The sequence below is a fragment of the Ovis canadensis genome, chromosome 3 (assembly GCF_042477335.2).
Source record: "Ovis canadensis isolate MfBH-ARS-UI-01 breed Bighorn chromosome 3, ARS-UI_OviCan_v2, whole genome shotgun sequence".
NCBI lineage: Eukaryota > Metazoa > Chordata > Mammalia > Artiodactyla > Bovidae > Ovis > Ovis canadensis.
This window is the reverse complement of record NC_091247.1, coordinates 212,083,796-212,155,884: the sequence shown is the minus strand read 5'-3', so window position 1 is coordinate 212,155,884 and position 72,089 is coordinate 212,083,796. Positions and strand designations below refer to the sequence as shown.

Below are 72,089 nucleotides of genomic sequence, written 5' to 3'. Positions count from 1 at the left end.
CCAATTTAATTCTCAGGGTTTCCTGTTCTAAGATCTTACTGAAGCAATAATTAAAACAAACAAACAAAAAACCCTCCCATTTACAGCAGTATAAGGGAAAGAGAGGCTTGGGACAATTACGAGCAGCCAAGAACCTCAGAGCCTAAATGCAATCAAACCTAACCATGGGTCTATATACTTGAGGATAAACAAAAAAGTAAACACATAATCTCCCAAAGAAAAAAGGCAAATGCATGGGTGAGAAGTGCGGACACTGTAGGGGCTGAGCAAACTGGAAATACCTGGAAAAGTCAAGCACAGACCTTAACTCTCTTCCATATCCTCAGGAATGTCTTTCTCCTTATTTGCTCACATTCTAATCTGCCTTTAAGATACTTATTATCCCTTCTCAAAGTGTTGATAAAACTTACTTTGTTGTTGTTATTTAGTCACTCAGTCTTGTCCAACTATTTGCCACCTCATAGACTGTAGTCCGCCAGGCTTCTGTGTCCATGGGACTTCCCAAGGCAAGAATACCAGAGTGGGTTTCTGTTTCCTTCTCCAGGGGCTATTCTCCACCTAGGGGTCAAACTCGTGTCTCCTGCATTGGCAGGCAGATTCTTTACCACTGACTCACCAGGTAAGCCCTAAAACTTATTTGGAACTTTTCATGTATACATTTTATGGGCTTTGTTTTTATGTGTATTCCTTCTTTCTTTTAATAAATATTGTTAGAAAGAATCAATGTATAAAATCCTCCAGGATAAAGAATTTTGTTACATGCCAAAAGAAAGGAAAGACCAGTGCTTCTCAAGTTCTTCATTGCCACCCACCTTCCTCTTAATGTTAAATGAAGTGTACTTGCTACTGCAGATGAGATGTATATTATAAAATGATAGAGGGGGTAGTTTTGCCACTTAAATTACATCACTTTTCATATTTTTAAAATAAATAATGTGAAAACTCACCATGACCAGTCAATGTTATGTGAGATATCTTTTTTCTCATGGAGAAAAAGTATTATTTATTTTAATACTTCTTATTTATTGAATTAATTATTTCATTTGTGCTTTTCTTTACTTCTTCTTTCCCAAAAGGGAAAGTGAAGCGTGAGGTTAAAAGTGTGGTATATAACCCATGGCCTAAAATAATTTGTCCAAGTTTTGGAAAAAATAAATCTAGCTTGTTTTTCTCTTTTTAGAAATTATTCTCTGGGGACTTCCCTAGTGGTCCAGGGGTTAAGACTTCGTCTTCCAATGCAGGAGGTGTGGGTTTGATCCTAGTCAGGGGCCTAAAATCTCATATGCCTCTCGAAGATCTCACATTCCTCTCACCAAAGAAACAAATATAAAACAGAAGCAAAGTTGTAACAGATTCAATAAAGGCTTTAAAAATGGTCCACATCAAAGTAGAAAGAAAGAAAGAGAACCACAACAAAAGAACAAAAGAAAAAGAAAAAAATATTCTCCAAGTCTCATATCATGGGCTTTCAGCTACTTTTCTTCTTTGTGGGCATAGAAAGACTAACTGTTACTCTTTGCTACATAGTAATTTTTCGTGCACAATCTTTGAAGCCACTTCTTTAATTTCTCTCTGCCCTATCTACTTAATTTTCTTTTTTTTTTCACAAGCATGTTTTGTCTGGAAATAGCTTCCAGCATTTTAATTTTCCTTTGAAGCAAATTCTCTCCAAGATCTAATCTGCACCCATTGGAATTGCCACATTTGGGGCTCCCCTACCTGCCAAGGGTTATGCACATAAACTAGACTGATCTGTTAGAGTTTTTCATCTCTCCTAAACAGAAACTATTTCAGAAATAGATATTGTCCTAAACTAAGTCTTTCTTAATTAACTTTTGTGTGTGTGCTTAGTTACTCAGTCATGTCCAGCTCTCTGGGACCCCACAGACTGTAGCCCTCCAGGCTCTTGTGTCAATGGAATTCTCCAGACAGGAATACTGGAGTGGGTTGCCACTTCCTCCTCCAGGGGATCTTTCAGACCCAGGAATCAAACTTCTGTCTCCTGAATTGCAGGCAGATTCTTCACTAGCCCTCTTAATTAACTTACCTGATATTTAACATATGAACTCTGGGAGAGGAAAGGCATCTCTCTTCCTCTAGGATTAGGAAGCATAAAGAGTTAAAATGCAGAAGTTATTTTCCAGTTTCATGGAGAAAGCAATGTACAAATGAAGTCCAGATACATGGGATAAAAAACAAAAATATAGTGGTAAGTGCAGATCCCTGGAAAACCAGTTGAGTTCCCACATCCAGCCAGAAGACAGAGTGGTGAAACAATATGCTTTCTTAGGTATGGCAGAGTTGATGTAACTCCTATGTTTTATAGGTAGGCCATATTTTAGTATATGCATTTTACAGGTCAGAAATCAAAAGACTGAATACGTTAGTTTCATACAGCTAAAAATAGGATATCTGTACCCATCTTATGTGTAACGAAGTGAAGCCTCTTTTTCCAAATTAAAAAAAAAAAATTGCACTTATATGTTTATTATAGTAAGTGTGTACTGGATAGATATCTAGTTCCTGTTTTACTTAAGAAAGAAAATAATGTCTTTGTAGATTGATCTAACCATCCAACCCTAGAGCAGTAGAATATAGTAGCGGAAATTAGAGATTTTTGAAGGAAGTGACTTTATTTCCACCAAACCAGAAAGCTGATTCATAATGAAAACAAATAGTGAGAAGAGATGGAATGTTTTGGAAATAGATTTCTAACCTCAATTCTCAATATTGAAAGACAAACTTCTGGTTTCACTTCTTCCATGGAAATGTGTGAAACTGCAATTTTCTTTCTGGGAAGTCCCTGTTCTACTGCCAGAAAGGAGTTGGAGGTTTGACTGGTTTCTGAGCACCTTTAGATTGAGGATATTCACTTTATTCATTGACTTATTAATTCATTTATTTGAATGCCTCCTCTGTTCATAGCTTTGTGCTTAGTGCTATAGGAGATGCAAAATATACAGTTCCTCAGGGGAGAGTAATAAATCAGGCTCCTTGTATTCAGTAATCTACTGTCAAAACATTCTGGAAGTACTCAGGTATAAATCCCAATCCAGATATCTGCTAATAGGAGAAATATCCTGGAGCTGACTTAAAAAAAGAAATAAAACAAATCGATCCCCACATTTATATCCACAAAATTTTATTTTAAAAGTTTTTGAGTTGATTTGAAAAAACATATACACTTAGAGAAATAGTTATTAATTATCAGGACCAAAGAATGCAGTTTGGTATACTGCCATTTAAAAAGCTAAGCAAACTTGTGATTAGTAAGTAAGGATTAAGTTTCAAGCTTTCAGGTAGTCAGATCTGAGAGGAAAACATGATTGTTTCTATAGCTCTCATTGAAAACATTGAATATGTCAATTCCTTAGGGTTGAGAAATTTATTTTTCTAATATCTGAAAGTATATTTCCTACATGGAATTTTCTGTATTGAGATATAATAACATTAGACCACAAACTTTTATTTTGTTGTCATTCTGTCACCAAAATGCAACTGGTTCCTCTAGGACTAAAATAATTGTTAATAATTGATGCTGTTAAGATTTGTGGATTAAGATGTATATATGATACATGTGATGAATTTGTGCAATGCTGGTCCAAGGCAGACTGCATACCAAGAATGGCCAGGATGTTTGATTTACAGGAACAGGGGTTTTGTCCTACAGGGGTTCAAGTAGAAAACAGCAATATTGATTTTGAATATCCTGCACAAGTTCACCACTGTTCCCCAAACTCTCATCTTCTCTCAACTAAATTTGCCGTCTGGCCATTAAGCACGATATAATCAAATAGCTAAGGATAGACTCTGAAACCAGGCAATCTGAGTTTAAATTTCAGGTCTGGCACTTTCTAGATGTGAGACCTTGTAAAGTTTACTCCAATTCTCCAGAATGTTTCCTTATCTTTAAAATGAAAATAATAGGAACTTTGCTGGTGGTCCAGTGATTAAGACCCTCCACTTTCACTGCAGGGGGAGTGGGTTCAATCCCTGGTTGGGAAACTGAGATCCCATAAGCCCGGTAGCCAAAAAATTGAAAAAATAATTGAAAATGAGAATAATAACAATGTCCCCTTAGTAGTCCCCCCCCCCCCCCCCCGCCCATGAGGTTCAAATATATTTAAGATTTTTAAAGCTCTTAGAACTATGCTAAACAAATACTAAGTGCTATTGTAAGTGGTGATTTTTCAGTATTTGAGCTTGGGACCCCAGAGAGTGAGTTGTTTACAGCAAATATGGGATTATTTGAGTATTAATCTTCTATTTGTTCAGTTAACATCTGAATTACTGTTTATTTCAACTCTTCCAAGTATTCTGTAAAAATGAATTTCTACTTCATATTTCTGTGGTCGATTCTTTTTCCAAAAAGCATCAGTTTCTAGTAGCCATGTTGATTTTGTAATATCCTGGTCTTTCTGTCCTTTAGTTGGCATAGCTCTGACTCTCAATCCTCTTTCTGCTGCCACGATTCTTATTATAACAACCTAATTCTCACCTTCTGTGTGTCAGTTTTATAGTCCATGTCTGTATTTAGAGTCAGGTAATATAATTAATTTCTGGTTAATGATAACTGCAGAACTGTGATGAAAGACTAGCTTACTTACATGTTTTCACCGCTTTTTTTTTTTTCCTTCAAAATTTAAGACTAATTCAACTGTTTGATTGGCCTGTACAAGGAGTTAGGATATTGGGTAGATGGACAAATGGTAATCTAACTAGTGGCGAATGAGCTCTATGTTCTCAACACTTCTACTATTTGGGAACTCAGGATTACCTCCCTCTGTAAATCCTTGACTTGAATTTTAAAACTTGTAAATTGGCCTCAAATTTACTGAGGGATTGATGTGTATGGACATCCATAGTGATGTACGTTGATGTATATGGATTACATATAAATGATAATGACACAAATGGTGACATTTGTACCAAATTTGAGAAAAAGATTCTAATCTAATTGAATGAAAATTCCTTCAGAACCTCAAATTTTGTTGCTTTTGATTTATTCCACTAGATATTTGATGAATGTTCAGTTGATAGTTTCCTAACATAAAAATCACATTGCCACTGGGAGATTATAATTTATAAGCTTCTATAAATGCTTGACTCCTTCCATACATTTATTTATTTTTCTACTCATTCTGCCAAGCATATTCAGTGTATACAGTACTTGAGATGAAATTCATAATATTTGATTAAGCAGATCCTATTCTAAAGCTAATCTTTAGTTCAGTCAGTTCAGTCACTCAGTCATGTCTGACTCTTTGTGACTCCATGGACTGTAGCACCTACATGGACTGTCAGGCTTCCCTGTCCAGAACCAAATCCCGAAACTTACTAAAACTCATGTCTTTTGAGTTGGTGATGCCATCCAACTATCTCATCCTCTGTCATCCACTTCTCTTCCCGCCTTCAATCTTTCCCAGCATCAGGGTCTTTTCCAATGCGCCAGGTCTTCACATCAGGTGGCCAAAGTAATGGAGTTTCAGCTTCAGCATCAGTCCTTCCTATTAATATTTAGGACTTATTTCCTTTCGGATGGACTGGTTGGATCTCCTTGCAGTCCAAGGAACTCTCAAGGTTCTTCTCCAACACTACAGTTCAAAAGTATCAATTCTTCAGAGCTTAGCTTTCTTTACAGTCCAAATGTTACATCCATACATGACTACTGGAAAAACTATAGCTTTGACAAGATGGACCTTTGTTGCCAAAGTAATGTCTCTGCTTTTTAATATGCTGTCTAGGTTGGTCATGATTTTCATTCAAGGAGCAAGTGTCTTTTAATTTCATGGCTGCAATTACCATCTGCAGTGATTTTGGAGCCCAGGAAAATAAAATCTGTCAGTTTCCAGTGTTTCCCCATCTATTTGCCATGAAAGTGATGGGACCAGATGCCATGGTCTTAGTTTTCTGAATGTTGAGTTTTAAGTCAACTTTTTCACTCTCCTCTTTCACTTTCATCAAGAGGTTCTTTAATTCTTCTTCACTTTCTGCCATAAGGGTGGTGTCATCTGCATATCTGAGGTGATTGATATTTCTCCTGGCAATCTTGATTCCAGCTTGTGCTTCATCCAGTCTGGCATTTCTCATGATATATTCTGCATATAAGTTAAATAAGCAGAGTGACAATATACAGCCTTGACGTACTCCTTTTCCTATTTGGAACCAGTCTGTTGTTCCATGTCCAGTTCTAACCTTTGCTTCCTAACCTGCATTCAGATTTCTTAAGAGGCAGGTCAGGTGATCTAGTGCTGCCATCAATTGTAGGATTTTCCAGCTTGTTGTGATCCACATATTCAAAGGCTTTAGCATAGTCAATACAGCAAAAGTAGATGTTTTTCAGGAACTCTCTTGCTTTTTCGATGATCCAATGGATGTTGGCAATTTGATCTCAGGTTCCTCTGCCATTTGTAAATCAAGGTTGACCATCCAGAATTTCATGGTTAATGTAATGTTGAAGCCTGGCTTGGAGAATTTTGAGCATTACTTTGCTAGTGTGTGAGATGAGTGCAACTGTGTGGTAGTTGGAACATTCTTTTGCATTGACTTCCTTTGGGATTAGAATGAAAACTGACCTTTTCCAGTCCTGTGGCCACTGTTCAGTTCAGTTCAGTTCAGTTCAGTCGCTCCATCATGTCCGACTCTGCGAACCCATGAATCGCAGCACGCCAGGCCTCCCTGTTCATCACCAACTCCTGGAGTTCACCCAGACTCACGTCCATCTAGTCCGTGATGCCATCCAGCCATCTCATCCTCGGTCGTCCCCTTCTCGTCCTGCCCCCAATCCCTCCCAGCATCAGTCTTTTCCAATGAGTCAACTCCTCGCATGAGGTGGCCAAAGTACTGGCGTTAGTTTTCCAAATTTGCTGGCATATTGAGTGAAGCACTTTCACAGCATCATCTTTCAGGATTTGAAATAGCTCAGCTGGAATTCCATCATCTCCATTAGCTCTGTTCATAGTGATTCCTCCTAAGACACATTTGACTTCACATTCCAAAATGTCTGGCTCTAGGTGAGTGATTATACCATCGTGGTTATCTGGGTCATGAAGATCTTTTTGTATAGTCCTTCTGTGTATTCTTGCCGCCTCTTAATATCTTCTGCTTCTGTTAGGTCCATACAATTTATGTCCTTTATCAAGCCCATCTTTGCATGAAATGTTCCATTAGTATCTCTAATTTTCTTAAAGAGATCTCTAATCCTTCACATTCTATTGTTTTCTTATATTTCTTTGCACTGATCACCAAGGAAGGCTTTCTTATCTCTCCTTGCTATTCTTTGGAACTCTGCATTCAGATGGGTATATCTTTCCTTTTCTCCTTTGCCTTTTGCTTCCCTTATTTTCACAGCTATCCATAAGGCCTCCTCAGGCAAGCATTTTGCCTTTTTGCATTTCTTTTTCTTGGGGATGGTCTTGATCACTGCCTCCTGTACAATGTCACAAACCTCCATCCATAGTTCATCAGGGACTCTGTCTATCAGATCTGATCCCTTGAATCTATTTGTCACTTCCACTGTATAGTGGAGTGGATAAGGAGTTCCTGATCTGTGCCACAGCCAGCTCCTTGTCTTGTTTTTCCTGACTGTGTAGATCCTCTCCATCTTTGGCTGCAAAAATATAATCACTCTGATTTCGATATTGATCATCTGGTGATTTCCATGTGTAGAGTCTTCTCTTGTGTTGTTGGAAGAGGGTGTTTGCTATGACCAGTGTGTTCTCCTGGCAAAACTCTATTAGTCTTTGCCTTGCTTCATTCTGTACTCCAAGCCCAAATTTGCCTGTCACTCCAGGTATCTCTTGACTAATCTTACAATCTCTTTTTATCTCACAGACTCACGTGTCTGTTTAGGCCATAAAATCAAGTCAGTTTTCTTCTTGGAGGTATTGGATAGAAATCATTCATGTTAGAAAACATGAAATTGAGAGATTAATAAACTCATTGTTGTTAATAATGGAGGGACATGTATTTCGTTTTAGTTTCAATTCTCTTTGTGGTACAAAAAATTAGTATCAAACAATGTATCCAAAATAAATACAGGGTAATATAAAGTTTGATCATTGTTCAGATAAGTATCTGATCTGATCAATATTCACTAAATCATGTTTGATTCTTTTGTGACCTCATGGACTGTAGCCCATCAGGTCCTCTGTCCATGGGCTTTCCCAATCAAAAATACAATGCTGCTTTCAATTTTTCACCATTGAGGATAATGTTTGCTATGGGTTTGTCATATATAGCTTTTATTATGTTGAGGTATGTTCCTTCTATTCCTGCTTTCTGGAGAGTTTTTATCATAAATGGATGTTGAATTTTGTCAAAGGCCTTCTCTGCATCTATTGAGATAATCATATGGTTTTTATTTTTCAATTTGTTAATATGGTGAATTACATTGATTGATTTGCGGATATTGAAGAATCCTTGCATCCCTGGGATAAAGCCCACTTGGTCATGGTGTATGATCTTTTTAATGTGTTGTTGGATTCTGATTGCTAGAATTTTGTTGAGGATTTTTGCATCTATGTTCATCAGTGATATTGGCCTGTAGTTTTCTTTTTTTGTGACATCTTTGTCAGGTTTTGGTATTAGGGTGATGGTGGCCTCATAGAATGAGTTTGGAAGTTTACCTTCCTCTGCAATTTTCTGGAAGAGTTTGAGGAGGATAGGTGTTAGCTCTTCTCGAAATTTTTGGTAGAATTCAGCTGTGAAGCCGTCTGGACCTGGGCTTTTGTTTGCTGGAAGATTTCCGATTACAGTTTCAATTTCCGTGCTTGTGATGGGTCTGTTAAGATTTTCTATTTCTTCCTGGTTCAGTTTTGGAAAATTGTAGTTTTCTAAGAATTTGTCCATTTCTTCCACGTTGTCCATTTTATTGGCATACAACTGCTGATAGTAGTCTCTTATGATCCTTTGTATTTCTGTGTTGTCTGTTGTGATCTCTCCATTTTCATTTCTAATTTTATTGATTTGATTTTTGTCTCTTTGCTTCTTGATGAGTCTGGCTAATGGTTTGTCAATTTTATTTATCCTTTCAAAGAACCAGCTTTTGGCTTTGTTGATTTTTGCTATGGTCTCTTTTGTTTCTTTTGCATTTATTTCTGCCCTAATTTTTAAGATTTCTTTCCTTCTACTAACTCTGGGATTCTCCAACTCTTCCTTTTCTAGTTGCTTTAGTTGTAGAGTTAGGTTGTTTATTTGACTTTTTTCTTGTTTCTTGAGGTATGCCTGTATTGCTATGAACTTTCCTCTTAGCACTGCTTTTATAGTATCCCACAGGTTTTGGGTTGTTGTGTTTTCATTTTCATTAGTTTCTATGCATATTTTGATTTCTTCTGTGATTTGTTGGTTATTCAGAAGTGTGTAGAACTACCTTATGACCCAGCAATCCCCCTGCTGGGCATACACACCGAGGAAACCAGAATTGAAAGAGACACATGTACCCCAATGTTCATCGCAGCACTGTTTATAATAGCCAGGACATGGAAACAACCTAGATGTCCATCAGCAGATGAATGGATAAGAAAGCTGTGGTACATATACACAATGGAGTATTACTCAGCCGTTAAAAAGAATTCATTTGAATCGGTTCTGATGAGATGGATGAAACTGGAGCCAATTATACAGAGTGAAGTAAGCCAGAAAGAAAAACACCAATACAGTATACTAACACATATATATGGAATTTAGGAAGATGGCAATGACGACCCTGTATGCAAGACAGGAAAAAAGACACAGATGTGTATAACGGACTTTTGGACTCAGAGGGAGAGGGAGAGGGTGGGATGATTTGGGAGAATGGGAATTCTAACATGTATACTATCATGTAAGAATTGAATCGCCAGTCCATGTCTGACGTAGGGTGCAGCATGCTTGGGGCTGGTGCATGGGGATGACCCAGAGAGATGTTGTGGGGAGGGAGGTGGGAGGGGGGTTCATGTTTGGGAACGCATGTAAGAATTAAAGATTTTAAAATTAAGAAAAAAAAAGAATAAAATTGTTAAACTGCTAAAAAAATAAAATTAAAAAAAAATAAAGATTAAAAAAAAAATACAATGCTGGGTAGCTATTTCCTTCTCCACAGAATCTTCTCCCAGAGATCGAACCCAGGTCTCCTGCATTGGCAGGCAGATTCTTTACTACTGAGCCACCAATGAAGCTCCCAGAGAATATAATATAGCTCTAAGATTGCAAATACTGACACTGTATTTTATAGCATGTATAGCAACATAGAATAGGTCTATGAAAAGTTGGGAAGTAAAGCACAGAACACAGAATTGTGTAGAAACACTGTTATTCTTCCACTGCATTGTCTGGGTATCATGGTGAATCCTCATATTTCCCAGCTTTTACAGTTTCTGGATTTAGGTATTGTTTCAGCAATGCCAACAGTTTGCCTGACTGCCCGGGCCTTAATATCCCCTCTGTCCCTCTCCCTTCCCCAGTCTCTGGAAGATCCAGATATACTTTCTTTATTTCTGGAAATCACCAGAGATGTTTTCCAGTGTGTGGAATCACACAGTGTATGGCCAAGCTCTGAAGACAGATTAGGGCACACTCTTATGCTCTTGTCTCTGTATCCATGTGCCTCTCTTGAGGTGAGAGTTTTTTAAAGTTTTTTTTTTTTTCTCTTATTTCTTAACCTTCTTATAGGGTATCAACTCATTGCCTTTCCCCTCTTTTCCTTTCTTATTACTCAGCTCTAGTAAGGAAGTCAGTTACCGATTGTTTTTAAATTTTCTGTTTTTAAAATCGAGGTATTCTTGATGTACAACAGGATATTAGTTTCAAGTATATAGCATAGTGATTTGTTATTCATACTGAGAGAGTCATTTTCTAGGCAGGTTGATAAGAAGTCTAAGGGTCCCCAAGGAGAGAGGGGTCTGGACTTCTGAAGGAGGAAGAAAGGACAAACGTTTTCTCCTCTACATTCCTTAGGATTATATAACAATAATGTATCCTGCCTGAGGACAGTCTCTGGATTAAACCTTCTGGCTAATCCTGTTATCTTAAAATGTAAATTATGGGAGTAGGTCTGGTCTTTAAAGTGAAGTCACTCAGTTGTGTCCGACTCTTTGCTACCCCATGGACTGTAACCCACCAGGCTCCTCTGTCCATGGGATTTTCCAGGCAAGAATATGGGTGGGGTTGCCATTCCTTCTCCAGGGCATCTTCTCAACCCAGGGATCGAACCCAGGTCTCCTGCATTGCAGGCAGATGCTTTAACCTCTGCACCACCAGGGTCTTTATAAGGATTATATAATAATAATGTATCCTGTATGAGGACAGTCTCTGGATGAAACCTTCTGGCTAATTATGTTATCTTAAAGTGTAAATTATGGAAGCAGGTCTGGTGAGGTCTTTACAACCTCCAGACATTCTTTGGATTCATTGGAGAGTATATGACTCCATTGCAACACTAGCAAGGGGGTACTCTTTCTACCCCTTTCTGATGACTATGTCAGAAGCTTTCTCTATCTCCTTTATACTTTAATAAAAGTTTATTACACAAAAGCTCTGAGCAATCAAGCCTCATCTCTGGCCCTGGATTGAATTCTTCTCCAGAGGCCAAGAATCTCAGCGTTTTTGCGTGGTTCAGCAACAACCTTTCAATATGCACCATGAAACAATCACAAGTCTAGCTCACATTTGTCAGCACACAGAGTACTTTCTCTTGTGATGAGAAATTTTAAGATCCACTCTCTCAGCAACTTTCAAATATGCAACACAGTGTTATTAACTAGAGTTCCTATGCTTTATATGACAGCTATGGGATTTACAGAATGTATTTGCTTTATAACTGGAAGTTTGTATCCTTGACTTCTTTTATCCTTCAACTTCTTTTGCCCACCTTCCACCCTCTGCCCATGGTAGCCACCAATGTGATTTCTGTATCCATATCCAGGAAATTTTGTTTTTTAGATTTTACATATGAGTGAGATCATATGGTATTTGTCTTTCTCTGCTCTGTCTGATCCATTTCACTTAGCACGATACTCTCAAGGTCCACCCAGTTTGTCACAAATGGTAGTTTCATCCCCTTTTATGGCTGAATTATATTCTATTGTGTATATGCTGCATTTTCTTTGTCCATTCAGACATCAGTGGACACTTAGGTCATTTCCATATCTTGCCTGTTGCAAATAATTCAGCAGTGAGTATGAAGGTGCATATATCTTTTCAAGTTTCTATTTTCTTTTCTTTCTTTTTTTTTTTTTTTTCAGTTGCACTGCAAGGCTTGTGGGATCTTAGTTCCCTGATCAAACATGGGCCTGTGGCAGTGAACATGCAGAGTCCTAACTACTGGACCACCAGGGAGTTCCCTCAAATCAGTGTTTTCATTTTCTTTGAAGTGGGGTTGCAGGATGGCATGGCAGTTCTATTTTTAACTTTTTTTAAAAAGCTTTCTCTTGACTCTTTGATTTTATTTTTAATTTTTTATCTCAGTGTTCTAAGCCTTAGGAAACTAATTTCTGATATTAAAGTTCTAGGAGGTTCCCCCCCCCCCCCCCGAAGGATAGTTGCTTTACAGAATTTTGTTGCTTTCCGTCAAATCTCAGCATGAATCAGCCATAGGTTATATATATCCCCTCCCTTTTGAACCTCCCTCCCATCTCCCTCCCCATCCCATTCCTCTAGGTTGATACAGATCCCCTGTTTGAGTTTCCTGAGCCATATAGCAAATTCCCATTGCTGATCTGTTATACACATGGTAATGTAAGTTTCCATGTTACTCTTTCCATACATCCCACTCTCTTCTCCCCTCCCCATATCCATAAGTCAATTCTCTATGTCTGTTTCTCCATTGCTGTAAATAAATTCTACAGTACCATTTTTGTAGATTCCATATATGTGTGTTAGAATACGATGTTTATCTTTCTCTTTCTGACTCACTTCACGCTGTATAATAGGTTCTAGGTTCATCTACCTCATCAAAACTGACTCAGTTGTGTTCCTTTTTATGGCTGAGTTAATATTCTATTTTGTATATGTACCATAACTTCTTTATCCACTCATCTGTCGATGGACATCTAGATTGCTTCCATGTTCTAGCTATTATAAATAGTGCTGCAATGAACAGTGGGTACGTGTATCTGTTTCAGCCCTAGTTTCCTCAGGGAATATGCCTAGGAGTGAGATTGCTGGGTCATATGGTGCTTTTATTCCTAGTTTTTTAAGGAATCTCCATTCTGTCTTCCATAGTGGTTGTATCAATTTACATTTCCACCAACAGTGCAAGAGCATTTCCTTTTCTCCACACCATCTCCAGCATTTATTGTTTGTAGATTTTTTGATGATGGCCATTCTGACTGGTATGAGATGATATCGCATTGTGGTTTTGATTTGCATTTGTCTAACAATGAGCAATGTTGGGCATCTTTTCATGTGTTTGTTAGCCATCTGTATGTTTTCTTTGGAGAAACGTCTGTTTAGGTCTTTTCCCCACTTTTTGATTGGGTTGTTTGTTTTTCTGACATTGAGTTGTATGAGCTGCTTGTATATTTTGGAAATTTATCCTTTGTCAGTTGTTTTATTAGCTATTATTTTCTCCCATTCAGTGGGTTGTCTTTTCACTTTGCTTATAGTTTCCTTTGCTGTGCAAAAGCTTTTAAGTTTAATCAGGTCCCACTTGTTTACTTTTGTTTTTATTTCTGTTACTCTAGGAAGTGGGTCATAGAGGATCTTGCTTTGATTTATATAATTGAGTGTTCTGCCTATGTTTTTCTCTAAGAGTTTCATAGTTTCTGGTCTTACATTTAGGTCTTTAATCCATTTTGAGTTTATCCTTGTGTGTGGTGTTAGGAAGTGTTCTAGTTTCATTCTTTTATGTATAGCTGTCCAGTTTTTCCAGCACCATTTATTGAAGAGGCTGTCTTTCCCTGGTGGCTCAGACAGTAAAGCGTCTGTCTACAGTGCGGGAGACCGAGGTTCAATCCCTTGGTTGGGAAGATCCCCTGGAGAAGGAAATGGCAATCCATTCCAGGACTATTGCCTGGAAAATCCCATGGACAGAGGAGTCTGGTAGGCTACAGTCCATGAGGTTGCAAAGAGTCAGACACGACGGAGTGACTTCACTTTGTCTTTGCCCCATTGTATATTCTTGTCTTCTTTGTCAAAAACAGGCTACCCATAGGTGCATGGATTTATTTCTGGGCTTTCTATCTTGTTCCATTGTTCTATATTTCTGTTTTTATGCCAGTACCATACTGTCTTGATGACTATAGCTTTGTAGTATAATCTGAAGTCAGGAAGGTTGAGTCCTCCAGCTCCATTCTACTTTCTCAAGACTGCTTTGGCTATTCAGGGTCTTTTCTGTTTCCATATGAATTGTGAAACTTTTTGTTCTAGTTCTGTGAAAAAATGCCATTGGTAATTTGATAGGGACCACATTGAATCTGTGGATTGCATTTGATAGTATAGTCATTTTCACAATGTTGATTCTTCCTACCCAGGAACATGGAATATCTCTCCATCTGTTTATATTGTCTATGATTTCTTTCCTGAGTGTCTTATAATTTTCTCTGTCCAGTTCTCTTGTCTCCTTAGGTAAGTTTATTCCTAGATATTTAATTCTTTTTGTTGCAATGGTGAATGGGATTGATTCTTTAATTTTTCTTTCTGATTTTCCGTTGTTAGTATATAGAAATGCAAGTGATTTCTATGTATTGATTTTGCGTCCTGCATATTTGCTAAATTCACTGTTTGGCTTTAGTAATTTTCTGATAATATCTTTAGGATATTCTATGTACAGTATCATGTCATGTGCAAACAGTGAGAGCTTTACTTCTTCTTTTTCTATCTGGATTCCTTTTATTTCTTTTTCTTTTCTCATTGCTATAGCTAGGACTTCTAGGACTATGTTGAATAATAATGATGACAGTGGGCACCCATGTCTTGTTCCTGATCTTAGGTGGAATGGTTTCAGTTTTTCACCATTGAGAATAATGTTTGCTAGAGGCTTATCAAATACGGCCTTTACAATGTTGAGGTAGGTTCCTTCTTTTTTTTTTTTTTTTCAAATTTTATTTTTTTACTTTATGATACTGTATTGGTTTTGCCATACATTGACATGAATCCACCACAGGTGTACATGAGTTCCCAACCCTGAACCCCCCTCCCACCACCCTCCCCATATCATCTCTCTGGGTCAGCTCAGTGCACCAGCCCCAAGCATCCTGTATCCTGTATCGAACCTAGACTAGTGATTCGTTTCTTACGTGATAGTATAAATGTTTCAATGCCATTCTCCCGAATCATCCCACCCTCTCCCTCTCCCACAGAGTCCAACAGTCTATTCTATAGATCTGTGTCTCTTTTGCTGTCTTGCATATAGGGTTATTATTACCATCTTTCTAAATTCCATATATATGTGTTAGTATACTGTATTGGTGTTTTTCTTTCTGGCTTACTTCACTCTGTATAATCAGCTCCAGTTTCATCCACCTCATTAGAACTGATTCAAATGTATTCTTTTTAATGGCTGAGTAATATTCCATTACTCAGTGTATATGTACCACAGCTTTCTTATCCATTCATCTGTTGATGGACATCTAGGTTGCTTCCATGTCCTGGCTATTGTAAACAGTGCTGCAATGAACATTGGGGTACACGTGTCTGGTACCCCAGTTCTAGTTTCCTTGGTGTGTATGCCCAGCAGTGGGATTGCTGGGTCATAAGGCAGTTCTATTTGCAATTTTTTTAAGGAATCTCCACACTGTTCTCCATAGTGGCTGTACTGGTTTGCATTCCCACCAACAGTGTAAGAAGGTTCCCTTTTCTCCACACCCTCTCCAGCATTTATTGCTTGTGGACTTTTGGATCATAGCCATTCTGACTGGTGTGAAATAGTACCTCATTGTGGTCTTGATTTGCATTTCTCTGATTATGAGTGATGTTGAGCATCTTTTCATGTGTTTGTTAGCCATCCATATGTCTTCTTTGGAGAAATGTCTATTTAGTTTTTTGGCCCATTTTTTGATTGGGTGGTTTATTTTTCTGGAATTGAGTTGCATGAGTTGCTTGTGTATTTTTGAGATTAGTTGTTTGTCAGTTGCTTCACTTGCTATTATTTTCTCCCGTTCCAAAGGCTGTCTTTTCACCGTGCTTATAGTTTCCTTTGTTGTGCAGGAGCTTTTAATTTTAATTAGATCCCATTTGTTTATTTTTGCTTTTATTTCCAGTATTCTGGGAGGTTTATCATAGAGGATCCTGCTGTGATTTATGTCGGAGAGTGTTTTACCTATATTCTCCTATAGGAGTTTTATAGTTTCTGGTCTTACATCTAGATCTTTAATCCATTTTGAGTTTATTTTTGTGACTCCACCAGAAAATTACTAGGACTAATCAATGAGTATAGTAAAGTTGCGGGATACAAAATCAACACACAGAAATCCCTTGCATTCCTATACACTAATAATGAGAAAGCAGAAAAAGAAATTAAGGAAACAATTCCATTCACCATTGCAAAGAAAAGAATAAAATACTTTGGAACTTATCTACCTAAAGAAACTAAAGACCTATATAGAGAAAACTATAAAACACTGATGAAAGAAATCAAAGAGGAGACTAATAGATAGAGAACTATACCATGTTCATGGATCAGAAGAACCAATATAGTGAAAATGAGTATACTACCCAAAGCAATCTACAGATTCAATGCAATCCCTATCAATCTACCAGCAGTATTTTTCACAGAGCTAGAACAAATAATTTCACAATATGTATGGAAATACAAAAAAAACCTTGAATAGCCAAAGCAGTCTTGAGAAAGAAGAATGGAACTGGAGGAATCAACTTGCCTGACTTCAGGCTCTACTATAAAGCCACAATCATCAAGACAGTATGGTACTGGCACAAAGACAGAAATATAGATCAATGGAACATAATAGAAAGCCCAGAGATAAATCCACACACCTATGGACACCTTATCTTTGACAAAGGAGGCAAGAATATACAATGGATTAAAGACAATCTCTTTAACAAGTGGTGCTGGGAAAACTGGTCAACCACTTGTAAAAGAATGAAACTGAGGTAGGTTCCTTCTATGCTCGTTTTTTGAAGAGTTTTAATCATAAATGGGTGTTAGCTTTGTCAAGGGTTTTTTCTGCATCTATTGAGATTATCATATGGTTTTTAATCTTTCAATTTGTTAATGTGGTATATCACATTGATTGATTTGCATATATTGAAGAATCCTTGCATTCCTGGAATAAACCCAACTTGATCATGGTGTATGAGATTTTGATGTGTTACTGAATTCTGTTTGCTAAAATTTATTGAGGATTTTTGCATCTATGTTCATCAGTGATATTGGCCTATAGTTTCCTTCTTTTGTGTTGTCTTTGTCTGATCTTGGTATCAGGGTGATGGTGGCCTCGTGGAAGGAGTTTGGAAGTGTTCCTTCCTCTGCAATTTTTTGAAATACTTTTAGAAAGATAGGCCTTAAATCTTTTGATAGAATTCTGCTGTGAACCCATCTGTTCTTGGGTTTTTGTTTTTGGGGAGATTCTTGATCACAGCTTCAATTTCAGTGCTTATAGTTGGGTTGTTCATAATTTCTATTTCTTACTGGTTCAGTCCTGGAAGATTGAACTTTTCTAAGAATCTGTCCATTACTTCTAGGTTATCTATTTTATTGCCATATAGTTGTTCATAATAGTCTCATAATCCTTTGTATTTCTGCATTGTCTGATGTAACCTCTCCTTTTTCATTTCTTATTTTGTTGATTTGATTCTTCTCTCTTTTTTCCTCAATGAGTCTGGCTAAAAGTTTGTCAGTTTTATCTTCTCAAAGAACCAGCTTTTAATTTTATTAATCTTTACTATTGTTTCTGTCATTTCTTTTCCATTTATATCTGCTCAGAGCTTTATGATTTCTTTCCTTCTACTATTTTTTTGTTGTTGTTATTGTTCTTTTTCCAGTTGTTTTAGGTGTAAAGTTAGGTTGTCTAGTCAATGTTTTTCTTATTTCTTGAGGTAAGATTGTGTGGTTATAAACTTCCCTCTTTGGACTGCTTTTGCTGCATCCCATAGGTTTTGAGTTGTCATGGTTTCATTGTCATCTGTTTCTAGAAAGTTTTTTAAATTTCCCTTTTGATTTCATCAGTAACCTGTTGGTTATTTAGAAACGTGTTGTTTAATCTCCATGTGTTTGTGTTTCTTACAGTGTTTTTCTTGTTATTGATATCTAGTCTCATAGGGTTGTGGCTGAAGAAAATGCTTGATATGATTTCAATTTTCTTAAATTTACTGAGGTTTGATTTGTGACCCAATGTGGTCTATCCTAGAGAATGTTCCATGTGCATTTGAGAAGAAGGTGTATTCTTCTGCATTTGGATGGAATGTCCTGAAGATATCAATGAAATCCATCTCATCTACTGTATCATTTAAGACTTGCATTTCCTTATTAATTTTATGTTTTTATGATCTGTCTATTGGTGTGAGTAGGGTGTTAAAGCCTCCTACTATTATTGTGTTACTGTCAATTTCTCCTTTTATGTCTGTTATTGTTTGTCTTATGTATTGAGGTGCTCCTATGTTGGGTGCATAGATATTTACAATTGTTATATCCTCCTCTTGGATTGATCCCTTGATCACTATGTATTGTCCTTTCTTATCTCTTAGAATCTTCTTTATTTTAAGGTCTATTTTGTCTGATATGAGGATTCCTACTCCAGCTTTTTTTTGCTTCCCACTTGCATGGAATATATTTTTCCATCTATATGTGTCTTTAGGTCTGAGGTGAGTTTCTTGTAGACAGCATATATAGGGTTCTTGTTTTTGCATCCATTCAGCTAGTCTGTGTCTTTTGGTTGGAATATTTAATCAATTTACATTTAAAGTAATTATTGATATATATGTTCCTATTGCCATTTTCTTAATTGTTTGGGGTCAATTTTGTAGATCTTTTTTCTTCTCTTGTATTTCTTGACTATATAAGTTCATTTAACATTTGTTGTAAAGCTGGTTTGGTGGTACTGAATTCTCTTAACTTTTGCTTGTCTGAAAAGCTTTTTATTTTTCCATCAATTTTGAAGGAGATCCTTGCCAGGTACAGTAAGTAATCTTGGTTGTAGATTTCTCCCTTTCAGTACTTTAAATATATCCTGCCATTCCCTTCTGGCCTGCAGAGTTTCTGGTGAAAGATCAGCTGTTAAGTGTATGGGGTCTCCCTTGTATGTTACTTGTTCCTTCTCCCTTGCTGCTTCTTATATTCTTTCATTGTGTTTAGTCTTTGTTAGTTTGATTATTATGCGTCTTGGTGTGTTTCTCCTTGGGTTTTACCTGTACAGGACTCTTTGTGCCTCTTGAACTTGATTGACTATTTCCTTTTCCATGTTGGGGAAATTTTCAACTATAACCTTTTCAAAAATTTTCTCATACCTTTTCTTTTTCTCTTCTTCTTCTGGGAACCCTATTATTCAAATGTTGGTGCATTTGATATTGTCCCAGAGGTCTCTGAGACTATCCTTGTGGAGGAGCTGGAAGGCTTTGAGCAAATACTGAAAATGTATTTGCTCCACTCATGACGAAGGTTGGAAGCTGGAACAAGCATAACAAAGGGTTATGAGCATTCACCGAGTGCCTGAGGCTGGGAATGGATAACGAAGGGTTATACGCATGGCCGTGAAACGTTCGAAGGCTTCCTTCTGACCACCTGTTTCTGAGAGCAAGGACTGCTCTTTCATGATAAGACTCCCTTCAGAGTTTCGCCAAAGCTATGTTATGTCTTGGGCGATGGGAACTGTATTTTATGCTTGAATACTTTAATGTTTATCTGGAATGGCTACGTGCAAGTCTGCCTGATGCTCTATTCCCTGAGAATTATAAAACTGTGCAGTTAGATAATCAACTTTGTCAGTCCACTAGAGGCTGTCCCTGAGTGTCCTTTTCAGAGTGTGGTTCTCTGAGCCTTACATATCCTCAGTTCTTTTCACTCTTTTCACTTTATTCTGCTCCTCAGAAGTTATTTCCACCATTTTTTCTTTCATCTCACTGATTCGTTCTTCTGCTTCAGATATTTTGCTTTTGATTCGTTCTAGAGTATTTTTAATTTCAGCAATTGTGTTGTTTGTCTCTGCATGTGTATTCTTTAATTCTTCTAGGTTTTGTTAATTGATTCTTGCATTTTCTCCATTTTGCTTTCAAGTTTTTGATCATCTTTACTATCATTATTCTGAATTCTTTTTCAGGTAGTTTGGCTATTTCCTTTTCATTTATTTGGATTTCTGTGTTTCTAGTTTGTTCCTTCCTTTTTGTAGTATTTCTCTGCCTTTTCATTATTTTTTTAAACTTACTGTGCTTGAGATATCTTTCTCCCAGGCTTCAAGGTTGAATTCTTTCTTCTTTTGGTTTCTGCCCTCTAAGGTTGGTCCAGTGCTTTGTGTAAGCTTCTGTTAGGGTGAGATTTTGCTGAATTTTGTTTGTTTGTTTGTTTGTTTGTTTGTTTTTCCTCTGATAAGCAAGGCTGAGTGAGGTGGTGATCCTGTCTGCTGATGATTGAGTTTGTATTTTTGTTTTACTTGTTTAGATGAGGTGTCCTGCACCAGGACGGTATTGGTGGTTGGGTGATGCTGGGTCTTGCATTCTAGTGATTTCCTTTGTATGAGTTCTTACTATTTGATACCCCCAAGGGTTAGTCCTTTGGAGTCAGTGCTCCCACTCCAAAGGCTCAGGGGTTGATCGCTGGTAAGGAACGAAGATTTCACAACTGGCTTGTTATGATATTAAGTGAGATTAAAACAAATATCCAAAAGTGAGAAACCAAATATGAACCCCAGAAAAATGGCAGTTACAAAATGCAAATAATAATTAAATTAATGGAATATACACATATACATAAACACCAATAAGCAAAGTCAAAACAGTTCAACAAAAATAAAGTGCAATAGATTGACCCAGTGAACAAAGGAAAGCAAAAATTATATTTTCTAGTTAAGAACAAAACTAACTAAAGCACAAACTGGAAAACAATACTAAAGCAAGGTGCCAAATGGGGAATAAAGCAATGAAAACAAAACTAACAAATATGTTGAGAGGAAAGGAAAGAAAGAAAAGAAAGAATGGATATACAAAGCTAATAGAGGTAGATGAAGAAGATTTACATACATTGAAGATGAACTGCAAAGGGGAAAGAATATTAGGAAAGGCAAACAAAGGAATAAATGTAGAAAAAATATAATAGGTTAAAAAAACCTAGAACCTAAAATTATGAAAAAGATAAAAGAAAAGAAAAATAAACAGAAGAAGATAGAAGAAAGGAAAAAAGGGAAACTCAACAGAACTGCAAAAGTCCAACATAGAGGCAGAGATTTATAACAATAAAAAATGTGACTGAATAAACACATATATACCCATAAGCAAAATCAAAACAGTCCAACAACAAAAAAAAGTACAGTGGAATGACCTGGCGAACAAGGGGGACCTAAAATTATGTTTACCAGAACAAAAATAGCTAAAGTACAAACTGGAAAACAAAACTAAAGCAAGGTGCCAATAGTGGAATAAAACAATGAAAATAAAACTAACAAATATGTTGAGAGGAAAGGAAAGAAAGAAAAGAAATAAAAAAGATATGCAAAGTTAAATAGAAGTAGATAAAGAAGATTTATATACATTAATGATTAACTGCAAGGGGAACAAAATTGTAGGAAAAGCAAACAAAGGAATAAATGTAGAAAAAATAATAATAGGTTAAAAAACTTATAATTAAAAAAAGAGAGGCAAAAAAAAAAAAAAAAAAGGCGGGGGGGGGGGGGTGGGGCGGGAAACTCCCCAGAGCTGCAAAAGCCCAATGTAGAGGCAGAGGTTTATAACAGAAATAAACATGTGATTGAGAAAAAAAGAAAAAGAAAAAAATCTCAAAAGCTTAATTAGATTTCATAGTGCCAATAAAATCAATAACTATAATGGGGGGGAGTGTGGGAGAGGGAAAAAAAAAAAAGAAAAAAGATCCAAAAGAATCTACAGAACAAGTCAAAACGTAAGAATAATGAATGTTTTTCTTGAGTCAAGCTGTCAGAGTCCTTTCCCTCACTGGGAATCACAGTCCACCTCACCTCCCTAGGATGCCCTCCAACACTGTCCTTGATCTCTGAACCTGCTGTAGCGGCAGCTCAGATTCTAATCTGGTCCAACTCCTGTGTGTTCTTGCCTCCAATGTCCACAGCTATCAGAACTAGTGCATTTTCTTTTGTGGAAATTCTCAATGACCTTTTATATATTCCATAGACACAGGGTCTGCTTAGTTGATCATGTGGATTTAAGCTGCAACTTGTACGGCTGGTGGGAAGGTTTTTGGGTCTTCTTCCTTAGCCGCACTGCCCCTGGGTTTCAACTGTGGCTTTATTTCCACCTCTGCATGTGGGTCATCCACTGGGATTTGCTCCTGAGGCTGCCCTGGAGGACTCGGGCTTGCCTCTGTGAGGGCCAGGTGTAGAGGTGGTGCAGCTGCTTGGGTCACAGGGGTTCTGGCAGCGCCAGGTACTCAGGGAAGTCGGCAGCTAAGGCAGCAGGAAACAGTGCTTTAGAAGGGTATGGCAACCAGTATTGGCGAATGCACTCCAGTATTTTTGCCTGGAGAATCCCCCTCCCTGACAGAGAAGCCTAGCAGGCGACAGTCTACAGGGTCACAAAGGATTGGACACAACCGAAGTGACCCTGCGCGAATAGGCACAATACTTTTTTGCCTGTGGCAGCTCTGCCCCAGTGAGAGTTGAGCCTGAAGGTGGCACAGTTGCTTAGCTTGCAGGGGTTCTGGCAACGACAAGTGGACAGGGACACGGGCTGCCTCCACCACAGGAGTTATGGCCCTATCAGTGTCTTTTATCTGAGCCTCTTGTGGCTGGCTATCAGAAGGCTTCTTTGGCTAGCCTTTCTCTGTAGCTCAACCCATTTAGGCACCTAGAAGTTTTCCTTGCCTGGGGTCCTTTTTTGTTGTTTGGCGAGTCAGGCATATAGAGGGTCCCCCCCTGGCTGGGGTCCTACTCTGCAGACTGGCAAGTCAGGCACTTAAGGGGCACCCAGGGTGGGGTCCTACTCTGTAGTACAGTTTATCACTGTACTACACTGCCTCTCTATTGCTCAGCTGCTGATGCTGGTGTGTGGGGGAAGAGAGGCTATGGTGATGGCTCCACCCCCTATGATTGACTCAGTGGTATTGCCTTGCTTCCATGGCTGCTGGCTTTCCTCCACAGGCATTTCCCACACATTTCCCACCACAACCTCCTCCCTCACATCGCCTCCATCCATTTCTCCGCTGCTACGGCAGTCCTCACCCTGGGATTGCTCCACGATCCCTAAACTCCAGCTCCCAGCCACCGCACCTCCCAGGGGATCTGCGGCCCTGTCTGCAGCAAGGACTGTCTGATTCTCATTCTATTTAGGCTGCCACAGATCAGTTGTTTCACTCTCGGCCTTAAATGTTTTTCCTCTGACTCAGGCAATTGCCCCAGTGTAGAGATTGGACCCCCTGCTTCAGTTCCCCCACCTGCTGAGGGCAGGTCCAGTCCTACTAACACTCCTGTCACCCCCCCCCCCCACCACTTCCTTAGTCCTACTGAGTTTTGTGTGGTTCTATATATTCTTTTCCCCTGGTCAGGTACTCCTGTCCACTTTCAGCTGGTGTTCTGCATACACGTCCATGTCTGAAGGTGTATTCCTAATGTATCCGTAGAGAGAGATGTACTCCATGTCTACCTTCTCCTCTGCCATCTTGCTCTCTCCTATTTTTAATTTTTTGGGGAACTTCTGTAGTGTTTTCCACAGTGACTGCAATCATGTGCATTCCCACCAATAGTGCACAAGGATTTTCTTTTCTCTACAGCCTTTCCTGCACTTGTCAGTTCTTGTCTTTTTGATAATAGTCAGTCTAACATGTGTAAATGATATTTCCTCATGGTATTGATTTGCCTTTTCCCTGATGATAAGTGATGTTGAACATCTTCTATTGTACCCATTGACTATCTATCTGTATATCTTTCTTGAAAGATGTCTATGTAGATTCTCTGCCCATTTTGAAATCAGATTTGAATTTTTATTTTATTTTGTTGCTATTCAGTTGTATGTATTCTTTATATATTTTAGATATTAACCTCATATAAGACACAAAATTTGAAAATATTTTCTCCCATTCAGTAGGTTGCCTTTTAGTTTTGTTGATGGTTTTCTTTGCTGTTCAGAGGCTTTTTAGTTTGATGTAGTCTTACTTGTTTATTGTTCACTTTTACCTTCTTTGCTTTGGGTGTCAAATCCAAGAAATCATCACCAAGACTGATGCTAAGGAAATTATTACTTATTTTTTCTTTTAAGAGATTTTTGGTTTCAGGTCTTACACTCACATCTTTAATTCACTTTGCACTAACTTTGTTTATGAAGTAAGGCAGTAGTTCAGCTTCACTACCTTTCATGTGGCTGTCCACTTATCCCCACACCATTTACTGAAGAGATTGTCCCTTCCTTTTGGTTATTCCTCATTCCTCTGTCATGAATTAATTGACCATATACATGTGGCTTTATTTCTGAGATCTCTATTGTGTTCCATTGATCTATATGTCTGTTTTTATGCCAGTATGATACTATTTTGATTACTATAACTTTGTAATGCATTTTGAAATCAGAGAGCATCGTGCCTTCAGTTCTGTTCTTTCTCAGTTTCTTTGGCTAAACTACGTCTTCTGTGTTTCCATACCAATTTTAGGAGTTTTTGGTTCTATTTCTGAAAAATACCATTGCAATTTTAACAGAAGTTACATTGAATCTCCAGATGGCTTTGAGTAGGAGGGACATTTTAACAATATTTATTCTTTCAATGTATAAGCATGGAATGTCTTTCCTTTCATTTGTGTTATTTTATTTCTTTCATCAATGTCTTATAGTTTTCAGTGTATAGGTCTTTCAGCTCCTTGGTTAAATTTATTCCTAGGTATTTTATTCTTTATGATACAATTATAAATGTGATTGTTTTCTTAATTTCTCTTCCTGATTGTTATTAGCATATAGAAATGCAATATATTTCTGTATATTGATTTTATGTCCTGCAACTGTACTGAATTCATTTAATAGTCCTACAGCTTTTTTGGTGGAATCTTTAGGGTTTTCTGTATATAATATCATGTCATCTGCAATAGTGTAAGTTTTACTTCTTCCTTTCCAATATTAAAACATTTTCTTTCTTATCAGTTGGGCTTTCCAGATGGCTCAGTGGTAAAGAGTCTGCCCACCAAAGCAGGAAGCGTTGGTTTGATCCCTGGTGGGGAAGATCCCCTAAAGAAGGAAATAGTAACCTACTCCAGTATTCTTGCCTAGGAAATCCCATGGACAGAGGAGCCTGGTGGGCGACAGTACATGGGGTTGCAAAAAGAGTTGGACACGACTTAGCAACTAAACAAAAACAACACATTTATTAATTATTAATGTTGAGATGCTCTCCATATCCTGAAAACGATAAACAGGAAACCTTTCTTAATAACACCCAAGAATACCTTTGTTGAATGGCTCCCTCTGCTGGCCAGAGTCTGCACTGCTTATTGTTGTCAGACAATGCTGGGACAATCTAGGCACAGCACAAGCAAGTTCCTAAAAATATCTGGAATTTTCTGGGAAATAAGATTTCCTGAAACCACTGTTAGCTGCGTTGTGAGGGGGAGTGGAGAGAGGGTTGTTCTGTGTTCCCAACACTGCAGACCTCTTCTGTTAACATTTCAACAGTAATTAGAAAGGAATGAGGTCTTGAAAACTAGAATGGGGACATATGGGAAGATTCCAAACAAACTAGGGATATGGAACTCTAACTCCTATCGAGCTCTTTTACCATTAGAAGTATCCCTGTGACCCGTGTGTCAGAAGGTTAACCTTATTTTGCCTGAAGAGACTGTAAATGGCCTCCCTTAAGTGAAAGAGTCCTGGGTGAGTGAACAGAATGATAACTTGAATCAACAAAACATTGTCCCCTCAGTCAACTCCTAGACATGAACCGGTTTATAGAGCCAGAACCTCCTTAATTAAGAGTGAGGGGCACGTCCCTTGAGGAAGTGCCCTGCTAAACTGACCGACTTCTTATAGTTAATCTTTTCCCCATGTTTCCCCAAAGAGATCTGTGACCATTTACCTACGTGACTATGATTTGAAGAATCAGACTTTGGGAGAGTTATGGAAACACCAACTCTGACTGACGTTAATTTCAGGAGACCCAAGACATCACTAGCCAGAGTAAGTCAGTAGGTCAGTATAAGAAGTGAGTTCTGTGACCGACTAGACAGTGAGTCCAACGGGTTGTAGAATCAATCATGTGGTTTTTCTCCTGGTTCTCAGTAGGGACCTGAGAGAGAGGGACCAGAAAAGTGTGGGATCCAGCATGGATGCAGAGGGGAGACTTGAGACCATCAAAGGCATTGTCCAAAAGAGCCTTGGGCAAGAGAAAAATCACACCTGGAGTGTGATGCACATTTATTTCTTTAGATGTTACCATTCCAGTATCAGTTTTTGCTAATATTCACGAAAGACATCAATTAGATAAGGGAAATCTAGGCTCAGCCTCTAGCAGATTCTATATTGGTCCTGCAGTCTTCACACTTTTCTACCTCTATTATGTAAACTCAGAAAGACAACGAAGATCGGAACTCTTAGAAAATAGTAGGATATCATTCTTCTCAGAGGACAGATTGCACAAAAAAGGAGCAGTATGGATAGAAGCTCTCAGACCTTCAAGCTAGGTATGGTTTTGGGCTCCAGAATAAAATCCTAAACACAGTGATTCAATGGCTATTATTTATTATAAGAATTCAGAATACTTGAAGAATGAGAGGACTTTATCAATGTTAATCAGTCACTCACCCATATAAAGTATAATCAAAGGTAAAAGTTGACTTGGAATATTGGCACAAGTGGTTTAATTTTATTATATTTTTGATTCCTAATTGAGAAAAAACAAAAACTGGACTCCATACAGAATTATTGTGAGTTTCACATAGGATACTAGATATGTGTATGATTTCTTTGTGTTGTATTAAGCAACTCATACACACATTGTATACACATCTTACTATTTTGATGTTGATCATTTGACCTTGTATACTAAATACTGGAGATACTAAAGTCTAATCTCTCAAGGGTTTTCCCCTAGGACTATGTTCTACTCAGCCTCACATAAGACAGTCTTGAACACTTATAATAGATTCTCTTCATTTCCAGTCTTTGAGAGCTTGACCCAAGATTGGCTTTCTTTTCTGAAAAGCTAATGAACTGACTTTCATTCTTTCCTGTATCCTTCTTCAACACACAAGGTATGAAGTTCCAGAGGCTCAGCACAGTTTGCATTGACACTGAGTAGGGGAAACCACAGGCAAGGCCATATGAAGAAAGTCCTCAGTTGAGAGTAAAAGGGATGAGGGAAGTCGGGGATATGGGGCAAATGACCAGATCCTCCTGTTCCTGTTATGCTTCTGACTGGAGTCTGTTTCTTCTGTTTCTTGCAGCCACCAGAACAAACTCTATCTTAAGGGACACTGTCAGCAACTCTGCTGTAGCAATGGTGGTAGCTGGCTGCTGTGTGAGGAACTTGTGGGGAATGTGTCTTCCTCTTTGTCCTCTTCAGTTTCCTTAGCTCCATGGTTTTAGCCTTCTGTAGCTCTGGTGTCCCCTTTTTTCAGGCAAACACCCCATAGTCACCTTTCCAATCACTAACCACAAGTCCACTAACTCCAGTCACTAACCGTGCCCTGCTGAGCACTGTCTAGTTCTAGTCTTTTTGTCCCCTCTTTCCCTGAGAGCTCTAAAAAAGCTCTTCTTATTGGTTCTAATCTATTCTCCCTCACATCTCCCATCTTCTTATTTTTGTCACAACTTCACACTGGGTTCCAATGATGTGAGTAAAAGGACCCATAGTCCCTTCTTTCCCTGAGACCTCTATACAGGCTCTTCTCATTGGTTCCTATCTCAGTTCTGATCTATTCTTAATCACATCTCCCATCTCCTTATTTTGTCATAGCTTCACACTGGATCCTTTTACTCACATCATTGAGTGTCTCCCTGCTACCAGACACCATTCTGACATTGGTCAACACGTATTAACACATCAATTTCCTCATGTCCAATCAATGGTCTTGCATCCTGTCTCGAGTCTTCGTGGCCACTGGGTTCTGCTAATCTTTCAAGTGCTCTTTGTTGACTTTTATCCTTGTCTTATGAACACTATTGTGTCCCTAAAATGAAACAAATTTTTTTTGTTCGGATGTAGTGCCAACATGTTATTGCTAAGTCATGACTGACCCTTTGTGACCTCATAAACTGCAGCACACAAGGCTTCTCTTCCTTTACTATCTCCCTTAGTTTGCTCAAACTCATGTCCATTGAGTCAGTGATGCCATCCAACCATCTCATCCTCTGTTGCCCCCTTTTCCTCTTGCCTCAGTTTTTCCCGGCATCAGTGCCAACATGCCACAGTTTAAATGCTTTGTTCACCAGTTTATGCACAATGTTCAACTCAGCACATACAAGGTGGTTTGTGTTACACATGATATGCAAGAAAACTTGTACAGATATCATCACCTGTGAGCATAAACTTCACAAGAATGTTTGTCTCTGAAGCACTTAAAGTCCTTTGGTATTTATAAGATTCTCTTTCCATAGATCTTCGTTTTCTGAATGTTGAGCTTTAAGCCAGCTTTTTCGCTCTCCTCTTTCACTTTCATCAAGAGGCTTTTTAGCTTCTCTTCACTTTCTGCCATAAGTGTGGTGTCATCTGCATATCTGAGGTTATTGATATTTCTCCCGGCAATCTTGATTCCAGCTTGTGTTTCTTCCAGTCCAGCCTTTCTCATGATGTACTTTGCATAGAAGTTAAATAAGCAGGGTGACAATATATAGCCTTGATGTACTCCTTTTCCTATTTGGAACCAGTCTGTTGTTCCATGGCCAGTTCTAACTGTTGCTTCCTGACCTGCATACAGATTCAAGAGGCAGGTTAGGTGGTCTGGTATTCCCATCTCTTGAAGAATTTTCCACAGTTTATTGTGATCCACACAGTCAAAGGCTTTGGCATAGTCAATAAAGCAGAGATCGATGTTTTTCTGGAACTCTCTTGCTTTTTCCATGATCCAGCAGATGTTGGCAATTTGATCTCTGGTTCCTCTGCCTTTTCTAAAACCCGCTTGAACATCAGGGTGTTCACGGTTTACGTATTGCTGAAGCCTGGCTTGGAGAATTTTGAGCATTACTTTACTAGCATGTGAGATGAGTGCAATTGTGCGGTAGTTTGAGCGTTCTTTGGCATTGTCTTTCTTTGGGATTGGAATGAAAACTGACCTTTTCCAGTCCTGTGGCCACTGCTGAGTTTTCCAAATTTGCTGGCATATTGAGTGCAGCACTTTCACAGCATCATCTATCAGGATTTGAAAGAGGTGAACTGGAATTCCATCACCTCCACTAGCTTTGTTCATAGTGATGCTTTCTAAGGCCCACTTGACTTCACATTCCAAGATGTCTGGCTCTAAATGAGTGATCACATTGTCATGCTTATCTGGGTCGTGAAGATCTTTTTTGTATAGTTCTTCTGTGTATTCTTGCCACCTCTTCTTAACATCTTCTGTTTCTGTTAGGTCCGTACCATTCTTGTCCTTTATCGAGCCCATCTTTGCATGAAACATTCCCTTGGTATCTCTAATTTTCTTGAAGAGATCTCTAGTCTTTCCCATTCTGTTGTTTTCCTCTATTTCTTTGCATTGATCGCTGAAGAAGGCTTTCTTATCTCTTTTTGCTATTCTTTGGAACTCTGCATTCAGATGCTTATATCTTTCTTTTTCTCCTTTGCTTTTTGCCTCTCTCCTTTTCACAGCTATTTGTAAGGCCTCCCCAGACAGCCATTTTGCTTTTTTTACATTTCTTTTCCATGGGGATGATCTTGATCCCTGTCTCCTGTACAATGTCACGAACCTCATTCCATAGTTCATGAGGCACTCTATCTATCAGATCTAAGCCCTTAAATCTATTTCTCACTTCCACTGTATAATCATAAGGGATTTGATTTAGGTCATACCTGAATGGTCTAGTGGTTTTCCCTACTTTTTTCAATTTGAGTCTGGTCACTTTTCATCAGTCATATAAGCAGACAAATACTTGGATTTTCAGTTGGCTTTTGATGATGTATCAATTAACCTTCTGTTATCTCAGTCTGCTTCTTTTTCACCCCTTCCCCTCAACCACCTATCAGCATTTTTACTTCTGTGGTCTCTTAGGGAAAACTCAATACAATTTTTTTTTGGTAGTTATTATGTAGTAGGTAATTTAAGAGGCAGTAGAAATATAAAAACAGCGATTGGACCCTCATGTTATTTACAGTCAAGTGAGGGCAGAGGATAGTAACCAAATATTCACTCAAAAAATTGGTATAATTAAGAGAAAAAATGTAATAGGTACTGGGGGAGGGGAAAGTAATGTCAGGATATTCAACCTTGTCCTGGAGCTGAAGGGAAAACTCTTAAAAACTGAGCAGAGATGCCGAGAATGTTTGGGAGGTAACTTGATGGAGAAGAGAGGAAAGACTTCCAGGTTGAGAGAGCCACTTCTGTTAAGGCAAAGTGGTGAAATGTATTATGAGTTCCAAACGCTAGTGAGATGAAGTTGTGGTCCTGAGAGTTTGGGTAAGTTTGGTGTGCATGCTCAGTCATGTCTAAATGTTTGAGACCCCATGGACCGTAGCCCACCAGGCTCCTCTGTCCATGGAATTTTCCAGGCAAGAATACTGGGGTGGGCTGCCATTTCCTACTCCAAGGAATCTTCCTGACCCAAGAATCAAACCCGTGTCTTTTGCATCTCCTCTATTGTGAGGCAGATTCTTTACCACTGGGCTACCTGGGAAGCCCAAGTGGAGGAAGAGACAATAAATAAGATTAGACCTGATAGGGATTGCTAGGCTTTGTTACGAAATTTGGTATTATTATAAGGAAGATAGAGGTGTTTTTTAAAGGGAAAAATTGCATTGTCAGTATTTATTTTTTAAATGTTACAGAATTCATGGCAGAGAATGATTGAAATGGAGTGGAGATGTTGTTATTACAGCTATTTAATATTTTAGTGTCTTTGTGTTAAGATCATGAAAGTGGTGATAAAGAGAGGAGGACATGTTTGAGAGATATTTCTGCTGTTTTTCAGTGGCTCAGTAGTGTCCCACTCTGTGACCCCATTGACTGCAGCATGACAGGCATTCCTGTACTTCACCAGAGATATTTAGTTAAAAATAAATAAAACCTGGAATTTTCCCTGGTGGCTTAGAGGGTAAAGAGTCTGTCTGCAATGCGGGACACCTGGGTTCAATCCCTGGGTTGGGGAGAGCCTCTGGAGAAGGAAATGGCAACCCACTCCAATATTCTTGCCTGGAAAATCCCATGGACAGAGGAGCCTCATGGGCTATGATCCATGGGGTCACAAAGAGTCAGACATGACTGAGCGACTAACACACACACAAATAAAACTTGGTGATATGAGGTGAAGGTGGAGAGCAGCCTAGAGGTATGCATGTGAGAGAGTAATATCAAGATGAGATGGTTGGATAGCATCACTAATTCAAGAGACATGATTTTGAACAAACTCCAGGAGATAGTGAAGGGCAGGAATATCTGGTATGCTACAGTTCATGGGGTTGCAGATTCGGACATGATTTAGTAACTGAACAATAACAACAACTGGTTTATAGATGGCATAATTGTCTTGTATGGCATATCGTTTACTGAGATATGGAGTGCTGGAAGATGGTTCCTTTTATGATGAATTTAGTAGACTATTTTTGTAAGTTGGGTTGGAAGTACCTTTGAGGTTTTAGACCTGCTGTGTTAAATGGCCAGTAGGGTATATAGGTCTGGTGATCAGAGAATGATCTGAATGGCAGATATGACTTTGTTATGCATTGCTTTGTATGTGGTAGTTGAAACTGTGAGAATGTAAGAAATTAACTAAGGATATCAAGTTAAGCTAAGTGAAAGTGTGAATCACTCAGTCTGAAGATACAGAAAAGATAAAAGCTAAAGTTCAAAAAGTAGTGGCAAGATGAGATGGATGATTGAATCACCACATCATTCAGAAGTAAAAAATATATTCACCATATACACTCATTTTCTAAAACATTTTATTTTGTGTATCTCCCTTTCTACACTTCTGAGAATAGTACTACAAAAAACACACACACAGCCCTCTGAGCTTTCTTATGATCTGAGCTCAAACTTCATGTGGTGTCTCTTAGTCAGACAAATAGAGACTTATTTTCTGCCAAGTGGATTATAGTTGACAAATCCATGGATAATTTTTCTGACAACTCTCTTTGGTTATCTTGGTAGAAGACACCCAGGCACATTTCATACTCCGGGTCTCTCGTTCATTTGAAAACCTACAGAAAGAAAGCAGATTGTTTTCTTTACATCAGCCATGAGTATATGCATATGGCCAGAGGCTTACAAGGACTTCAGAAAATGTTTTCTATTTTTTTTAATAAAGGATAAATTCATTAAAACTATTTAAATACACAACAATATGACAGGCAAGGCAATTCTTCTCACTTTATGTTTTATTTCTCAAACGTCTCTCCAGAGAAGCTAATAGTTCATTTTTGTTGTTTAGTCTCTTAGTTGTGTCTGACTCTTTGTGACCATATAGACCATAACCTGCCAGACTCCTCTGTCCATGGATTCTTCAGGCAAGAATGCTGAAGTAGGTTGCCATTTCATTCTCCAGGGGATCTTCCTAACCCATGGATTGAACCTGCATCTCTTGCATTGGCAGGCAGATTCTTTACCACTGAGCCACCAGGGAAGCCCTAATAGTTCACTAAAGAGAGCTAAAATATCACCTCTGACTGTTTTTCAGTCCACTCTGAGCAGTGTATGGGATCCTAGTTCTCTGTGATAGGAGATGGGTTTGAATCCATGTCCCCCAAATTGGGAATGGGGAGTCTTAACCACTGGAACGTCAGGGAAGTCCCTCAGCTCTGATATTTTTATTGCTTAAAAATTGATCACTGTAAGAAGTGAGCAGAAAGTTATGCTCTGTAAAACAAACATGTGCACTCATAAAAGAATTTACACTTGCTAATTTACCTTTTATATAAAAAGGTAAAATCAGGCAACAGGGCAATCTTGTTTCATACATAAGTTTTCTGAGTGGATGGAGGGAGATTTCTTTCTCAACTTTCTGTGTGAATCATTTTATAGAAATACTTATCAAACTGTAGCACTCAGGAAATTAATACCCATTAGATCACTTCAAAGCCAATGATGTCATACGTCTCTTTCTTGTCACATACAACATGGGATTAAAAACCACAAAAAGAAAAAATGCAAAAGACTTATAGCTGAGTGTCAAAAGTGCTGTTGTCCAACCAGGTCCATAATTTCCCTCCAGGAGGAATCCTCAAACCAGCCCAAAATGAATCATGTATATTTTGCCATATGAAAGTCTAAAAAGAATAGGAAATGTTGTATGAAATCAAGTGATTCTTACAGATGCAAGATAAAATATGACAGGGGCACCTTCTATGTGGCTGGCACTGCACTAGAAGCTAGGAATAAACAGGTAAGACATGCTTCATGTTTGCAAATAGATCACAGTGGAGGGGGAATCCACAGTAATGCAATGGGATAAGAGCTAAAGAAAAATGATTAAATGTCTATCAAGAAATGAATGGATAAAGATGTGCTGCATATGTACAATGGAATATTACTCAGCCATAAAAAGCATGAAATTTTATCATTTGTCATACAGAGTGAAGTAAGGCAGAAAGAGAAAAACAAATATCATATGTTAACACACACATATATATATAAGGGATCTAAACATAAATTAAAAAAAAAATCTAGATGTACCTATTTGCAAGGCAGGAATACAGACATAGAGAAAGAACGTGTGGACACAAGAAGACAGGGAGAGTGGGAAAAATTGGGAGATTGGGATATCTATCTATCTATCTATCTATCTATCTATCTATCTATCTATCTATCACCATGTGCAAAATAGATAGCTAATGGGAAGCTGTTGTATAGCACAGGGAGCTCAGCTCAGTGCTCTGTGATGACCTAAAGGGGTATTATGGCAGAATGGGAGGGAGGTTCAAGAGGGAGGGAATATACGTATACCAATTATACTCCAATATGAAAACATAAACTGAGACTGTGAAGAAAAAAAAGAAACTATTATGGACAGTGTTAGTAGACACCAAGGCTGTGGAATCAGGCTGCAGCTACTATTACTACTACACATCTTTGCACAGTTATTCATTCTCTTTATTCCTCTATTTTTCCAGTCACTAAAACTCTGACTGTGATAATAGTCATACCTGTCTCAAAGAACTGTTATTGTTTTGTTAATAAGTAATATTAAACACTGTTTAGCACATAATGAATGCTTTTTGCCTAAATAATAGTGATTACTACTAAATACAAGTATTAAATAATAATATAGAAGCAAGAAAACGCACAGGAAGAGTTACAGAAAGAAAACAATCTCTGAGGTGATGGAGCACACATTGTTCAAATGTTATTTTTTTTTTTTAAATTGGAGGACAATTGCTTTACAATATTGTGTTGGTTTCTGCTATACATCAGCATGAATCACTCATAGGTATACATGTGTCCCCTCCCTCTTTAATCTCCCTCCCACCTCCTATCTTATCCCACCTCTCTAGGTTGTCAAAGAACACCTGATTTGAGCTCCTTGCATCATATATAGCAAATTTCCACTGGATATGATAGTCTATGTGTTTGCATGCTACTCTCTCAATTCGTCCCACCTTCTTCTTTCCCGACTATATCCACCAGTCTGTTCTGTATGCCTGCATCTCCATTGCTGAAAATAGGATCATCAGTACCATCTTTCTAGATTCCATATATATGTATTAATATATGATATTTATTTTTCTCTTTCTGACTTTACTTTACTTTGTATAACAGGCTCTAGGTTCATCCACCTTATTAGAACCGACTCAAATGTGTTCTATTTATGGCTAAGTAATATTCCATTGTATATATGTACCATTACTTCTTTATCCATTCATCTATTGATGGACATCTAGGTTGCTTCCTTATCTTAGCTATTGTAAATAATGCTGCAACAAACATTGAGGTTCATGTGTCTCTTTCAATTATGGTTTGCTCAGCGTATATGCCCAGTAGTGGGATTGTTGGGTTATATGGTAGTTTTATTCCTAGTTTTTTTAAGGAATCTTCATACTGTTCTCCACAGTGGCTGTATTAATTAACATTTCCACCAACAGTGAAAGAGCATTCCCTTTTCTCCACACCCTCTCCAGCATTTATTGTTTATAGAGATTTTGATGATGGCCATTCTGACCCTTGTGAGTTGATACCTTATTGTAGTTTTAATTTGCATTTTTCTAATGATGAGCGATGCTGAGCACCTTTTTGTGTGTTTATTAGCCATCTGTATGTCTTTGGAGAAATGTCTGATTAGGTCCTCTGCCCATTTTCTTCTTTGGGCTGTTTGTTTTCCTGATATTGATCTGCTTATATATCCTGGAGATTAATCCTTTGTCAGTTTTTTCCTTTGCAATTATTTTCTCCTATTCTGAGGGTTGTCTTTTAATCTTGTTTCTTTTGCTGTGCAAAAGCTTTTAACTTTAATTTAGTCACATTTGTTTATTTTTGTTTTTATGTCCATTACTCTAGGAGGTGGGTAATATCTCCTTTTTGTACAATACCATAACCCTGAGACAAAGTATATGGCTGGCCATAATGTGCTAAGTTGCTGAAGTTTTGTCCAACTCTCTGTGACTGTAGCCTGCAAGACTCCTCTGTCCATGGGATTTCCAAGGCAAGAATACTGGAGTGAGTTGCCATCTCCTCCTCCAGGAGGTCTTCCCAGTCCAGGGATTGACCTGGTGTCTCTTGTATCTCCTGCATTGGTAGGTAGATTCTTTACCACTGCCCAGTTCACATGTATGCCATGCTGTGCTCAGTTGCTTCACATGTACATTTGACCCCTATGACAGGCTTCAGGGGTCAGAGAATAGAATATTATGGGCTCAACTCTGTCTCTTCAAAATGTGTGCATTTGAAGCTCTAACCCCTAGTGCTTCAAAATGTGACTGCCTTTGGAGACACAGCTTTTAGAGAGGTGACTAAGCAGAAATGAGGCTGTTAGGGTAGATCTTAATCCACTCTGATTATTGTCCTTATAAGGAGCAGAAATTTGGATATACAGAGAGACACAGATGCATGCATACAGAGGAAAGACCATGTGAGGACAGAGCAAGCAGGTGGCCATCTAGAAACTAAGGAGCGAGGCCTTGGAAGAAACCACATCTGCCAACACCTCGATCTTGAACTTCTAGCCTTCAGAGCGGTGAGTAAGAAATTTCTGATGCTTAAGCCGCCGAGTCTGTGGTACTTTGTTATGTTAGCACTGACAAACTCATACAACCCCTTTGAGTGCTTGCATGCTAAGTCACTTCAGTTGTGTCTGACTCTTTGTGACCTCATGGACTGTAGCCACCCAGCTCCTCTATCCATAGGATTCTCCAGGCCAGAATTCTGGAGGGGCTGCCATGCCCTCCTTCAGGAGATCTTCCTGACCCAAGGATCAAACTTGCATGTTCTGCATCGGCAGGCAGGTTCTTTACCACTAGCACCACCTGGAAAGCCTTACAGCCCCTTTATTATTCTGTTGGTGGCTCAGATGGTAAAGAAACTGCTTGCAATGTGAGAGATCTGGGTTCAGTTCCTGGGGAGAAACAGACAATAAATCACTGCATGGAGAAACAGTGCAATGCAGTCTTCCCTAAAAACCTTATCTTTTTCCTGCTCATCATCAAATGGAAAAATGCTGAAATGCAGAAAAGACATGTTTTCTACGCAACAAGAAACCTAACCCATCACTTAAAAATGAGCTGAAACTCCACATTAAAGACCTAGGAGGAACTGTGTGTTCATTTCCAGGCACAAAGCTATGTAACTCAGTCTCTTCTTATTAGATGCTTTCTAATTAGGTCCTTTCAAGTTGATACCTTCTTCCCCTTTTTTGTCTTAAGCTGACTTCTAAGAGAAGAAACAAGTCTCTTTTTAGTTCTTCACCCATTCTGGATTTGGTTCATATTCAAACCAATTTGGACTGGATCTGAAGAAGAGTTTTACAGTTTAATATTTGGGGTTACATTGGTTACACTGAAGATAACTTACTTTCCATTTTGATTTTCTTGTTGTTGTGGATTTCTATGAAACTCAGAGGAATTTTTTCTTCCCCTTACAAAAGTTTCAACAGCTGCCCTGATATAAAATCTCCAGACTTAACCAGGCTTGTAAAGCACTGTTTGTCATTGAGTTTTCTAAAACTGAGCCTTTGACATCGCTTGTAATTTCAACATACTAATTCTTATGCTGAGAATCCTTATTTGATGTTTGCCAACTAATATCTATACTGGCCTTATTTAGGTTTAGTGTCCAACCTTCGTGTAAGAAAATTTCAATTTAAATTAAGCCAGAGTTAGAAAAATATTGGTTTTCTTCAACAAAAAACAAAGTTTAATGAGAAGGGCTATACTGTATTTCCTTTCTCTGAACATGATTTTTAATTTCAGCTGCCATGCTGTCTGACTGAAAACTTTCTGAGCAATGACGGATTAAATATGGGAGATGAGACTGATGTCCTACATTTAAAATGCAATTTGGGAAACGGATCCCTTATAGAGAAGAACTTAGGTATATATTACTAAAAGGATTTCTCCTATCTCTAGCTAAGTGAATGTGAAAGTAAAAGTTGCTCAGTCGTGTTTGACTCTTTGCGACCCCATGGGCTATACAGTTCATGGAATTCTCCAGGCCAGAATACTGGAGTGAGTAGCCTTTCCCTTTTCCAGGGGATCTTCCCAACCCAGGGATTGAACCCAGGTCTCCCGCATTGCAGGCAGATTCTTTACCAGCTGACCCTCAAAGGAAGCAAAAGAAGCTTAAAATAATAATATAGTTTCAAGGATTCATTCAACCAATAATTGTGCAGTTAATATCAATGAGGTTTAAATTTTTTTCACCGAAATTTTCAAATTTGTAGCACAAAGAAGTACTGCAGTTGTGAAGGATGCTATAATCTTAAAATTGTATACCTCACCATATCACTGAAGTCTCGGACCACCAAGAGATGTGATTTTTTTCATGACACGGTCATTTTTACTTTCATTCCAAGATTTCTTATTTTCATGTCCAGCAACCCAGGAGCATTTTCCCCCATGTAGCTTCCAATCTTTGGTGGGGCATGATGTGTAAACAGTGGAAGAATTAAAAGGAACTGGAAGGAAAAAGGATAAGTAATTAAAAGAAACATGAGACTGCATCCCTAATATTGTATAATAATTAAAGCCTCTCAAAATTTGTTAAATTAGGGCCTAAGCTTTCTTTGACAAAAGTATGGGCTCTTCTCAGGATGGATTTTGAAAAAAATAAAACCTAACAGAATTTCAATTGTGTATTTTTTCTTTCTCTCTTTTCTTCTATCTCCCATTTAATTTATTCTCTTTAAAATATGTTATGTTTTCCATAAACTAGGCAATGCATGGACACTAGGATAAAGTGATCAACATCCAAACTTCAGGAAGATAAAAATTTTAGAGGAAAACTAGAAATTAGAGATTTCAACTAGTGATCCACCAATAAATCAAACATTTTGAGAATTATATATCACTATAATTTTGAGAATTATAAAATCATGAGAAGAATTTTTACTGGGCAAAATTTGTATGATAGGTGGTCTATAAAACTCAGGTAGATTGATCTTCTTATGTATAAAAGGGTCTGGACAGCATTTAAAGCAATTTTATTCAATATCATGTTATCACCTCTATCAAAGGTAGGAGGATTATTATGTCCTTTTGTATTGGGAATAATGTCCCAGAAAATTTGCTATCATAGTCTCACTAGTTTAAAAAATTAAAGTTTTTGGAACGAGGTTGAGGAGACTTGGAAAATTTAAAATCCATTTTAAAGTTTTAATGAGTTCCCAGAAGTCGAAATCACTCTATAACCTGGACTGGTAAGTCTTTATAATAACATCATATTATAACATCATATGCAGGTTCAAAAAAAAGAAAGGAATATAGTTTTTCAATATAGAATAGGAACTTAAAACAACAGATTTAGTTCAGTTCAGCTCAGTTCAGTTCAGTCACTCAGTCGTGTCCAACTCTTTGCGACCCCAAAATTGCAGCACGCCAGGCCTCCCTGTCCATCACCAACTCCCAGATTTCACTCAGACTCACGTCCATCGAGTCCGAGATGCCATCCAGGCATCTCATTCTCCATTGTCCCCGTCTCCTCCTGCCCCCAATTCCTCCCAGCATCAGAGTCTTTTCCAGTGAGTCAACTCATTGGCATGAGGTGGCCAAAGTACTGGAATTTCAACTTCAGCATCATTCCTTCCAAGGAAATCCCAGGGCTAATCTCCTTCAGAATGGACTGGTTAGATCTCCTTGCAGTCCAAGGGACTCTCAAAAGTCTTCTCCAACACCACAGTTCAAAAGCATCAATTCTTCAGTGCTCAGCCTTCTTCATGGTCCAACTCTATCATCCATACATGACCACTGGAAAAAACCATAGCCTTGACTAGATGGACCTTTGTTGGCAAAGTAATGTCTCTGCTTTTCAATATGCAATCTAGGTTGGTCATAACTTTTCTTCCAAGGAGTAAGTGTCTTTTAATTTCATGACTGCAATCACCATCTTCAGTGATTTTGGAGCCCCCCAAAATAAAGTCTGACAGTTTTCACTGTTTCCCCATCTATTTCTTATGAAGTGATGGGACCAGATGCCATGATCTTAGTTTTCTGAATGTTGAGCTTTAAGCCAACTTTTTCACTTTCCACTTGAAAATAATAAAGGAAACGGAAAGAAAAATAAAACAGAAAATCTAAATAATTGAGTTTTTTCTTGACTTTTAAAAGTATATAAATACATTCGTATGTGAATGATAAAAACTTTCAAAAAGTGATCATTTATAATATCTATAATATTTATAATATTTAGTACCATTAAAAATTCACCCATTCCAGTCCCTTTTAGTTTGCTGATTTCTAGAATGTTGACGTTCACTCTTGCCATCTCTTGTTTGACCACTTCCAATTTGCCTTGATTCATGGACCTGACATTCCAGGTTCTGATGCAATATTGCTCTTTACAGCATCAGATCTTGCTTCTATCACCAGTCACATCAACAGCTGGGTATTGTTTTTGCTTTGGCTCCATCCCTTCATTCTTTCTAGAGTTATTTGTCCACTGATCTCCAGTAGCATATTGGGCACCTACTGACCTGGGGAGTTCCTCTTTCAGTATCCTATCATTTTGCCTTTTCATACTGTTCATGGGGTTCTCAAGGCAAGAATACTGAAGTGGCTTGCCATTCCCTTCTCCAGTGGACCACATTCTGTCAAACCTCTCCACCATGACCTGCCCATCTTGGGTTGCCCCGCAGGCATGGCTTGGTTTCATTGAGTTAGACAAGGATGTGGCCCTAGTATGATTAGATAGACCAGTTTTCTGTGAGTATGGTCTCACTGTGTCTGCCCTCTGATGCCCTCTTGCAACACCTACCGTGTTACTTGGGTTTCTCTTACCTTGGGCCTGTGGTATCATTTCACGGCTGGCCCAGCAAAGTGCAGCTGCTGCTCCTTACCTTGGATGAGGGGTATCTCCTCACCGTGGCCAGATGACCATTATATCTACTACTGTGGGCAGGAATCCCTCAGAAGAAATGGAGTAGTCATCATGGTCACAAAAGAGTCCAAAATGCAGTACTTGGATGCAATCTCAAAAATGACAGAATGATCTCTGTTCGTCTCCAAGGCAAACTATTCAATATCATGGTAATCCAAGTCTATGCCCCAAACAGTAACACTGAAGAAGCTGAAGTTGAATGGTTCTATGAGGACCTACAAGACCTTTTAGAACTAACACCCAAAAAAGGTGTCCTTTTCATTATAGGGGACTGGATTGCAAAAGTAGGAAGTCAAGAAACACCTGGAGTAACAGACAAATTTGGCCTTGGAATGTGGACTGAAGCAGGGCAAAGACTAATAGAGTTTTGCCAAGAAAATGCACTGGTCATAGCAAACACCCTCTTCCAACAACTCAAGAGAAGACTCTACACATGGACACCATGAGATGGTCAACACCGAAATCAGATTGATTTTATTCTTTGCACCCAAAGATGGAGAAGCACTATACAGTCAACAAAAACAAGACCAGGAACTGACTGTGGCTCAGATCATGAACTCCTTATTACCAAATTCAGACTCAAAATGAAGAAAGTAGGGAAAACCGCTAGACTATTCAGGTATGACCTAAATCAAATCCCTTATGATTATACAGTGGAAGTGAGAAATAGATTTACGGGCCTAGATCTGATAGACAGAATGTCTGATGAACTATGGAATGAGGTTGGTGACATTGTACAGGAGACAGGGATCAAGATCATCCCCATGGAAAACAAATGCAAAAAAGGAAAATGGCTGTCTGGGGAGGCCTTACAAATAGCTGTGAAAAGAAGAGAAGTGAAAAGCAAAGGAGAAAAGGAAAGTGTAAGCATCTGAATGCAGAGTTCCAAAGAATAGCAAGAAGAGATAAGAAAGCCTTCTTCAGCGATCAATGCAAAAAATAGAGGAAAACAACAGAATGTGAAAGACTAGAGATCTCTTCAACAAAATTAGAGATACCAAGGGAACATTTCATGCAAAGATGGGCTGATAAGGGACAGATATGGTATGGACCTAACAGAAGCAGAAGATATTAAGAAGAGGTGGCAAGAGTGCACAGAAGAACTGTAAAAAAAAGATCTTCACAACCTGGATAATCACGATGGTGTGATCACTCACCTAGAACCAGACATCGTGGAATGTGAAGTCAAGTGAGCCTTAGAAAGCATCACTACAAACAAAGCTAGTGGAGGTGATGGAATTCCAGTTCACCTCTTTCAAATCCTGAAAGATGATGCTGTGAAAGTGCTGCAGTCAATATGCCAGCAAATTTGGAAAACTTAGCAGTGGCCACAGGACTGGAAAAGGTCAGTTTCCATTCCATTCCAAAGAAAGACAATGCCAAAGAATGCTCAAAGTACCACACAATCGCATTCATCTCACTTACTAGTAATGCAATGCTCAAAATACTCCAAGCCAGACTTCAGCAATACATGAACCGTGAACTTCCTGATGTTCAAACTGGTTTAAGAAAAGGCAGAGGAACCAAAGATCAAATTGCCAACATCCGCTGGATCATCAAGAAAGCAAGAGAGTTCCAGAAAATCATCTGCTTTATTGACTATGCCAAAGCCTTTGACTGTGTGGATCACAATAAACTGTGGAAAATTCTGAAAGAGATGGGAATACCAGACCACCTGACCTGCCTCTTGAGAAATCTGTATGCAGGTCAGGAAGCAACAGTTAGAACTGGACATGGAACAACAGACTGGTTCCAAATAGGAAAAGGAGTATGTCAAGGCTATATATTGTCACCCTACTTATTTAACTTCTATGCAGAGTACATCATGAGAAACGCTCGACTGGAAGAAACACAAGCTAGAATCAAGATTGCTGGGAGAAGTATCAATAACCTCAGATATGCAGATGACACCACCCATATGGCAGAATGAAGAGGGACTAAAAAGTCTCTTGATGAACATGAAAGAGAAGAGTGAAAAAGTTGACTTAAAGCTCAGCATTCAGAAAATGAAGATCATGGCATTCGGTCCCATCCCTTCATGGGAAATAGATGGGGAAACAGTGGAAACAGTGTCAGACTTTATTTTGGGGGACTCCGAAATCACTGTAGATGGTGACTGCAGCCATGAAATTAAAAGACGCTTACTGCTTGGAAGAAAAGTTATGACCAATCTTGATAGCATATTCAAAAGCAGAGACATTATTTTGCTGACTAAGGTCCATCTAGTCAAGGCTATGGTTTTTCCTGTGGTCATGTATGGATGTGAGAGTTGGATTGTGAAGAAGGCTGAGTGCCGAAGAATTAATGCTTTTGAACTGTGGTGTTGGAGAAGACTCTTAAGAGTCTCTTGGACTGCAAGGAGATGCAACCAGTCCATTCTGAAGGAGATCAGCCCTGGAATTTCTTTGCAAGGAATGGTGCTAAAGCTGAAACTCCAGGTCTTTGGCCACCTCATGAGAAGAGTTGACTCATTGGAAAAGTCTCTGATGCTGAGAGGGTTTGGGGACAGGAGGAGAAGGGGACGACAGAGGATGAGATGGCTGGATGGCATCACGGACTCAATGGACATGAGTCTGAGTGAACTCTGGGAGTTGGTGATGGACAGGGAAGCCTGGCGTGCTGTGATTCATGGGGTCGCAAAGAGTCGGACACGACTGAGTGACTGAACTCAACTGAACTGAACCATTAACAAACTGACAAAAAGCTATGTGGTGCTGATCATGAATTTTAGGAATGAAAATATTTTGACCATATTCTACACCTGCACATGTCCCAGTAGAAATAAAAATACTAATAAAATGCAATGATTTCAACATAGTACCTTTAAATTCATTTAAAACACAGACACGGTTATTTTTCTCATTTGTGTTCAATCTTTAAATAGTTTTGTCAAGGACTGTAATAGGTCCCTGAAAAACAATGGTCTAAACCATCCCTCTATACAGGTAGAGGAATTTCCCCTTTATTCGGATATACCAAAGTAAAATACATGCTACTGCCCTCACTTGCTTATTCAGGAATTCAGTTCAGTGTAGTTCAGTCATTAAGTCATGTCTGACTTCTCAATCCCATGGACTGCAACACGCCAGGCTTCCCTGTCCATTACCAACATCCGGAGTTTACTTAAACTCATGTCCATTGAATTGGTGATGTCATCCAACCATCTTATCCTCTGTTGTCCCCTTCTTCTCCAGCCTTCAATCTTTCACAGCATCAGAGTTTTTCCCAGTGAGCCAGTTCTTCACATCAGGTGGCCAAAATATTGGAGTTTCAGCTTCAGCATCAGTCCTTTCAATGAATATTCAAGACTGATTTCCTTTAGGATAGACTCGTTGAATCTTGCAGTCCAAGGGACTCTCAAGAGTCTTCTCCAACACCACAGTTCAAAAGCATCAATTCTTTGGCACTTAGCTTTCTTTATGGTCCAATTCTCACATCCATACATGACTACTGGAAAAACAATAGCTTTGACTAGATGGATCTTTGATGGCAAAGTAATGTCTCTGCTTTTTAATACGCTCTGTAGATTGGCCATAACTTTTCTTCCAAGGAGCAAGTGTCTGTTAATCTCAGGGCTGCAGTCATCCTCTGCAGTGATTTTGGAGACCAAAATAATAAAGTCTGTCACTGTTTCCATTGTTTTCCCATCTATTTGCCATGAAGTGATGGGACGGGATGCCATGATCTTAGTTTTCTGAACGTTGAGCTTTAAGCCAACTTTTTCACTCTCCTCTTTCACTTTTATCAAGAGGTTCTTTAGTTCTTCTTCACTTTCTGCCATAAGGGTGGTGTCATTTGCATATATGAGGCTATTGATATTTCTCCTGGCAATCTTAATTCCAGCTTGTGCTTCATCCAGCCTGGCATTTCTCATAATGCACTCTGCATATAAGTTAAATAAGCAAGGTGACAATATACAGCCTTGACGTACTTCTTTCCCAATTTGGAACCAGTTTGTTGTTTCAACATAAATTGTATTAAAGATTTACTGTGCATGGCCCCGCCCATCAGAACAAGACCCAGTTTCCCCCTCAGTCAGTCTCTCCCATCAGGAAGCTTCCATAAGCCTCTTATCCTTTTCCATTAGAGGGCAGACAGAATGAAAACCACAATCACAGAAAACTAACCCATCTGATCATATGGACCACAGCCTTGTCTGACTCAGTGAAACCATGAGCCATGCTGTGTAGGGCCACCCAGCACGGATGGGTGATAGTGGAGAGTCCTGAGAAAATGTGGTCCACTGGAGAAAGGAATGGCAGACCACTTCAGTATTCTTGCCTTGAGAGTCCCATGAACAGTATGAAAAGGCAAAAAGATAGGACACTGAAAGATGAACTCCCCTGTTCGGTAGGTGCCCAATATGCTACTGGAGATCAGCGGACAAATAACTCCAGACAGTATGAAGAGACAGAGCCAAAGCAAAAACAACACCCAGTTGTAGATGTGACTGGTAATAGAAGCAAGGTCCGATGCTGTAAAGAGCAATATTGCATAGGATCCTGGAATGTCAGGCCCATGAATCAAGGCAAATTGGAAGGGATCAAACAGGAGATGGCAAGAGTGAACATCGACATTTTAGGAATCAGCAAACTAAAATGGACTGGAATGGGTGACTTTAACTCAGATGACCATTATGTCTACTACTGTGGGCAAGAATCCCTTATAAGAAATGGAGTGGCCATCATAGTCAGGAATTAGGCAATATAAAATAACATACTTATTGAGCTGTTTGCTTCAGATTTACTTTGCTCAGTACAATATTTCTTCTTTGATTCATTATCCACTTCAGTTTGTCTTGCAGATTTGAACTGAATAACTAGTGAAAGAAGACACATCTTTTCTTAATTAAATATAAAACAGAAAACGGTCAGGTTGTAGTGACTCAGTGAAGTTGATTAATTTGGAAACTGCAGGGTAATTAAAGTAATTAAAATTTATGGGGAAAAATCCTTTTTCCAAGATTAGACCTTCTTTTGCACATAGTCCTGTTAATTTTATTAATATCAAATTTAGGGGAATTGGTAAAATATAATCTGGGACCAGAAGGAAACTCACTTGATTTTTTTCTGGAGTTTTCATATTTATTTAATAAACACAAAATAACCAGCTTTGAATGTAGGCTTCATTTGGAGAGTTTGTGTTTGGTAAGTTCCTATTAACTGTACCAGGTGTCACCTGATTCATGGAAAGAGCTTTATGTGTTTTGATTTCAGTTCATAATTCTGTTCCTTTTGAGGTTGTCCATTTAAAGTCTACATATGGAAGGACAGGGTGAGCCCAGAGTATTTTTCTACCATGAGGAAGACATTTGTATTTCTGATGGCCATTTCACTGAAATTACTTTGGGTTATTTATAATCTCACAATAGTGTGTTTCAATCAGTTAAATCTTTAAAATCTATTGTAGTAACAAATCTGTTACTAACAAACTACTGTTTTGATAACAAGCAAATTGATTAGCCTATACCAAAAAGAAACATAGCAGAGAGGGTACTTTTTTTTTTTTTAATGGTCATGACCCATGGCATGTGGGATCATAGTTCCCTGACCAGGGATCAAACCTGCACCCTCTGCAGTGGAAATGCAGAGTCGTTTTAACCATTGGACTGCCAGGGAAGTCCCAGCAGAGGTGTTGAATGTTAAGTATTTTTTGCTTCATCCCCTCAATGTTAAAGTCCCAATTTGGCCACTGCCTAGTTATATTAAACTAGTCAAACCACTTATCACTCTGGGCTGTAGACTGTTCACCTCAACTGGAGGCTTGACTTTGTTGATTTCTAGGGCCCCATCCAGTTCTAGAATTCTGATTCTGCCCATTGACCTCTAGTAACTAGTGACATACATAATTACTAATATCCTTCACAAGGACAATACAGGCAGATACTGTCTTGATCTGTTCTAGGGTTTGGTTCAATCTGGAAACCTGAATTCCTTAGAGTATACATCATCTGGAAGTTTTTCTCCAAGCATTTGCTTAATAAACTATAAAAATAATTGCCATTAAAGTTAGACTATATTTCACTACATCCATGGCATATGAGTATAATTTTAAAGTGCCTGAGTGAATTGATTGGTTTTAGACAAAATTTTCACCCATGGATGCAAGATTGAAGATGCCCCTGAGTAGTTAATGGGGCTTCCTTTGTGGCTCAGCTGGTAAAGAATCCACCTGCAATGCAGGAGGCCCGGTTCAATTCCTGGGTTGGGAAGATCCCTTGGAGAAGGGAAAGGCTACCCACTCCTGTATTCTGGCCCGGAGAATTCCGCAGACTGTATAGTCTATAGGGTAACAAAGAGCTAGACACGACTGAGTGACTTTCAAATCACTTTCAGGATGCCGTGATTTTAGTAAGCTTGAATAAGATCTTGAATAAACTTAAACAGGAATATGCTTCATAGTTTAATTTGCTTTCCCGAACATGGTTCAGAAAAGCTGATTTTGATAATAAAATATAAATCTAGCATCCTTCATATATCAATGAAATGAATCCATAATATATGTAATATCACATGATGAAGTTCTACAGAAAATCTCTAATTTTATTTGTGTATCAAATTTCCTTCTTTTTGTGAAATTGTACTGAATTGTGTAGAAACCACTTTAACAGCAAACACAATTACAACAGATCATGATAAAATAATACTTTGGGGTAAATAAAGGTTATTGGTAATTGCTTACCAAGCATACTCAGCACAATTACTATTACAAGAAGAATGATAATCATTGCACATCCAACTTTCAGGAAAATTTCTTGTTGGTGAGAATCTATAACATTGGATAAATTTCACTAGTAAGCCCAGTAAGTACTTCCTTAGGTGGTAAGAAAGGGCAGAATAAACTTTGCCAGTTATGCTCTTGAGGTACTTTCCTTTGAAATATGCAGACCTAATTTCCTCTTACATACAAATTTGGTCCCCTGATTTGTGAAGAAGAGGGAATTTATAACACTGAATGAATATATTTTTTCCTTTTGATTCACAATTCATAATATTAACTTATGATCTACTCTCTGCATCCCTAAGTTTTATATAAGACTGAAATTCTCAAGATTCTCTAATAAACCTCCTGACAGCCTTCACTTATTTGGGTTGATCCATTCTTTTATGAGAAAGGCAGAGGAACCAGAGATCAAATTGCCAACATCCATTGGATCATGAAAAAAGCAAGAGAGTTCCAGGAAAACATCGATTTCTGCTTTATTGACGATGCCAAAGCCTTTGACTGTGTGGATCACAATCAACTGGAAAATTCTGAAAGAGATGGGAATACCAGACCACCTGACCTGCCTCTTGAGAAACTTATATGCAGGTCAGGAAGCAACAGTTTGAACTAGACATGGAACAACAGACTGGAAAATAGGAAAAGGAGTACATCAAGGCTGTATATTGTATATTGTCACCCTGCTTATTTAACTTCTATGCAGAGTACATCATGAGAAACACTGGACTGGAAGAAACACAAGCTGGAATCAAGATTGCTGGGAGAAATATCAATAACCTCAGATATGCAGATGATGCCACCCTTATGGCAGAAAGTGAAGAGGAACTAAAAAGCCTCTTGATGAAAGTGAAAGAGGAGAGTGAAAAAGTTGGCTTACAGCTCAGCATTCAGAAAACGAAGATCATGGCATCCGGTCCCATCACTTCATGGTAAATAGATGGGGAAACAGTGCAAACAGTGGCAGACTTTATTTTGGGGGGCTCCAGAATCACTGTAGATGGTGTCTGCAGCCATGAAATTAAAAGATGCTTACTGCGTGGAAGAAAAGTTATGACCAACCTAGATAGCATATTCAAAAGCAGAGGCATTACTTTACCAACAAAGGTCTATCTTGTCAAGGCTATGGTTTTTCCTGTGGTCATGTATGGATGTGAGAGTTGGACTGTGAAGAAAGCTGAGCACCGAAGAATTGATGCTTTTGAACTGTGGTGTTGGAGAAGACTCTTGAGAGTCCCTTGGACTGCAAGGAGATCCAACCAGTCCATTCTGAAGATCAGCCCTGGGATTTCTTTGGAAGGAATAATGCTAAAGCTGAAACTCCAGTACTTTGGCCACCTCATGTGAAGAGTTGACTCATTGGAAAAGACTCTGATGCTGGCAGGGATTGGAGGCAGGAGGAGAAGGGGACGACAGAGGATGAGATGGCTGGATGGCGTCACTGACTCGATGGACGTGAGTCTGAGTGAACTCTGGGAGTTGGTGATGGATAGGGAGTCCTGGCATGCCGCCCTGTCCATGGGATCTCAAAGAGTCAGACACGACTGAGCAACTGAACTTACTGATTCTTTTATGTATTCCTATACAATAAACCTATTTCCTGTTATATGTAATTGCAATTTCATAAAATTATACGTTTTAAAATAAAAGTAAGTTTAGGGATAATCTTGTGCAACATTTGAATGTTAAAATGGGGATTTTAAGTCCACAAAACACAGTTACTTGATAGTAGAGTTGAGATCATACCTCAGGTTTCTTGACTACCAAATTAGACCTTTTTTCACTATCCATTCTATCACTTGTAATCAGATAAATAAGTCATAAAAAGAAAGTGACATTTTTAGCTCTGGGCTGATTGATGACTGAAACCAAGAGGCTCTTATCCAAAATCAGTTCGGTTCAGTCCAGTTCGGTCGCTCAGGCGTGCCTGACTCTTTGCAACCCAAGGAATCGCAGCACGCCAGGCCTCCCTGTCCATCACCAACACCCGGAGTTCACCCAGACTCACGTCCATCGAGTCAGTGATGCCATCCAGCCATCTCATCCTCTGTCGTCCCCTTCTCCTCCTGTCCCCAATCCCTCCCAGCATCAGAGTCTTTTCCAATGAGTCAACTCTTCACATGAGGTGGCCAAAGTACTGGAGTTTCAGCTTTAGCATCATTTCTTCCAAAGAAATCCCAGGGCTGATCTCCTTCAGAATGGACTGGTTGCATCTCCTTGCAGTCCAAGGGACTCTCAAGAGTCTTCTCCAACAGCACAGTTCAAAAGCATTAATTCTTCAGCACTCAGCCTTCTTCACAATCCAACTCTCACATCCATACATGACCACAGGAAAAACCATAGCCTTGACTAGCCGGACCGTAGTCGGCAAAGTAATGCCTCTGCTTTTGAATATACTATCTAGGTTGGTCATAACTTTTCTTCCAAGGAGTAAACGTCTTTTAATTTCATGGCTGCAGTCACCATCTACAGTGATTTTGGAGTCCCCCAAAATAAAGTCTGACACTGTTTCCACTGTTTCCCCATCTATTTGCCATGAAGTGATGGGACCAGATGCCATGATCTTTGTTTTCTGAATGTTGAGATTTAAGGCAACTTTTTCACTCTCCTCTTTTACTTTCATCAAGGGGCTTTTTAGTTCCTCTTCACTTTCTGCCATAAGGGTGGTGTCGTCTGCATATCTGAGGTTATTGATATTTCTCCCAGCAATCTTGATTCCAGCTTGTGTTTCTTCCAGTCCAGCATTTCTCATGACGTACTCTTAATATAAGTTAAATAAGCAGGGTGACAATATACAGCCTTGACATACTCCTTTTCCTATTTGGAACCAGTCTGTTGTTCCATGTCTAGTTCAAACTGTTGCCTCCTGACCTGCGTACAGATTTCTCAAGAGGCAGGTCAGGTGGTCTGGTATTCCCATCTCTTGAAGAATTTTCCACAGTTTATTGTTATCCAAACAGTCAAAGGCTTTAGCATAGTCAATAAAGCAGAAATAGATGTTTTTCTGGAACTCTCTTGCTTTTTCCATGATCCAGCAGATGTTGGTATAGTACCGGGAGTATATTCAATATTTTATAATACCCTACATGGCATATAATCTATGAAAATGTCATACTAGGTTGAAGATAATATAATATTGTAAGTCAACTATACAGCAATAAAAAAGATGCTAATATGTTTCAAGGCATGATAGAAGATGGGAAACTATGGTTTATCAATGTAAAGCAAGCATGGAGATGGACTTCCACCTCCTGTGGGTGAATCCAACTCCCAGATCCATGGAGTTGCAGGATTTTTGACAAAGCACCAAAGCCCTGTGTCTGGCCTAGTCTGTAGCATCACATGTTTCTCTGTTCCTGAGTCTTCTGTTTGCTTATTCACCCTTCCTTCCCTATTTCTTCAGTGTACAAAAGTCTGCTTATTCCCTGCACTGCCAACTTGGAAAGTTGTTATATCGTCGCAAAGCAGCATCTGAATCAGAAAGAACAGACATTGTGCTAAGACCACTCCTAAAATCCCCTCAGATCCCTGGAGTGCTTTAATAAGTCTAGTTTGAACAAACTTCAAAGCTACAGTGACTATTTGCTGCTGCTGCTGCTAAGTCGCTTCAGTCATGTCCGACTCTGTGCAACCCCATAGACTGCAGCCCACCAGGCTCCTCTGTCTCTGGGATTCTCCAGGCAAGAATACTGGAGAGGGTTGCCATTTCCTTCTCCAATGCATGAAAATGAAAAGTGAAGGTGAACTCGCTGAGTGGTGCCCGACTCTTAGCGACCCCATGGACTGCAGCCTACCAGGCTCCTCCATCCATGGGATTTTCCAGGCAAGAGTACTGGAGTGGGTTACCATTGCCTTCTCCACAGTGACTGTTTAGACAAACTTAAAAAGAAGGCTGTCTCGGGGAAGAAGGAACCTTTGTTCTAATACTTTAGCAAAATCCTGATTGTGACCGTCAGAAGCCCAGCAATCTTCTCCAGGACTCTAAACAGATGACGTGGAATTCTCTCATATGCCCACCAGCCTCTAAGACACCTTTGCAAGAAGATCCAGGTGGATGCAGACAAAGTGTATTGCTGGCTCAGCAGAGCTTAAGTTGCATTTCTGGCCTTTGGGTCCTTTTATTTTATTCGTTTCTATTTAACAGTAAACACATGGAGCACTTTGAATTTTATACAACCTGTATTATAAATGTTCTGTTGACTCTAATTTTAATTTTCTGTACTGCAGAAGCCAATCAAAGTTTGCAGGAGCAAAAATGGGACCAAAACCTGATCTATGAACCCCTAAAAGGCTGGATACTCCCTAGCTATGAAAACTTAACTTCTTTCTCTGACTGTGAAGGGTCTGAGGAAGCCTCTACCTGCAGTATACAAGGTAACACATCAGCTTACCACAATTTCATGTATCCTGACTAAACCTAGACTCTTGGTTCAGAGACAGTGGACCTTATTATCCTCAGAACAGCAAACAGTATGTTTCACATTTGAGCTTCCCATGGACATTTACCACTAATGCCCTAGTTCTGCTGGAGCTGGATCAGCTAGTCACGTGACTACTGCACATGTAGGGAATTGGAATCAAAAGCTTATGAAACACATTAAAAATATTGGGCTGCAAGGAAACTTGCCTGATCTTTGCCCTAAAAGGTCAAATTGTCTCTTATACTGGAAAACAAATCAGCTTCCTGCTCCTAAAAAAAGAAATATTCTCTATGTCCAGGTCTGTTTTTTCTACAAGTGCCCCTGAAAAGATTTTTGTTGTTGCTTTTCAGTCGCTAAGTCATGTCCTATTCTTTGTGACCGCATGGACTGCAGCATGCCAGGCCTCCATGTCCTTCACTATCTCTCAAAGTTTGCCCAAGTTCATGTCCACTGAGTCGGTGATGCTATCCAAAGATATCCCAGAATGAAAGCTGATGTTCATCTGACTATTAGACATGCAAAAACACCAAGGACTTATGCATAACTGTCTCAGCAATATCCATCCCTTATTTCTATACCATCTTACTTTCTGATGAATTTTCTCACAAATATGCTGCTTCAGTGGGCCACTCTGATTAAGCTGACCACTAGGAACTGGGACCAAATTTTCTCTTCAATATTTAATTAAATAGTCATTTATTTAGCTGCATTAGGTCTTAGTTGTGGCCTGTGGGATCTTAAACTTTTGTTGCAGTATGTAGGACCTTTAGTTGCAGCATATGAGATCTAGTTTCGTGGCTAGAGATCAAATCCAGGCCCCCTGCATTGGGAGCTCAGAGTGTTAAACAGTGGACCACTAGGGAAGTCCCCTAGTATCTATCTAATTAATACACCTATCAACAGAGTGCCAAACAGTGAGATGAGGCCAATTTAAAGTACTGATCTCATCTATGCTCTTCTCAGGATTTTAGATCCAACCAACTAAACAAATCCATAAACTACCAGGGACTCTCTTAGGAAGCCAGAGTCTTTTTTTCTTTAGTTCCTTTGCAGACTTTTGTATTATACTTGCCCTAAGGCATCAATCCAGGTATAAGAGGATGTGTTGATGACTGCACAGGCTCACAAGGAGGAAGGCTAGGGCAATTCTCACATTCTTTAAAAAAAATATTTTATTGCAGTATAGTTGATGACTCTAACTTTCTTAACAGCCTTGGCCAGTGAGCTGAGTTGATCTGAATGCTTTCAAGGGTGAAGGTTTGTGATATTGATCATTTTAGGTAAGTCTAAGCAAATTTTGTACCAAATTATCTAATTGTATCCTTCTTCTTTAAAGACTATGGAACTGAATCAACTTCAGGTTTTTTATATCGTAGATGTCTATTTTACTTTTACTTATTTTTTGGCCATGCCATGCAGCATTCAGAATCTTAGTTTCCCAACCAGGGATGGAACACATACCCCTTACAGTGGAAGCTCAGAGTCCCAACTGCTCTTGGGAACAAATTTCTTCATCTGCAAGATGAGGTAAATCTTTGGTAAATAGTAAAAACTCAATAAACACTGAGACATGCAAGGTAAGGTAAGAGATTGGACTTTAGGAAAATTCTCCTGGCCTCATCTCTGCTTTTGTAGAATATGGTCATTGTATAACACACACTTTGTATGAGTCTTTCTATGTTTATGCATCTTATCTCTGTAGTTAGATTAACTGATATTCCTAGAAACAGAGGGGATCAATTGTTTAGGGAAACAAGAGGCCATTTACTTGTTACTAGGTCAGTGACTTGCATTGTTCCAGGAAGGAGAATCAGTTGTTTGCTGTGACTTTGACTCTGGCTAATTGGCCTGGAATTGTGTCAGTTAGTACAGTGATATTTGATTAATTTATTCCAACACAAACAAGGGGAAGTTTCTTCCTTACCAACTCCATGTACCAGGATTAAAAAAATAATAATAATCCAAGTGTAATCAAGGTCTTAGGAAGCCAGGCATTTTGCTTTATAAACTAAAGATTGTATAGATAAGCAAGCACTTATTTGAGATTAGAAAATATTCTAGTGTCAATAAATCACTAAGGTCCTTTATTGAAAGGCTTTTAAAGATCTGTACTTCCTTTTTTCTGTTAGAGACCTGTGATGTGTTTAAAGTAATATAAAAAAGTAAAGGGAAAACCCAACCTATTCTCCCATATCAAACAAAGAGAAAGAAGCAGGATATTATTTTTTCTTATAAAATCCTTATTTTTCTAGTTATCCCTAGCCAAGAATAATGGACTCTTATTTTTAATCATGATCTAGTTTTGAAGAAATAATATTACACAAATTAATCCCTTGAAGAGCAAGACTTTTGCTCTTCAGCTTGGCAAGTCACTGAGCATTACATGTGAAATGATTTTACTTTTTCAAGATTTTATCCTATTGCATCAAAACTGAGAATATCACATATAATTTCACTCCACATCTCTCACAAACTTTCAAATTTCTTTGCATTCATTTCCTTCAACTTCTTTTTTTGTCAGAAGATTAACTGTCCTTCCTCCTTATTTAAGTCAATTTTTCCCCCATGTATATTGTAGATTCCATCTGTCCACATCCTTTATAAAAACTTTTTATTTTGTATTGGAGTATAGTCAATCAATCCTAAAGGAAATCAACCCTGAATACTCATTGGGAGGATTGATGTTCCAATACTTTGGCCACCTGACTTGAAGAGCTAACTCACTGGGAAAGACCCTGATGCTGGGAAAATTGAGGGCCAGGAGGAGAAGAGGGTGACCGAGGATGAGATGGTTGGATGGCATCATTGGCTCAATGGACATGAATTTGAGCAAACTCCGAGAGATGGTGAAGGATGGGAAGCCTGGTGTGCTGCAGTCTATGGGGTCAAAAAGAGTTGGACATGACTGAGCAACTGAACAACATCATAGCCAACTAACAGTGCTGTGAAAGTTTCAGGTGAATAGAAAAGGGAATCAGCCATATATACTCAGCACAGAGTTCCCTATGCTATGCAGTAGGTGTTTGTCAGTTATCCATTTAAAAAATGTGTGTACATTTGTCCATCAATAGAGGAATGGATAATGACGATGTGGTACATATATACAATGGAATATTACCCAGCCATTAAAAAGAGTAAAATAATGCCATTTGCAGAAACATGGATGTACCTAGAGATTGTCATTACTGAATGAAGAGAGTTACAAAGAGGAGAAATATCATATGCTATCCCTTATATGTGGAATCTAAAAGGAAGTGATACAAATGAGCTTATAAAACAGAAACAGACTCACAGACTTAGGGAGTGAATTTGCTATTGCCTGGGGGAAAGATGGGAGGAAGGGATAGTTAGTTTGGGATGGACATGTACCTACTGTTTATATCTTTGAGATCTTTCTTACACAATTGGTCCATGGCTGAAATAAGCTGATATTTTGAAACACTTAGTTTTTGCTTCATCCTATCTTATATAATCCCAGATCCTGACAATGCCTTTTCAACATGCAGCCAAACAAAAAATGTTAGCCAAAACCAGATGAAATTATTTCCTCTTTCAATATTAAGTCAAATCACATTCATTTCCTTCTCTATTATAACACCTGGGGCTATTGAATTTTTTCTACTTAAGTAGCAATGTCAAGATTAAATTAATTATCAATGTCAAGATTAAACGTGAAGGTGGTAGCTGTTGAGCAGAAGGGAGTTGACCTTGCATGGAGCCAGTGTAACTGAAAGAGGTCAAGATTTTAAAAAAGCAAAGTGTGTCCCTTTGAAGTCGTGGAGAATGGACACTCTGCTTAATATGTATTTCATTTACATTGTTTCAGAATAGAATTTGCTTGTCTTTCAAGATCCGATTTATAATAACAAAATCTGAACTCAACAAAATCCTCTAAGGAAGGCAAATGGATTTTAAAAGTAAAGTAAAGTAAAAATAAAATTTAAAAAAAAAAAAAAAAAAAGACTTCAGACCTGTTGGACTTATTTCAGTTCCTCAAATGAAAATATCTTTGTCATCACAAGACTTTTACCCATCCCGTGCTCTGTAACTAAGGTGTCTTTATCCCTCATTCCCTAGAAAATCTCTACATTTCACCCAAGATGTAAAATGATATATTGTTAAACTAAATCTGCAAATTAGCATAATCCCCTACCACTATATATTTTTTTGCTTGTTTCTTTTTCTTTTTTAAAAATTTATTTTAATTGGAGGATAATTACATTACAATATTGTGATATCTTTTGCCATACATCAACATGAGTTGGCCACGGGTACACACGTGCCCCCCATCTTAAATCCCCTTCTCACCTACCTCCCCACCCCATCACTCTGGGCTGTCCCAGAGCACTGGCTTTGGGTGCCTTGCTTTATGCATTGAACTTGCACTGGTCATCTGTTTTACATACAGCAGTGTACATGTTTCAATGCTGTTTTCTCACATTGCCCCACCCTTGCCTTCTCCCACTGAGTCCAGAAGTCTGTTCTCTACATCTGCGTCTGTCTTGCTGCCCTGCACATAGAATCATCATTATCGTCTTTCTAAATTCTATATATATGCATTAATATATATTTTTAATCACCCAGGTCACCACCTATGATTTCTCCTCTGTATTGCATTGAGTTTGAAATTAACAATGCTGTATTTCTCTTCTTTACTGAAATATAACCTTCATGAGGGCAGGCACTAAAAAAACCTACTTTTTTTTTTTTTTTTTACTCTATTTTCTGTACCTAGAATGACATAACATGTGGTAGTTGCTCAATAAATATTTTTCAATGAATAAATTATGTTATGGCAGAACTGACCAAGCACCATTTATTTTTCAAAATACTTTTATTTATTTTTGGCTGTGCTGGGTATACTTTGTTGTGCAAGGACTTTCTCTAGTTGCAGTGAGCAGAGACTACTCTCTAGTTTCTGTGCACAGGCGTTTCATGGTGGAAGCTTCTCTTGTTTCAGAGCATGGGCTCTAGGGTATGTGGGCTTCAGTAGTCCTGTGACTTATAGAATCTTTCTTGACCAGGGATCGAACCCATATCCCCTGCATTGGCAGGTAGATTCTTTACTACTGGACCACCAGTAAAGTTCCAAAAGTATTGTTTCTTGACATTGGTATGCGTTATGCGCTTCTCCAATGACCCAGCAGTAGAGAATTTGCCTGCAACACAGGAGACACAGATGTCGTTTGGATCCCATGGTTGGGCAGTTACCCTGGAGGAGGAAATGGCAACCCACTGCAGTATTCCTGCCTGAAAAATCCCATGGACAGAGGAGCCTGGTGGCCTACAGTCCATGGGGTGGCAAAAGAGTCGGATATGACTTAGTGACTAAACAACAATGGCAAACTTTTTGTGTCTAGTCCAATGAGTTCATCCTACCAATCAGGGAGCCAAAAGACTAATTTTAGTCTAAATACAATGTTCTCTGGAAAAACTTCTGCTTTATAGAATTTTAGCAATGTTTATCATGATCTGGATATAACAGATTAACATCCTATGACTTATATTCATCTCAGTTCAGTCAGTCAGTTCAGTCACTCAGTCGTGTCCAACTCTTTGCGATCCCATGAATCACAGCACGCCAGGCCTCTCTGTCCATCACCAACTCCCGGAGTTCACTCAGACTCATGTCTGTCGAGTCGGTGATGCCATCCAGCCATCTCATCCTCTATCGTCCCCTTCTCCTCCTGCCCCCAATCCCTCCCATCCTTAGAGGCTTCTCCAATGAGTCAACACTTCGCATGAGGTGGCCAACATATTGGGAGTTTCAGCTTTAGCATCAGTCCTTCCGAAGAACACCCAGGGCTGATCTCCTTTAGAATGGACTGGTTGGATCTCCCTGCAGTCCACGGGACTCTCAAGAGTCTTCTGCAACACCACGGTTCAAAAGCATCAATTCTTCAGCACTCAGCTTTCTTTATAGTCCAACTCTCACATTCATACATGACTACTGGAAAAACCATAGCTTTGACTAGACAGACCTTTGTTGGCAAAGTAATGTCTCTGCTTTTTATTATGCTGTCTAGGTTCATAACTTTCCTTCCAAGGAGCAAGCGTCTTTAAATTTCATGGATGCAGTCACCATCGGCGGTGATTTTTTACACATATAAAGAGAATTTTAACACTCCGAAAAGTGTACTTAACTGAAGTTTAAATTTTTTTTTTCTTTTACTGGAGGATAATTGCCCTACAATGTTGTGGTGGTTTCTGCTGAATGTCAGCTTGAATCAGTGATAAGTATGTATCCTTTCCCTTTTGAGCCTTCCTCCCCCGTCTCCATTCCACCCCTCTAGGTCGTCACAGAGCACCAGGCTGGGCTGTCTGTTATACTGCAGCTCCCCGCTAGTTATCTGTTTTATGCATGACAATCCATATATGTCAATGCTATTTTCTCACTTTGCCCCACCCTCCCCTTCCCCTCTGTGTCCACCAGACCATTGTCTACATCTGCGTCTCCTCTTCTTCTCTGTAAGTAGGTTCATTGGTACTATTTTTTAGATTTCATATATAAAATTTATTTTTCTTTTTCTGACTTCACTCTGTATAACAGGCTCCTGGTTCATTCACCCCACTATAACTGAACTAAATTTATTTCTTTTAAATGAAGTTTAATAGAGGCAAAAGAGCTGATCCTGCAGGAGAAAGAGAACATGGGCAAATATCAGAAAGGTCCTAGACATCCAGGCATATATTTCAGGGTCCTTTTTCCATCATGAAGAACATGCTTTGTCTTTAGAGCATGAACCACCAAGATGTGTGTGGAAATCTCAGTCTCTGGGAAATCAAGGCACAAGTTTGCTAAAAGACTTTTCTTCCCCCACTGGTCACACAGCCAAATCCTACCTGTGTAACCAGGGAAGCCTGGTATAGACCAGCAGTCTATACATTTTTAGCAAAAAAAATGTAGTCAAACTGACATAGGCCAAATACATGTGTTTCTGGCACATTAAACCTCACCTTATAAGTCACTAGCTCATCCATCTCTTTCCTGCCAATGTTTTCAGGGGCTGCTGGATAAAACCATTGTTGTTGTTTAGTCACTAAGTTGTGTTCAACTTTTTTGCAACCTGCATGAACCGTAGACTACCAGGCTCTTCTGTCCATGGGATTTCCCAGAAAGGAATACTGGAGCGGCTTGCCTTTTCCTTCTCCAGGGGATTTTCCTGACCCAGGGATTGAAACTGTGTCTCCTACATTGGCAGGTAGTTTCTTACCATAAAACTACCATAGAGTTTAGAGTTACCATAAAATAGCTGTAAGTGAGCACTCTCCAATATTCAGTAACCTATACAATATTCAATAACCAAGCGAACCAAATTTCCCAGGGAACCAAAATTCTGGTTTCTGACTGCATTCAATCCAGAGCAAGACCCATTTTATCAAACTCTCCCCCAAGTCTCCAAGCACAAGGCCAGGTCCTGTGACTGCAACAGACCCTTCTTAATCCCTTTCTACTGATATTCTCTGCTGTGTGGGATAAAGCTGATTTATAGCTGAACAGGACCAGACAAGACCAGATAAGATGCAGCCTTATCTTTGGCAATTCTTGGTTATCTGACTTTGAATCTTGGTTTAAAAAGGGCAATAGAATTTATACTGTGCTAAAAATGAAGGGTAACAGAATTTATAACTTGATATTCAAATAGGAAACTCTTATGGTGACCCTTAGACCAGTTCATTGATGGACAGTTTCTGACTGGCACAACCAGTTAGACAGCCTGAACTGACAAGTGTGACTGTGGGAATAAGAACCCAGAGGGGAACTTCTGCCTTGACCTTTCCCAGAGCTATGATTTCTTGCATGGATCCTGGTACAGCAAGTCCCCTACATACAATCTTTCAAGTTACAAGCTTTCAAAGATTCCAGTGTCCGTTCACATGTCCAATCCCATATGTTAGTTCACAAGTCTGGCTTATGCTATCATGAGTGTACGTCCTCTACAAGTGGTTGTGCTTTTGTGTACTTTATTGTACTGGACTGTACAGAATACAGTAGTACAGCATCTTTATTTCTTGCCTGTTCACTTGATGCTGGCCCCTGTATGCCAGTCATCGTACTGTACTACTGTACTTTCTGTACTGTAAGATTTAAAATGTTTTCTTTCTTTGTTTTTGTTATATGTTCTTTGAGTGAAAAGTATTATAAACCTATTATGGTATAGTGCTATATAGCTGATTGTGATAGCTGGATACCCAGGCTAATTTTGTTGGACTTACAAATGTGCTCTTAAAATGGAACACATTTGTATGAAGTGAACTTACTGTAGTTCAGTTCAGAGGCAGGACACAGACCATGTGTGAAGAAGAACCCTAAGTGATTGCCCCTGGAAGTCTCCAGCAACCCAGATGCTTGCCTGCATTCTCTCCCTCGTGCTCCACTGTTATCTGTGACCTTTAGATAAAAGCCTTCCATGAGGATGCTCTTTGGAGTCTTGCCATTGCTTGCAAATATCCAAGCTGGCAAAAAACCTTGCACACGCGGGTTCCCATGGTGTGTAGCATCCCCAGATGTAGGGGCTTCCCCAGTGACTCACTGGTCAGTGGGTGACTCACTGGCTGCAATGTAGGAAACTTGCAAGAGAGATGAGTTCCATTCTTGGGTTGGGAAGATCCCCTGGAGAAGGAAATAGCAACCCACTCCAGGATTCTTGCCTGGGAAATTCCATGGACAGAGGGGCCAAAGTCCTTACAATGATCTACAAGTGTTACCTAGTTACTACTTGTCACCTTGCTGTGTCATTTACTCAGCTCCAGTCATTTTCACCTTATTGCTATTTCTGGAACATACCAGCCATACTTTTGTTTTTCATTGACTCTTCCTTCTCGAGAGAACCCTCTTTCACTGGGGGTTATAAATTGCCTAACTCTCTTATCTTTTTGATACTCTGTTGGCTAAATCTCTAATCCACATCTAGCCATTGCTTACTATGTCTGATCTTGACCTTTTTATTATAATACAGCAGTTCACACCTCCATTCCTCACATCCTTGACCTTTTCTTACTTCTTTTTCTCTCCTTAGTACTTATTACTTTTTACACATTTACTTATTTTTATTGTTTATTACTATTCTGAGTGTTTGAGAATGTAAACTCTATAAAACCCAGTATCCTCCTCTATTTGCTTTACTAATGTATCCTAAGAGATAAAAATATTAGTGGGAATTGTAGGTCAATAGCTATTCAATGAATAATTGCTTCTGAATTTTAATACAACAAAAGTATGGAGAAAGAACATGTAAGGACATGTTGTTTTAAAATATATGTGGTACATATGGAAACAAAATTATGATGGGAAGCTTTGCCCTGGCACACATTATACCTGTGAGGTTCACTTGATTAAAGATTCATTAGGCTATAACAGACTATACAAATAGTAGGGAAGATTTATGAGCTTTGTAAATTATGCACCTCATAGAACACATAATTTCTTTTTCAAAATATAGAGTTAAATATTTTGTCATTATTTTAGAAATTACTAGAACGTTTAAACCAAAAGCTCAGTAGTTGGAAGAAAGAAAAATCACTCCTCTAAATATTTCTTGAACTTAGAAGAATTTCAAACAATAACTACAGAGTTCAGTTCAGTTCAGTTGCTCAGTTGTGTCTAACTCTTTGCGACCCCATGGACTGCAGCACGCTAGGCCTCTCTGTCCATCACCAACTCCCAGAGTTTACTCAGACTCATGTCCGTTGAGTCGGTGATGCCATCCAATTATCTCATTCCCTGTCGTCCCCTTCTCCTCCTGCCTTAAATCTTTCCCAGCATCAGGGTCTTTTCCAATGAGTGAGTTCTTTGCATCAGGTGGCCAAAGTATTGGAATTTCAGGTTCAGCATCATTCCTTCCAAAGAAATCCCAGGGCTGATCTCCTTCAGAATGGACTACTTGGATCTCCTTGCAGTCCAAGGGACTCTCAAGAGTCTTCTCCAACACCACAGTTAAAAAGCATCAATTCTTTGGTGCTCAGCTTTCTTTATTGTCCAACTCTCACATCCATACATGACCACTGGGAAATCCAAAGCTTTGACTAGATGAACTTCATTGGCAAAGTAATGTCTCTGCTTTTTTACTATGCTATGTAGGTTGGTCAAAACTTTTCTTTCAAGTAGTAAGCATCTTTGAATTTCATGGCTGCAGTCACCAACAGTGATTTTGGAGCCCCCCCCCCCCCCCAAATAAGGACTGTCACTGTTCCCATTGTTTTCCCATCCATTTGCCATGAAGTGATGGGACCAGATGCCATGATCTTCATTTTTTGAATGTTGAGGTTTAAGCCAGCTTTTTCACTCTCCTCTTTCACTTTCATCAAGAGTCTCTTTAGTTCTTCTTCACTTTCTGCCATAAGAATGGTGTCATCTGCATATCTGAGGTTATTGATATTTCTCCTGGCAATCTTGATTCCAGCTTGTGGCCCATCCAGCCCAGGATTTCTCATGATGTACTCTGCATATAAGTTAAATAAGCAGGGTGACAATATACAGACTTGATGTACTCCTTTCCCTATTTGGAACCAGTCTGTTGTTCCATGAACAGTTCTAACTGTTGCTACTTGACCTGCATACAGGTTTCTCAAGAGGCAGGTCAGGTACTCAGGCATTCCTATCTCTTTAAGAATTTTCCACAGTTTGTTGTGATCCACACAGTCAAAGGCTTTGGCATAGTCAATAAAGCAGAAGTAGATGTTTTCCTGGAACTCTCTTGCTTGTTTGATGATCCAACGGATGTTGGCAATTTTATTAAAAATGATAGTGTCAGCATAAGCTAAATGCATGCAGTTTGGCCTAAACCCTACCCAGAGCAAACATCACTGTCTCAAATGCTTTTTTTTTTTTTTTTAATTGATGAGTAACTTAAATTTCTAAGAGATCTACTCACTTATTTAGGATCACACAGTTCAGGTGGCTGGATTATGACTTGAACCTTCTTATTTTCTCATTGTGTGAACTTATGCTAGTCACGTTTAGAAAAGACTTTCAGATTTAAAAAAAAAAAAAAAAAAACAAAAACAAAAACTGACCAACAGGCTGTCAGAGTTTCTGTCTCATTATTATTCTAAAAAATAAAAAATGAATTGGTGGTCATATTAAAATTCATATAGTGTTCCTGTATAGACTGAAACAAGATTTTGAAAGGTTGTTGGTGAATTACGACGCTGATCCCTGGAGGAGAAGAATTCAATCCGGGGCCAGAGACGAGGCCTGATCGCTCAGAGCTTTTGTGTAACAAAGTTTTATTAAAGTATAAAGGAGACAGAGAAAGCTTCTGACATAGGCATCAGAAGGGGGCAGAAAGAGTACCCCCCTGCTGGTCTTTAGCTGGATGTTATATAGTTATCAGCAGTCTGTTAATGAAAGAAAGGAATGTCTCAAAACTTAGAATGGCACCAGGCCCCTCAGCCATAGGATGTATTTGGGGATAATCTTGGCTCCAAATGGCTCATCTTGGGCCATAAAAGGATTAACTTGAATCTTGAAGAAGGGCAGAGCACCATACAAATAGTGTTATTTACATAGAATAGAGGAACAATATTGGAGTATAACATACTGAGCCAAAAGGCGGAACCGACTTGAAGATAGAGTTTGGGGTAAATGCATAATACATTAGCATAGCTTAAGATAAACATTTCCATAAGAAAAAGGCAATGCTTAACAGGTGTCATGGCAACACAGAATTTTAAGAGAAACCTCCTTTGAAATTTGTATAGAGAAGGAAAAAATATCGCTAGTTTGTTTTCTCCTGCTGCTTAAGAGAGATAAAAATGTCTGACACTTGCAGGCTATTTCCTCCATTTGGAGGCCCCTGGCCTTCCTGCCTGTTACCCTCTCAATTTCATAGGTTGATACTTTTCCTTGAAAATGTAAATACTATAATCACTTTAAATATGAGGATAGGAACCCCTCCAGACCACGAAGTTCTTTTTTTTTTTTTTTTTTTTAGATTGCTGTTTTTTATATGCAGAATTTTTATTTCTTTATTTGGGTCTTTGTTACTGTGCTGGCTTTTCTCTAGTTGCAGCAAATGGGGTTACTGTTCACTGTGGTGCATGGGCTTCTCATTGCATTGGCTTCTCTTACTGCAGAGCATGGGCTCTAGGGTACTCGGGCTTTAGTAGTTGTGGCATGTGAGCTCAGTAGTTGTTCCTGGACTCTAGGGCACAGGCTCAGTAGTTGTGGCACATGAGCTTAGCTGCTCCATGGCATGTGGGATCTTCCCTGAGAAGGGATCAAACGCATGTCTGCTTGCATTGCCAGGCGGATTCTTCATCACTGAGTCATTAGGCAGGCCCTGCTTTGTTTGTTTGTTTGTTTGTTTGTTTTTAGGAAAACAAAGATAACAGGTGGTTATGATGAGACATCATTAGTGTTTTCAGCCTCATGATATGAAGCTGGGGATGGAAAATCAATGTCAATTACAACATCGCAGTTATCTATGGTTGAAACAGAAAGTAGTGGTTTAAAACAACCACAATTATTTTTTCATTGAATAGATTTGACATATAACATTGTGTAAATTTAAGGTGTGCAATATATTACTTTGACACCCATATATTGTAATATCATTGCATTGGTCATAATATTCATTACATAATTTAAACAGTATTGTTGTCTATATTCATTATATGAGATCAGTTCAGTTCAGTTGCTCAGTTGTGTCTGTCTTTTTGCGACCCCATGGACTGCAGCACACCAAGCTTCCCTGCTCATCACAAACTCCTGGAGTTTTAGAGGGAAAATGGTTGGATAAACATGAGGCAAGTTCAGTTCAGTTGCTCAATTGTGTCCAACTCTGCAACCCCACGGACTGCAGCACGCCAGAACCAACTTCCAGAGCTTGTTCAAACTCATGTCCATTCAGTCAGTGATGCCATCCAACCGTCTCATCCTCTGTCGTCCCCTTCTCCTCCTGCCTTCAATCCTTCCCACCATCAGGGTATTTCCCAATGAGTCAGAACTTGGCATCAAGTAGCCAAAGTACTGGAGTTTCAGCTTCAGCATCAGTCCTTTCAGTGAATTTTCAGGACTGATTTCTTTTAGGATAGACTGGTTGAATCTCTTGGTTGTCCTAGGACTCTCAAGAGTCTTCTCCAACACCACAGTTCAAAAGCGTCAATTCTTCAGCACTCAGCTTTCTTTATAGTCCAACTCTCACATCCACACATGAGTACTGGGAAAACCATACCATTGACTAGACGGACCTTTGTTGGCAAAGAAATATGTCTGCTTTTTAATATGCTCTGTAGGTGGGTCACAACTTTTCTTCCAAGGAGTAAGCGGCTTTTAATTCCAAGCTTTGCAGTCACAATCTGCAGTGATTTTTGAGCCCCCCAAAATAAAGTCTGTCACTATTTCCACTGTTTCCCCATCTATTTGCCATGAAGGGATGAACTGGATGCCATGATCTTAGTTTTCTGAATGTTGAGCTTTAAGCCAACTTTTCACTATCACTTTCATCAAGAGGCTCTTTAGTCTTTGCTTTTTGCATAACGGTGGTGTCATCTGCATATTTGAGGCTATTGATATTTTTCCCAGCAATCTTGGTTCCAGCTTGTGGCTCATCCAGCCCAGCATTTCTCATATACTCTGTATATGAGTTAAATAAGCAGGGTGACAATATACAGCCTTGACATACTTACTTCTTTTCCTATTTGGAAACCAGTCTGTTGTTCCAAGTCAGGTTCTAACTGTTGTTTCCTGACCTGCATACAGATTTCTCAAGAGGCAGGTTAGTGGTCTAGTATTCCCATCTCTTGAAGAATTCTCCACGGTTTGTTGTGATCCACACAGTCAAAGTCTTTGGCATAGTCAATAAAGCAGAAGTAGATGTTTTTCTGGAACTCACTTGCTTTTTCGATGATCCAGTGGATGTTGGCAATTTGATCTCTGGTTCCTCTGCTTTTTCTAAAACTAACTTGAGCATTTTGTTCACAGTGCACGTACTGTTGAAGCCTGACTAGAAGCATTTGAGCATTACATTACTAGCATGTGAGATAAGCGAAATTGTGCAGTAGTTTGAGCATTCTTTGGCATTTTGGCATTGCATTTCTTTGGGGTTGGAATGAAAACTGACCTTGGCCAGTCCCATGGCCACTGCTAAGTTGGCTAAATTTCCTGGCATATTGTGTGTAGCACTTTCACAGCATCATCTTTTAGGATTTGAAATAGCTCAACTGAAATTCCGTCACCTCCATTAGCTTTGTTCATCGTGATGCTTCCTAAGGCCCACTTGACTTCACATTCCATGATGTCTGGCTCTATGTCAGTGTGAATGACCACACCATCATGGTTTTCTGGGTTGTGAAGATCTTTTTTGTATAGTTTTTCTGTGTATTCTTGCCACCTCTTCTTAATATCTTCTGCTTCTGTTAGGTTCATATGATTTCTGTCCTTTATTGTGTCCATCTTTGCATGAAATGTTCCCTTGGTATCTAATTTTCTTGAGGAGATCTCTAGTCTTTCCCATTATATTTTTGCCCTCTATTTCTTTGCACTGATCACTGAGGAAGGCTTTCTTATCTCTCCTTGCTATTCTTTGGAACTCTGCACTCAAATGGGTATATCTTTCCTTTTCTCCTTTGCTTTTTGCTTCTCTTCTTTACACAGCTATTTGTGAGGCCTCCTCAGACAGCCATTTTGCTTTTTGATGTTTCTTTTTTGGGGGATGGTTTTGCTCCCTGTCTCCTGTACAATGGCTATAGTTCATCAGGCACTCTATCTATCACATCTACTCTCTTAAATCTATTTCTCACTTCCACTGTATAATCATAAGGGATTTGATTTAGGTTATGCCTGAGTGGTCTAGTGGTTTTCCCTGCTTTCTTTAATTTAAGTATGAATTTGACAATAAGGAGTTCATGATCTGAGCCACAGTCAGCTCCCAGTCTTGTTTTCCTGAGTGTATAGAGCTTCTCCATCTTTAGCTGCAAAGAATATAATCAGTCTGATTTTGCTATTGACCATCTGGTGATGTCCATGTGTAGAGTCTTATCTTGTCTTGTGGGAAGAGGGTGTTTACTATGACCAATGTGTTCTCTTGACAAAACTCTATTAACCTCTGCCCTGCTTCATTCTGTACTCCAAGGCCAAATTTGCCTGTTACTCCAGGTATTTCTTGACTTCCTACTTTTTCATTCCAGTCCCCTATAATGAAAAAGCCATCTTTTTTGGGTGTTAGTTCTAAAAGGTCTTGTAGGTCTTCATAAAACCGTTCAACTTCAGCTTCTTCAGCATTACTGGTTGGGGCATAGACTTGGATTACTGGGATATTGAATGGTTTGCCTTGGAAAAGAACAGAGATCATTCTGTCATTTTTGAGATTGCATGCAAGTACTGCATTTCAGAATCTTTTGTTGACCATAATGGCTTCTCCAATTTTTCTAAGGGATTCCTGCCTGCAGTAGTAGAGATAATGCTCATCTGAGTGAAATTCACCCATTCCAGTGCATTTTAGTTCGCTGATTCCTAGAATGTCGACGTTTACTCTTGGCATCTCCTATTTGACCACTTCCAATTTGCCTTGATACATGGATCTGACATTCCAGGTTCCTATGCAATATTGCTCTTTGCAGCATCGGGTCTTGCTTCTATCACCACTCACATCCACAGCTGGGTATTGTTTCTGCTTTGGCTCCATCCCTTCATTCTTTCTGGAGTTATCTCTCCACTGATCTCCAGCAGCATATTGGGCAACTACCGACCTGGGGAGTTCCTCTTTCAGTATCCTATCATTTTGCCTTTTCACGAGGACCTACAAGACGTTTTATAACTAACACCCAAAAAAGATGTCCTTTTCATTATAGGGGACTGGAATGCTAAAGTAGGAAGTCAAAAAACACCTGGAGTAACAGGCAAATTTGGCCATGGAATGTGGAACGAAGTAGGGCAAAGACTAATAAAGTTGTGCCAAAAAATGCACTGGTCATAGCAAACACCCTCTTCCAACAACACAAGAGAAGACTCTACACATGGACATCACCAGATGGTCAACACCGAAATCAGTTTGATTATATTCTTTGCACCCAAAGATGGAGAAGCTCTATACAGTCAACAAAAACAGGACAAGGAGCTGACTGTGGCTCAGACTATGAACCCCTTATTACCAAATTCAGACTCAAATTGAAGAAAGTAGGGAAAACTGCTAGACCATTCAGGTATGACCTAAATCAAATCCCTTATGATTATACAGTGGAAGTGAGAAATAGATTTAAGTGCCTAGATCTGATAGATAGAGTGCCTGATGAACTATGGAATGAGGCTCGTGATATTGTACAGGAGACAGGGATCAAAATCATCCCCATGGAAAACAAATGCAAAAAAGGAAAATGGCTGTCTGGGGAGGCCTTACAAATAGCTGTGAAAAGAAGAGAAGTGAAAAGCAAATGAGAAAAGGAAAGATGTAAGCATCTGGATGCAGAGTTCCAAAGAATAGCAAGAAGAGATAAGAAAGCCTTCCTCAGCGATCAATGCAAAGAAATAGAGGAGTACAACAAAATGGTAAAGATTAGAGATCTTGTCAAGAAATTTAAAGATACCAAGGGAACATTTCTTGCAAAGATGGGCTGATAAGGGACAGAAATGGTATGGACCTAACAGAAGCAGGCGATTTTAAGAAGAGGTGGCAAGAATACACGGAAGAACTGTACAAAAAAGAGCTTCACGATCCAGATAATCACGATGGTGTGATCACTCATCTAGAGCCAGACATCGTGGAATGTGAAAGCAAGTGGGCCTTAGAAAGCCCACTACAAACAAAGCCAGTGGAGGTGATGGAATTCCAGTTGAGCTATTTCAAATCCTAAAAGATGATGCTGTGAAAGTGCTTCACTCAATATGCCAGCAAATTTGGAAAACTCAGCAGTGGCCACAGGACTGGAAAAGGTCAGTTTCCATTTCAATCCCAAAGAAAGGCAATGCCAAAGAATGCTCAAACTACCACACAATTGCACTCATCTCACATGCTAGTAAAGTAATGCTCAAAATTCTCCAAGCCAGGCTTCAGCAATATGTGAACCGTGAGCTCCTAGAGGTTCAAGCTGGTTTTAGAAAAGGGAGAAGAACCAGAGAACAAATTGCCAACATCTGCTGGATCATGGAAAAAGCAAGAGAGTGCCAGAAAAACATCGATTTCTGCTTTATTGCCTATGCCAAAGCCTTTGACTGTGTGGATCACAATAAACTGTGGACAATTCTGAAAGAGATGGGAATACCCGACCACATGAGCTGCCTCTTGAGAAACCTATGTGCAGGTCTGGATGCAACAGTTAGAATGTACATGGAACAACAGACTGGTTCCAAATAGGAAAATGAGTACGCCAAGGCTGTATATTGTCACTCTGCTTATTTAACTTCTATGGAGAAGGAAATGGCAACCCACTCCAGTATTTTTGCCTGGAGAATCCCAGGGACAGAGGAGCCAGGTGGGCTTCCATCTACAGGGTAGCACAGAGTCGGACACGACTGTTGCAACTTAGCAGCAGCAGCAGCAGCAGCATGAAGAGTATATCATGAGAAACGTTGGGCTGAAAGAAGCACAAGCTAGAATCAAGATTGCTGGGAGAACTATCAATAACCTTAGATATGCAGATGACATCACCCTTATGGCAGAAAGTGCAGAGGAAGTAAAAAGCCTCTTGATGAAAGTGAAAGAGGAGAGTGAAAAGGTTGGGTTAAAGCTCAACATTCAGAAAACTAAGATCATGGAGTCTGGTCCCATCACTTTATGGGAAATAGCTGGGGAAACATTAGAAACAGTGTCAGACTTTATTTTTGGGAGCACCAAAATCACGGCAGATGGTGACTGCAGCCATGAAATTAAAAGACGCTTACTCCTTGGAAGGAAAGTTGTGACCAAACTAGATAGCATGTTCAAACGCAGAGACATTACTTTGCCAACAAAGGTTCATCTAGTCAAGGCTATGGTTTTTCCAGTAGTCATGTATGGATGTGAGAGTTGGACTGTGAAGGAAGCTGAGTGCAGAAGAATTGATGCTTTTGAACTGTGGTGTTGGAGAAGACTCTTGAGAGTGCCTTGGACCTCAAGGAGATCCAACCAGTTCATTGTGAAGGAGGCAGCCCTGGGATTTCTTTGGAATGAATGATGCTAAAGCTGAAACTCCAGTACTTTGGCCACCTCATGTGAAGAGTTGACTCACTGAAAAAGCCTCTGATGCTGGGAGGGATTGGGGGCAGGAGGAGAAGGGGATGACAGAGAATGAGATGACTGGATGGTATCACTGACTCAATGGACATGAGTATGAGTGAACTCCTGGAGTTGGTGATGGACACGGAGGCCTGTCATGCTGTGATTCGTGGGGTTGCAATGAGTAGGACACGACTGAGTGAACTGAACTGAACGACAGCTCAGATGGTAAAGCAATGATCTACCTACAATTCAGGAGACCCAGGTTTGTTCCCAGGTTTGTGAAGATCCCCTGGAGAAGCAAATGGCAACCTACTCCAGTATTCTTGCCTGGAAAATCCCATGGTCGAAGCATCCTGGTAGGCTACAGTTCATGGGGTCACGAAGAGTTGGACATGACTGACCGACTTCACTTTCACTTAGAAAGTGTAGTGGAGGTAATGAAGATAATGGTGACCTCCCTCAAAAGGTCCCATAGATATACTGCTACACTCAGTGCTTCCAACCCTGCAGGCCCCCACCAACCCACACCTCTGCAGGGACTCCTGGACACACACAGGCAATTCCGGGACAGTCTTCTGTGGAGTCACTGATCCTTTCTCCTGGGTCCTGGTGCACAAAGTTCTGTTGTGCCCTCACAAAGTCCATTTCCCAGTCCTGTGTAAAGTCTGGCAGCTCTATGGTGGGGTTAATGGCAACCTCCTCCAAGAGGACTTATACCATACCCATGTCTGCTACACCCAGAGCCCTTGTCCCTGCAATAGACCACTGCCAACCTATACCTTCACAGGAGATGTGCCAACACAGTTCTGTCTCAGTCTCTGTGGGGTCCCTGGGTCCTGGTGTGCACAAGCTTTGTTTGAGCCTTCTGAGCGTCTCTGGCAGGAATGGGATCTGATTCTAAAGGTGAATTCACCCCTCCTACCATCTTGCTGGGGCTTCTCTTTTGCCCTTGGACATGGGGTATCGCCTCACAGCCACTCCAGCGCCTACCATCTTATTGGGGTTTCTCTGATGTATATGAGATCACCATGGCTTATTTACTATTCATTACAAATTTGTACATTTGAATAGCATCAGTCTTATCCCTCAGCTCCATTCCCTGGTAACCACCATTTTAGTCTCTTTTGGAAGTTTAGTTTTTTAGATTCCTCATGTAAGATCATACAGTACTCATCATTCTCTTTTGATATCTCACTCAGCAAAACGTGGTCAAGTTCCATCCATATTGATGCAAATGTTAGGACCTCAACTTCTTTTGTGGCAGAACCACATTGATCATGTTACTTCTTACAGTTCTCACAGAGCTCAACCAGGGGGTTCTCCCTTAGTGTTACTAAGACATTTGCAACCTGATGATGACTGGGTCTGGAATCATTGCAAAGCCTTCCCCATGTACATGTTTAGCTGTTGAGGATGGCATTCACCTGGATCTTCAGCTTGGACTCTTGTCCAGGTTACCTCTATATGGTCTTGGAACCAAAAGTGGGATTCAGGCGTTTGATCCTCCAAAGTCAGGAAAGAGGCAAGGTTTGTTGAAAGGGAAGTTTGCTTTATTTTGGAGGGCAGCTTCCATGGGTAGGGTGGGGTGGGGAGGAAGGGCAGACTCCTGTTCAAAAACTGACTCTTTGCTACTGACAGTCATAGGAGGACAAGGGCTTTTATAGATGGAGTGAAGGTGCTACATGTAAGAACAGCACTTTCAGCTTTGACAGTCATCTTGAAATTGGTCATAGGTCGTCTGACCAGCATCATCTCGACTGTTTTAAGGACAGCTAATCTCCAGTTCTAGGGCTGGTTTGTTCCCATTTTCTTCAGGCCAGTTTCCAGGATAGTGGCAGCTTATGTCATGACTACAGTCTGGTCCTCATGTAGTTAACTTCCCCACTTGGGGTTTCAGGATATGTAACACAGTTCACAGCATATGGCTCAGAATAAAATATATAGCCTTGGAGGAGACACTAAGGGTCCTTGACTTTGCTTATTGGCTAAATTGTTATTTGATCCCTGTTGACTATTGAACTTTGTGTCTGCATTTTCTTACTTCTATGATTATTCTTTGGCTAAAGTTTTTCCATAGACAAAAGGAAGGCTGAGGACCTGATAGTGTGGTGGGGAGGAGCATT

General features: G+C 39.3%; 1 pseudogene; it reads right to left on the bottom strand.

The window, feature by feature from the left end:
- Positions 1-32,262: 32,262 nt before the first annotated feature.
- Positions 32,263-71,718, bottom strand: LOC138436420 (killer cell lectin-like receptor subfamily B member 1B allele A; annotated as a pseudogene).
- Positions 71,719-72,089: the final 371 nt, after the last annotated feature.